Raw genomic sequence first — 72,089 nt, 5'->3', positions numbered from 1 at the left:
CTGAGGGATCCCAGCCTGCACAGGATTCCCCGCCTCCAGAACCAGCTGAGCCGGGGCCAGGGCTTGAGCCTGAAGGATCCCCACCTGTGCTGGATCCCCAGGTGCAGGCATCAGCAGAGTCTGCTCTGGCTCCTGATGGGAAGGAGGACCCATTGCCTGCAGGTGCTCCACTCCCAGCCTCACCAGAGGAAGCTGAGGCGGCCCCTGGGTCCAGTAACCCACCAGCCTCTCCTGAGCTGCAGAGGCTCAGGACAGAGAGGCGAAGAGAGCTAAGTGCCTACAGGAGGAGTGCTCGCCTCCAGGCCCGGAGGAGAGGCAAGTCTCCGGAGGATCGGGGCCACCCTTAGCATAGGGCCAGATAAAAGCCAGCCAGACCCAGCCCAAGTTGCGTGAGCAACTTAGCTGCAAGCGTATGCTCAACCTGCAACCTCGTGCCTGCACCTGCCTTGGACCTTGACCTGCTCCCTGCCTCGCTCCCCACCGGACTGACCTCCTTTGGACCCCTAGACCCAGGACTGGACTTAGACCTTGCTTCACGGAGAAACCCCTGGGGCCAGCACACATGGCCTGACGGTAGAGCACTTAGTTTGCATGCAGAATGTCCTATGTTCAATCCCTGGCATCTCCAAGTAGCATGGGGAAACCCTGGAGAGCTGCTGCCAGCCAGTGTAGACAACATGGAGCTAGATGAACCAATGGTCTGCCTCAGTATAAGGCATGCTGATCAGGCATTTTTGTCCACTGTCAGAATAAGTGAGGTTCTGCCGCTTAGGGGCTGCCACCCCTTCAGGGATGAGCCGGTGTGTAGTTGCTGCTGTTGTTCCTCTTTCTCATGAGAATATGAGGAGATAAAAGGGAAGAGGAAACCATCTCGAGCTGTGAAAGTCACCCCAGCCCTTTGTTTCACCTGCAGGTGGAAGTCTGCTCCTTTTGTTTGGGACTCCAGAAGAGGCAAGATAAGTGCTCAGAATCTAGGGTTGCCATATGTCCGGGAAAACCCAGGCATATCCTCTTTTGGCGGGCCAACATGTCCATCCGGGTGGATTGCTACTTTTTAAAGGAAATATCTGGGTTTTTGGGTGGGGGGCTCGGGCTTGGGCAGCTCAGGCTCAAGCTGCTCTGCATCTCTTTCCCTGTTGTTGTAAACAGAAACCTGCCCTTATTCCCTTTTGGGTACACAAGAGCCCTTTGTAGGTTCTCCATCAGTAGGAGAAAATAGGCCAACCAGAGAATATTGAGAAGCAAAGCAGCTAGTAAGCCTGTTGCAACAGGGTGCTCCCCTCACACACAGGAAATTGCAGGAGGACCCAGAACCAAGGTGTGCCTGCCCTTATATAGACATTTAAATTGCCCACCCTGGAGTCCAAGACTACCACCCCAGATACATCATACCTACATCACAGAAGAGGCGGTCTACAACAGAAATCTGAGTGCGTTGTTTATCTCCTGTCTGGCAAGTTATCTGATAATGCCTTATCCGATTGCCTTTCTTGGTAGTCTGGCCATTCCTTTTGAGATGGTAATCACTTAATTCCCCAGACAATGGGAAGGTTCCCTCACCCCCTCCCTCCTTGCAGAGAAACACCTGGTCAGCCTGGGAGTCAAAATGGCTCCAGGACCTTAAATTTTGTATTTCACTGTCTTGGACTGGCAGTGGCTCAGGGTGGGCTCTTTTTTTGCTCTGCAAAATGTGGCAACCCTATGAGAATCACACGTTCCCCCTCATTAGGAGGAGAACATGGGACTTGGCCCTATGTGAACTGTAAGGAGGACAAACTCAGAGGCTGTTGAACCAGCCCTGACACGCTGTGAGGACAAGACAAAAGCAGGAATCTACAAACGAAATTTACTGTGCCCAGTTGGACGTTAGCAGCAGGTCAGCACAGTAGCTAGGAAGGCAGCAAATCCACATCTTTCCTGCTGAATTTTTCCCTTCCTTGTCAGGAAGTCCACCATCTATTAGGTCATTGATTAAGTCTAGCTGAGATAGATAGGCCGAACATTTCCAATGAGCTCCTGCCTGCCTGTGTAAGCTGACCTTCAGCTGTGAAGCGGTTTTGAAAAACCCACAAAAAACCAACCACCAGCAGTGCCAAACACGGCTGTACTTTGGTCCAAGTAGTCAGTTAAACTGGAGAGAGAAAGTACACGAGGAAATCAAGGAGGCTCAAATATGACCATGGCTTAATCCTGGCTCTCTTTGAGAAGAAGAAGAAGAATCGTTATTTGCATCAGCAATAAAATAAAATAAAATGTACTGAAGATACAGGTAAAAACTTAACTATACACAATACATTTTGGAGTTTTACATCAATTAATAGATCTTCTTCTAATTGTCCCCACTAAAAACCTTGCAGTTTTTGCTGTCACCTGATCATCTTGATTTGCTAGAAGAAAGGACGCAGTAGCAATGGTTGAGCGACCCGGCACAGACAATAATAGAGGGGTAATAGCCTCACTCCTCAAATCTTTATAAAGATTGCAAGCCAGAAGCACATGAGCCACTGACTCAATACTGCCATCTCTGCACAGACATAACCGTTTTCCCAGCGGAGTTTTTTTATATCAACCCTCAAGCACAGTCGAAGGCAGTATATTCAATCATGCGAAAGTGAAAGCGCGTCTGTATTTTGGAATGGTTAAATTTTGCAAATTGGGTGCCAAAGTGTCAAAATGACTAGGTGGAAAATAATCATAACCATGGACAAAGTTTCCTTACTGTGGCCAAATTGTTCTGTCGCTTGATATCATATGGGCACTAATTAAATCATTTGCCTTAATGAAGGCCGGTGTTAATAACTGTTGTGATGATAAACCAGAAAAGTAAAGATTTTGGTTGGCAATTGTAGTCCAAGCGCTCTCATGACAATCTTGCGATACTAAGGGTAGTAGACTAGTGGGGTTTAAATTCAGGCGATAATAAACCTGTACTTGAACTCTACAACTTCAGTCTGATGGTGAAGGTTCACCCAACTGAATACCCATCAGTGGAAATAGATGGATCCATGCGCATAGGAAACTGCTGGCAAGTCATGGAGAAAGGTTGACTAGAACCCTTCTCCCTCGTGTTTTCTATGTGAGGGGAATTGGTATTCTCTGGAGAAGAAGTTGGTCATTTGAGCCCCAGCCCTGATGCATCTCAGTTTGCCAGTGTGGTGTAGTGGTTAAGAGCGGTAGACTCGTAATCTGGTGAACTGGGTTCGATTCCCCACTCCTCCACATGCAGCTGCTGGGTGAGCTTGGGCTAGTCACACTTCTCTGAAGTCTCTCAGCCCCACTCACCTCACAGTGTTTGTTGTGGGGAGGGAAGGGAAAGGAGAATGTGAGCCGCTTGGAGACTCCTTTGGGTAGTGAAAAGCGGGATATCAAATCCAAACTCTTCTTCTTCTTCTTCTTCTTCTTCTTCTTCTTCTTCTTCTTCTTCTTCTTCTTCTTCTTCTTCTTCTTCTTCAGTTAGCAGAGCGTTGTTTGGGGGGAAAATAGGAGACAGCCCTGTCCTCGTGGGATCTACACACTTTGTGAGACTCTGTTAGAAGAGGAAAGAGAATGTGTGAGTTGTGCATCTAAGATACCAAAGCTACAGCTGCCGAGAAGGAGGGCCATAGCTCGGTTATTTGCATGCAGTTATTTTCCATGCAAAAAGTCCATAGTTCACTTTACAGTGCCTCCAGGTAGGGCTGGGAATTTTGTTCAATGGCATTTATTACAATGACAAGTTAATCCAACAACTAATACAATTCAACACAAACTCATAGTGATTCAAGATATCAGAAATGGTGTAGTGGTTAAGAGCGGTAGACTTGTAATCTGGGGAACCGGGTTCGCGTCTCCACTCCTCCACATGCAGCTGCTGGGTGACCTTGGGCTAGTCACACTTCTCTGAAGTCTCTCAGCCCCACTCACCTCACAGAGTGTTTGTTGTGGGGGAGGAAGGGAAAGGGGAATGTTAGCCACTTTGAGACTCCTTTGGGTAGTGAAAAGTGGGATATCAAAACCAAATCCAAATCCAGCCCTATGCCAGATGGCATGCTCTCTGACGCATGTTACTTTTTCCATGCCTATTTCTTGCTGTTCACAGTCTTAGTTGGCTGGTGCCTGGGTGACATTTTTTTTAATTAAAAAAATCATTTTTTATTTCTAGTGGCAGTGCTGCCATCCTATCACTCAGATGCGGTTATGTAATGAAATTACAGAAGGCAAAAAAATGAAAGTTATTTCAGAGTGAGGGTCATGCTTCCTGTGTAGTAATAATAATAATAATAATAATAATAATAATAATAATAATATTTATACCCCACCCATCTGGCTGGGTTTCCCCAGCCACTCTGGGCGGCTTCCAACAGAATGTTAAAATACAGTACAGTGGTGCCCCGCTAGACGAAAATAATTCGTTCTGCGAGTATTTTCGTCTAGCGGGTTTTTCGTCTAGTGAAAACCGCGGTTACATTTGTCTTGCGAGGCAGCCCCATAGACTTTTTCATCTTGCGGGGCAGGCTCCCGCTAGACGAATGCCTTCGTCTAGCGAGTTTTTCATCTAGCGAGGCATTCGTCTAGCGGGGCACCACTGTAATCTATTAAACATTAAAAGATTCCCTAAACAGGGCTGCTTTCAGATGTCTCCTAAAAGTCTGGTAGTTGGTTTCCTCTTTGACACCTGGTGGGAGGGTGTTCCACAGGGCAGATGCCACTACCAAGAAGGCCCTCTGCCTGGTTCCCTGTAGCTTTGCTTCTCGCAGCGAGGGAACCCTCGGCGCTGGATCTCAGTGTCCGGGCTGAACGATGGCAGTGGAGACGCTCCTTAAGGTATACTGGACTGCTTTGTCTCTGTACAGTGGTGCCTCGGGTTATGAACTCAATTCATTCCAGAGGTCTGTTCTTAACCCAAAACCGTTATTAACCTGAGGTGCGCTTTCGCTAATGGGGCCTCCATTCTTATCCTGGGGCAAAGTTCGCAACCCGAGGTAACTACTTCCGGGTTAGCGGAGTTTGTAACCCGAAGCATTTGCTCACAATGACATTTTCACACGTCACTGCAATTAGGAATAAGGGTTTAAGAGGTGGGAAAATTGTGTTGAATCTGTTGTTGACTGTTGTTGTTCCTGGTACAGAATCCATGGTCCAGGGAGTGCAACAAGGTGAGTTTTCTCCCGCCATGTGTGTGGTGTCGGGTCGGCGGGGGCTAGGATGACCCCCAGGCACATGACAGGAACGTTTCCAGCCCGTCTCTCCCATCAGTGTTCAGCTTGCAGCTCTAGGGAGTTCCGACAGCCTTCCCCAATGATTTATAATGACTCATGTCTTGGAGACACTGAGCACATATTCAGAGTCCAGAAGAGATAAACACACACTGAGGTTGTATGCACTAAAAGCTACTTTATTAAGTATGAGGCAGAACAAAGGAAAACATGTCTCCTCTCTCTGGAGAGAAGTCCGAAGAAGAACCAAAAAACACCAACAAACAGAAACAGAGTGTAGTAAGCATCCGCTCCCGTGATTCCATCAATCGGTGCTGGAATGCGTAACACAGACATGTGATGCACAATATCTGCACAGTGAGAGGAATAGAAACCCAACATGTGGCTGCACCTTCTTTCTGAATGTGCACCTTCTTTCTTTACTGGTCCTCATGAAAAGCCAAAAAGCCTCCCTGAAAAAGAACTGAGTGCTTTTTGCAAAGAGAAAAATCACATAAGCAATACTGCCCTCCAGGCAAAGCTGGGTGGTGGATTTCTTCCTCTTTCCCTTCGCAGGCATGGTACAAAACCTTCCTGATTCTTAAAACCATTGCTCTGAATGATGTCTCCCTTTCTTGTGACAATCATACTGGACAGCCCTAAGAGCTGTGAACACTCCTGTCTTTTATTTCCCTGGCATCCATCCCCTTAGCAGCAAATCAGCATTCTTTAGAAGCAGGCTGCATTAACCTTGTCACTGGCCTTTGAGTGCAGGAGCTATAGTGAGAAATGGACCCACCGTGTCAGGTCACCATGACTAGTTTCTATACAGCAGCGGGTGGTAGGAGGGAGAGAGAAAGAAAGAGAGAAAGAAATACCCTTGATAGGCTGCCCAACACTTCATAGGATGACAGCCAAGTTACGCTGCTGCTGCTGCCGCCCTCTTGATAAGCTGGCTGACGGCCAGCTAGATATGCAGTTGTCACTGTCAAGGTGCCAACCTGGTCCAGCAATCAGTTGTGAAAACTGCATGTGCGTGCAACAGCTTTCAAAAACCTGAGCAACAATAGCCAGAGCAGACTGGAGTTCTTTCACACCTGCTACTCAAAACACTGTTTTTGCCTCCTTCCTCTACCTAAAGCTGTGGGAATACACTTCGTGGGTTCCTTTGAACCCAGGGTTATTTACTTTAAGTTAAGTTTGTTTATGCACTATTTTACGTATCCTTCCGTTTAAAAGTGAAAGTAAAAGTAAGACTCGGTGGGCATTTTGCCACTGAGATTACTCTGCTTAAAAGTTTAGTTCCAGATTCTGCTTCCCGCCTTTTTTGGGGGCAGCAACAGCATTTCTATTGGTTAATATATTGATCGTGACGTTACATTTGGTTGTCAATAAAAGGCTGCGGCTCCCCGCTTAGGCATCTCAGTTCAGTTCGGTCTTAGTTAGTTAGTTCATTCATTCATTCAGACGTTTATTTTGGGTTTTGTTTAGTTCCCCGCCAAACCGGGCTCAGGGCGGCTAACACCAATAAAATCACAACAAAAACATAAAACAGTTCATTAAAATACAGATTAAAATACAATTTAAAATTAAATCTAAACTGCAGCCTCATTTTTAAGTAGCCCACCAATCACACCAAAAGAACGAAACATCAGGATTAAACTGAAACCAACCCAAAGGCTAGGTGGAACAGCTCCATCTTGCAGGCCCTGCGGAAAGATGCCAAATCCCGCAGGGCCCTGGTCTCTTGTGCCAGACTGTTCCACCAAGTCGGGGCCAGTACTGAGAAGGCCCTGGCCCTAGTTGAAGCCAACCTAGTATCCTTGTGGCTCGGGACCTCCAAAAAGTTATTATTTAAGGACCTTAAGGTCCTACCCGGGACATACCAGGAGAGGCGGTCCCTTAGGTATTGACATCAGCTTGATGTCAATACCAGCTGCTAAAACAGATAATTAAAGGGTCTGTCTTTGAGCATTTAGAAAAGGATGCTGTGATTTCTAAGGCCCAGCTTGGGTTTCTCAAAAACAAGTCATGCCAGACAAACCTCATTTCTTTTTTTCTTTTTTTAAATGGAGTTACAAGCTTGGTGGATCAAGCAAATGCCATGGATATAGAGTATGTTGATTTCGGTAAGGCTTTTGATAAAATCCCCCGTGTGGAGAAACTAGATGAGGTACGGTAACTGTTATGTGGATTTGTAGGTGGTTGTCTAACTGAACCCAAAGATTGCTCACTAATGGTTCCTCGCCATCCTGGGAAAAAGTGACAAATGGGGTGCTGTTGCAAGGTTCTGTCCTGGGCCCATGTCTTTAACTTGGATGAAGGAATTCAGGGGAGGATTTAATTTAAAAATTATTTATACGCCGCTCATCTGGCTGGGTTTCCCCAGCCACTCTGGGCGGCTTCCAACAGAATATTAAAAATAGAATCAAACTTCCCTAAACAGGGCTGCCTTCAGATGTTTTCTAAAAGTCAGGTAGTTGTTAATTTCCTTGACATCTGATGGGAGGGCGTTCCACAGGGCGGGTGCCACTACCGAGAAGGCCCTATGCCTGGTTCCTTGTAACCTCACTTCTCGCAGTGAGGGAACCAGTGGAAGACCCTCGAAAGAGGACCTCAGTGTCCGGGATGAACAATGGGGAGTGGTATAGATATGGGCAAAATTTTAGACCTTCTGACCTGAATCACCAGTCACTGTTTTTTGCTTCTCTGTTTGTTGCATGGAAAATTGGCAGCATCTCTGCAGGGAAATGTATGTCAAAGCATACCTTCTCAACTCACAAAGGGATTCTAGACCCTCTGCCTACAGGCTTTTCGTCAGAAGAATTATTTATTCCACAAGCAGCCTGCAGGCTTATAAACACAAGCTGCCTTCTTCAGTTGAAAGAACAACTCCTTATTGATTTCCTCGGGGTCTGAAGGCAGATCTTTTTCTCTCCATCCCTCTCTCTGGGACTAGCACAGATTGCAAAGCGAGAAGACAGGATCTGAAGTCGAGGTGGTACCAGTTGCTTGGATGAAGGAACCATAGAAGCCATGAGCAGCAGGAGAGCATGTGATTCTACTCAGCAAAATGGGCTTGGCTTTCATGCATTTTGCCTGGTGGGAACAGAGGAGGTACACTTGGCTTGGCAGCAGTACAGGGGGAAAGGATCTTGGTGCCTCCATTAAGGAAGGGGAGGAATTACAGGAGTCATAGAAATTGCGCATACAGGTGAAACTCGAAAAATTAGAATATCGTGGAAAAGTTCATTTCTTTCAGTAATTCAACTTAAAAGGTGAAACTAATATATGAGATAGACTCATGACATGCAAAACGAGATATGCCAAGCCTTTATTTGTTATAATTGTGATGATTATGGCATACAGCTGATGAGAACCCCAAATTCACAATCTCAACTTTGGGGTTCTCATCAGCTATACGCCATAATCATCACAATTATAACAAACAAAGGCTTGACATATCTCGCTTTGCATGTCATGAGTCTATCTCATATATTAAACTCCAGTACCTAATGAAAACAATTGCTTACATAAATGGACTTTCCCACGATATTCTAATTTTTCGAGTTTCACCTGTACATCTACATATGCAAATACTCTGAGCACAAATGACACCTTGGCAAAACTAACTGCTATAATAAGAAAGCAATCAAATCAAAAATTAAAAAAATGAATGGACAGGTTACAAGGACTATATGGCAAAGCATTTCTCAAAGAAAAATATGCTATTATGACTAGATTAAAAATATGAAGTATATAACATAAAATATAAATATAAAAATTCAGTAAAGAAATAGAGAATCAATAATAAAATTAAGGAGAAATTTGGAATGCAAGAATATTGTAATATAGGAAGTCGAGTTGGAGACGGAGGGAAGTAAGTGGGGTGAAAAACAATAAATAGTGTTAGAAGGTATTATAAATGAAGGGGATGTGGGAATTGGTTGTGGGGCAAGGAGATAAGATTGTGAGATAAGTAATATAATGTCTTGTATGGTGTGGTATAGTGGTTAAGAGCGGTAGACTCGTAATCTGGTGAACCGGGTTCGCGTCTCCGCTCCTCCCCATGCAGCTGCTGGGCGACCTTGGGCTAGTCACACGTCTTTGAAGTCTCTCAGCCCCGCTCACCTCACAGAGTGTTTGTTGTATGGAGATAAGTTGTAATATGAAATGTAATGAATTGTATTACCAAAAAAAGGAGGCTTCCGGCGAGGCACTCTCACAAGTCATGTCAGGGATTTGTGCTCTGAGCTTCTCGAGCACGTCCACTCACGGCAAGGGGAAGGGGGAGCAGAACGGCGAAATGGACTCCTCATAAAAGGTCTGAGAGGACAGTTCAGACCTAAGGAACCAAGCAGCGCAAAAGAAGGGGTCTCTGGAGCTTCTGGCACAAAAAAATGACATCATGAGTGTAGTCGCAGGCTGAGATGTTCTTAGTCTTGGGGGGGGGGGAGAGCAACTTGACAATCTTCATCGGAGTCCAAAACACCAGGTGCTGGAAAACACAAGGGCAGCCATAGTAGCTCATGTAACTCCCTGTCTTTCCCACAGTCTTTCCATCTGCAAACTGAGCACATCTATAACATGTGATATTATTCCAGAACCTACAGGGTTAAACTGTTAAACTGCTGTTGTCACATGACGTGCTGTAATCTGGGTGTGTCTATAAATGGGTTTCTGTTGCTTCCTGGAGTTGGAGTTTGGGGCGTGGCCCCCCCCCCCCCCCGTTCTGTTATGTTCTGCAGTACTGGGAGCAAGCATGCCTTTGCTCTCTCCCAGGAGTTGTCACGTTTCTGTAAATAAATGCTTCTAACTGAGATAAGAAAGAAGGCGGCTGCAGAGAGATTTATTGTGAATGCCTTACACAACAGACCTGCTTCTTGCTCCATGAGTAGAGTCTTTGAAGTCATTCTCTGCTAACAGCCCAGGAAACTGGGGGGAAGAAAGTGGCACAGCTGAAGTGTGCTGGACTTTTTGCTAGTTTAAAGTGGACTACCCAGTTTGCTGGACATAACATACCCTCCAACATTTCTCCTATATAATAATAATAATAATTAATAAATACCCTGCCCAATTGACTGGGTTGCTCAAGCTGCTCTGGGTGGCCCACCCCGGTCCCAGCTGAGCTTCTCCCGCTTGTCTCTGCTCCACCCCAAATCCTCAGCCATGTACCTGTGATGAGCCCATCTATCATTGGTAATCAGTAAAGGAAAAAAACTAAAGGAGCCGGGATGTGAAGAAATCTTCATTTCTGCACTCTGTATGGTGGTTGCGCCACCCCACTAATGCCAAAACTACATGACTATTTCCTTCCACACATTTCGCTGCTAAGCAGAATATTAAAAGTGACCAGTGGGTCCGGACAACACTCCAGCTGAAAGCATGTTTAGGGCAAATCCACACCATACATTTAAAACACATCCAATGCACATTTAAAGCACCCAACCTCAAGAATCTTGGGAACTGTAGTTTCCAACTAACAGAACTATGCTTCATGGCACCCTTAACAAAATATAGTTCCCAGGATTCTTTTGGGGAGGGTCATATGCTTCAAATGTGTGGGGGAAGCTCTTTAAAGGTATGGTGTATTCCCACTGATTTCCACAGGGATTATTTCCAAGTGTTTAGTTTTTGGTTTGGTTTTAGTTTGGTCTCTGGAATCAGTTTAGAGTTACATTCTAGATCCCCTCTTCTTACCACCGTTCATTCATATACATGTGCAGAAGCTGTAAAATGTGCAAATTCTCACAGTTTCATAGACTCATAAAATAGTTTCGTAGTCCCTTTGAAAAGACAAATCAATGGCAGAAAGCTAAAGAAAGGATAGAATCCCTTCCAATGTTTCAACCCCCCCACCCCCCCCCCAAATCAAGCTTTGCTTGCTTAGAAAATTCCAGCTGATCATGAAAAGGAGAACTGAGCCAGACCCTCAGCTGCTGCTAATGTTTAATCTATGCAGCCCTGTGTAGGGTATGTGCCAGCAGGAAATTCTGGGTTACAATGCTGATTCTAGGTGCCAAATCAGCGGGCCAATGCCTTTGTCAAAAAGCCAAATTAGAAAGATGTTTGGAAGTCTGTCTGAAAGTCTGGAAGGATGGCATGTGTTCAGGTTCTCTCTGCTCTGATCTGCAGCAAGCAAGAAAAAGAAAGAAAGAAAGAGAGAGAGAGAGAGAGAGAGAGAGAGAGAGAGAGAGAGAGAGAGATGGCCTCAAACATTGTTATAAATTGGGTCAATTCACTCCTTTCAGAATCCAGGGTCTTCATTAGACTTGAGCTGGTGTCCCTGAGCAGGCAGGGATTTTGCTTCTAACACAGCAGAAAACTGATTCTGCTATCTAGACCAAGAAAACACAGCAGAAAAGTGATTCTGCTCTCTAGACCAAGATAGAATTGCCTTAACCATCTTACAGTGTGGTGTAGTGGTTAAGAGCGGTAGACTCGTTATCTGGGGAACCGGGTTCGCGTCTCCACTCCTCCACATGCAGCTGCTGGGTGACCTTGGGCTAGTCACACTTCTCTGAAGTCTCTCAGCCCCACTCACCTCACAGAGTGTTTGTTGTGGGGGAGGAAGGGAAAGGAGAATGTTAGCCGCTTTGAGACTCCTTTGGGTAGTGAAAAGCGGGATATCAAATCCAAACTCCTCTTCTTCTTCTTCTTCTTCTTCTTCTTCTTCTTCTTCTTCTTCTTCTTCTTCCATCTATCTCATTAACATCACAACCACCCTTTCCATTTGCTCAGGTGTGATGTGCAGATGTATACACACACAATATGGTTGGGAGAATCCAGAAGTCGTTGTTGTTGTTGTTGTTGTTATTTTCATTTCTATACCGATTTATATTTTTAAAGAAAAATCTCAAAGCAGTTTACATATTAAAACGTCAATGAAACATCACTGAAACAATCTGAAGAAGGTCAAATATAGAGTATACAGTCAAAGCAACATAATTAACAAAAGACTAAAATATTATCTTGAAGATTTCAAAATAAAACATTGCAAAGGAGGTCAACTACAGAATACATATTTAACACAAACCAAGTTAACAAAAAAACACACAACTTAAACGTTTCAAAAAATAAAAATAAATAAAAAATTGCTAAGTGAAGTCAAATATAAACACACAGATTTTCACATTTAAAGCAGCATAATTAGCAAGAGAATAAGTTATCATAAGTATGACATGGCTGTTTGGCAGGCACAAAAAGATGGGGCAAAAGAATCCAGTAGTCAGGGTTTGTTGTCAGGCATAACTAGAAGAGGCAGAGCTCCTGCAAAACAGCCCAATGCAGACTGTGTGTGCTCAGTGGCCACAGAATGCAACCTTTTGTGGCAGGTCTCACTTGTGCCTGCAAAAACCAGCACCTAGCATTCCATAAAGAAGACTGATCGCCGAAGAATTGATGCTTTTGAATTATGGTGCCGGAGGAGACTCTTGAGAGTCCCATGGACTGCAAAAAGATCAAACTTATCCATCCTTAAAGAAATCAGCCCTGAGTGCTCACTGGAAGGACAGATCCTGAAGCTGAGGCTCCAGTACTTTGGCCACCTCATGAGAAGAGAAGACTCCCTAGAAAAGACCCTGATGTTGGGAAAGATGGAGGGCACAAGGAGAAGGGGATGACAGAGGATGAGATGGTTGGACAGTGTTCTCGAAGCGACCAGCATGAGTTTGGCCAAACTGCAGGAGGCAGTGAAAGATAGGTGTGCCAGGTGTGCTTTGGTCCATGGGGTCACGAAGAGTCGGACACGAATGAATGACTGAACAACAACAAGCATTCCATGATTCCACCCTTCCAGCCAGTGCTGCGCCTAGGAAAAATAGCATCCTGGGTGAGGAGTGCCTTAGCTGCATCTTCTCCACTTGCCACTGTGCTCAGCTTTGCAGGGCCACCCAGAGGTTTGACGGCCGGAGCCTGGTGCAGATGTGATGTCAGGGCCCCCTACAAGGACTCATGTATGTGTGTGCAAAGCTGGAGGCCACGGGCGAGAAATACTGCATGCACAGACTAGAAATTCTCACCTGCTGCTCCGCCCTGCCCTGGGATGAAGTGGAAGACAGGTGCACTTCATTTCTTTTCTTACATGGGGATAAGGGATTAAGGAGCAGGTTGTACTTCCCTTGCACATCTTCTCTGAATTGCAGCCCTCTTCTGGTGGGGCTTCTTCCCAGGGCTCAGCATTGCAGGTCTTCAAGCAACATACACAACATACAAAATACACAAAAAGGGGAAAAGAGAGTACCCAAACAATTACCACCCAGTCAGCCTGACATAAATACCAGGGAAGATTCTAGAGCAGATCATTAAGCAAACGGTCTGTGAGCACCTAGAAAGGAACGCTGTGATCACTAAAAGTCAGCATGGGTTTCTGAAAAATAAGTCATGTCAGACCAATCTGATCTCATTTTTTGACAGAATTACAAGCCTGGTAGATAAAGGGAATGTTGTGGATGTAGCCTATCTTGATTTCAGCAAGGCCTTTGACAAGGTGCCCCATGATATTCTTGTAAAGAAGCTGGTAAAATGCGGGCTAGACAATGCTACCGTTCAGTGGATTTGTAACTGGCTGACTGACCGAACCCAAAGGGTGCTCATTAATGGCTCCTCTTCATCCTGGAGAGAAGTGACTAGTGGGGTGCCACAGGGTTCTGTCATGGGCCCAGTCTTATTCAACATCTTTATCAATGACTTGGATAATGGGCTTGAGGGCTTTCTGATCAAGTTTGCAGATGACACCAAATTGGGAGGGTGGCTAATACCCCAGAGGACAGGCTCACACTTCAAAATGACTTTAACAGATTAGAGAACTGGGCCAAAGCAAACAAGATGAATTTTAACAGGGAGAAATGTAAAGTACTACACTTGGGCAAAAAAATGAAAGGCACAAATACAGGATGGGTGACATCTGGCTTGAGAGCAGTACATGTGAAAGGGATCTAGGAGTCTTGGTAGACCACAAACTTGACATGAGTCAACAGTGTGATGCAGCAGCTAAAAAAGCCAACACAATTCTGGGCTGCATCAATAGGAGTATAGCATCTAGATCAAGGGAAGTAATAGTACCACTGTATTCCGCTCTGGTCAGACCTCATCTGGAATACTGCATCCAGTTCTGGGCACCACAGTTCAAGAAGGATACTGACAAGCTGGAACGTGTCCAGAGGAGGGCAACCAAAATGGTCAAAGGCCTGGAAACGAAGCCTTATGAGGAACGGATTAGGGAGCTGCGTATGTTTAGCCTGGAGAAGGGGTGATATGATAGCCATGTTCAAATATATAAAAGGATGTCATATAGAGGAGGGAGAAAGGTTGTTTTCTGCTGCTTCAGAGAAGCGGACACGGGGCAATGGATTCAAACTACAAGAAAGAAGATTCCACCTAAACATTAGGAAGAACTTCCTGACAGTAAGAGCTGTTTGTCAGTGGAATTTGCTGCCAAGGAGTGTGGTGGAGTCTCCTTCTTTGGAGGTCTTTAAGCGGAGGCTTGACAGCCATCTGTCAGGAATGCTTTGATGGTGTTTCCTGCTTGGCAGGGGGTTGGACTGGATGGCCCTTGGGGTCTCTTCCAACTCTATGATTCTATGATTCTACAAGCAACATCTTTTCCCCTTCTTTGGTAGAGGATGGCTTGTTACTCCTCACTCATATGAATGAGATCTTCTCCATTAAAAATGAATGACATATCTCAACCAGACCCAAGAATAACCATCAGTTTTGATTTCAATGAGGCATCTTAATGAAACGAGCCAGAGTGCTGTGAAATTCCTGGTAGCCTGTAAAGTGAGAGAAAGAAGAAGAAGAAGAGTTTGGATTTGATATCCCGCTTTTCACTACCCGAAGGAGTCTCAAAGCGGCTAACATTCTCCTTTCCCTTCCTCCCCCACAACAAACACTCTGTGGGGTGAGTGGGGCTGAGAGACTTCAGAGAAGTGTGACTAGCCCAAGGTCACCCAGCAGCTGCATGTGGAGGAGTGCAGACACGAACCCGGTTCCCCAGATTACGAGTCTGCCGCTCCTAACCACTACACCAAACTGGCTCTCAGAAAAGTGTCAGAATATTTAGTAACTACTTTATTTGCTTACCAGATCTATATCCTGTTTTTCCGCCAATGCAATATTCCTTTCCCTTAGTGAATTACTTATAAGGGAACCATTTTATGGAGGGTGCAAGCTGCATTTCTTCCCCAGTCAGGAGACAGAATTAATTTGGGACAGACGAGTCACTGCGTGAGCATGTTATACTTACATGCGCATTTAACAAGTTTCCAGGGAGCAGCAGCACAAATGATCTACAGGTTCCCTCATTACTCTCTGCTTTCCAAGTGTAAAAGGAAGAGAAGGGTACAGTAAAAGTATTGAGCAATGCATTGCAAACTGAACATAAAGGGGGCATGGAATCTACTGTGGTTCCAGTCTTTGCAAGCATGAGGACCCTGTTTAACCTTAGACAAAATTTTCTTCTTATTTATTATTATTTATTAATAAATCCGAAGATCTCAGGTTGGTTCACAAGATAAAGATACAGGATAAAAGCACAAAATAGATAGTGAAATCAAAAACAAAACAATAACTGCCCCTCCTACAACACATTTAAATGGCTGTAGAATATTAATCAGCCAAAGCTAGATAGTAGCCATGTTTCTGCAACATGCAATGAGAATTCCTGAATGTTATACTAGAGTATTATATTTATTAGATGCAGATTTTGCTGAGTAATTTTATTGTACTGAGCCTTTCAGAACTTTTTTTAATATGGCAATAAAGGTTTGAGATTGAATCAGCCAAAGGCCTGTTTGAAGAGGAACGTTCTCACCTAGTGCCTAAAGATGTACAGTCATACCTCTGGTTACGGTCACTGGGGGTTGCGTTCGTCACGGGATACGAACGTGCTGAACCCGGAAGTACTGGAATGGGTTACTTCCGGGTTCGGCGCTTCATGTTGCGTTCTGCTCATGTTGTGAACGGAGCTCCGGAATGGATCCCATTCGCAACCAGAGGTTGTTGTTGTTGTTCAGTCGTTCAGTCGTGTCCGACTCTTCGTGACCCCATGGACCAGAGCACGCCAGGCACGCCTATCCTTCACTGCCTCTCGCAGTTTGGCCAAACTCATGTTAGTAGAGGTACCACTGTATAATGAAGGCACCAGACAAACTTCCCTGGGGACAGCATTCCAGAAACAGGGAGCTACTGCAGAAAAGCCCTGTTCTTGTGTTGCCACCCTCTGAGCTCTTGCCAAAAATTAATTTAAAAATCCCAGTTGTGTATATATTATGTATACATTCGTTATGCTTCTGTGAACCGTTGTTACCTCTTATATACAGTTGAAGCTCGAAAAATTAGAATATCGTGGAAAAGTCCATTTATGTAAGCAATTGTTTTCATTAGCTACTGGAGTTTAATATATGAGATAGACTCATGACATGCAAAGCGAGATATGTCAAGCCTTTGTTTGTTATAATTGTGATGATTATGGCGTGCAGCTGATGAGAACCCCAAAGTTGAAATTGTTAATTTGGGGTTCTCATCAGCTGTACGCCATAATCATCACAATTATAACAAATAAAGGTTTGACATATCTCGCTTTCCATGTCATGAGTCTATCTCATATATTAGTTTCACCTTTTAAGTTGAATTACTGAAAGAAATGAACCTTTCCACGATATTCTAATTTTTCGAGTTTCACCTGTAGGCATTATGCCACAATGACATGCTCACAGAACTTTGATTCCCTTTCAGCAATTTCTGGAATTTTAGACTTTCTCCAATATTTTGCATAATGGAGCCCAGTGGCAACTATTATATACAATATTAACTCTCTTAAATGTGCAGGTACCTTATTCATATGAGTCAGTAAACATAAAATTGGTTCTAATTCTGTTTGGGCCCCAGACCCTTTTCACTGATGCTGATGAGTTTGTGGCAGAAGCAAGATGCAAATCAAGCACTTCAGACTTGCAGCTCAGTCTCTCAGCCACTCTGCTATGCCAGCTCAACAAATAGGGTGACTGAGGCCATGCCACCTTGCACTCCCCAGAGACATTCCACCGTTTCTCCTGCAAAACCAAGAGAGTAAGAAGGCTGGAAGCCAAGTGGGTGCACAGAGAGAGAGAGAAATTGCCACCTCCTGCTAAATGTAGCTATGTGTTCTTCCAAAGTGGGGCAAACTCTGTTGAGAGATCAATGAAAGGTTCCAACCCTCCCAAATGACTACTGTGTTGTGATCCAATGATAGGTGGGTAGCCGTGTTGGACTGCCATACTTGAAACAAAATAAAAAATTCTTTCCAGTAGCACCTTAGAGACCAACTGAGTTAGTTCTTGGTATGAGCTTTCATGTGCATGTATCTGAAGAAGTGTGCATGCACACGAAAGCTCATACCAAGAACTAACTCAGTTGGTCTCTAAGGTGCTACTGGAAAGAATTTTTTATTTTGATCCAATGATATCACCTTGATTTATAAATCACTGTTGTGCCCAAGGCTTGCTTTGTGCTTTGGTTAACCAACACTCGGCTTGGTTATTGTGACTGAGTTAATAGAGACCCCACACATCTGGGATGAAGGGGGACACCTCTGCCTGCCCAGTGTACAGAGAGAGTTGTGCTTCATTTTTAGCACCATGGACAGCTCCCATCTGCTGGGGAGTTGCATCAATTCCTGTGGATTCAGCACTGGTTCCCTTTAAAGCACAAACAGCCCTACAGGAGAAGCATGTAGTGATTTCCTCAGAAACACTTCCAGTGCGCCTTGGGAGACCCCAGGTGTCCTTTCTGATGTTCTGGGCCATTAAGGGATTTGTTTCCCAGCATATAAAAAGGTGCTTGATTCATTTCCTATCCTCTGCTGACATTCCTTTAAGGTGAACGTGACCCATTTGCACAAATCCTCCGATGCCTCTAATTGACTTGAAAGTATCTTGTATCTCCTTGGAAATGTCACCTAGGCCTTTTGAAGTGCAATTCCAGGCAATCAGGATCAATAGATGTTGCTTTGGCTAAGCGTATTAGCAAGTGGTTGGCATTCTATGGCATTTGACTTTCTTACTTCAAGCTTCTTAGCCAATAGTGAAGACTCTGGAATGTGAATGATGGTTGCAGCAGTCCCAAGGGGATATGGCTTAATAGTGAAGGCAGCTTTAGGTGTCTCTCTACTTCATGTGAGGTGGTGGACAGTTCCCATGCATTCAGACAAGGGCTGACCTGAAACTGCTGACAGGCCAGGTTAGATATAATAACCCCAGGCTAGTAAACCCTGGTGTATCGGCCCAAGATTGTGGTTGGGAGGTTTGAGGATGGGTGGCGGGAAGTTCTGAGGGGGGGGGCATTGGAGAGAGTCTGAGAGTAAGAGAGAGGTAGTGAGGTCAGAGGAAGGGAGAGATAGTTTGGAACTGTAAGGGATTAGAAGCTGCAGGTCTATGCAGGTATAGGAACTGTTATTGAAGATAAAAAGAACTATTCATTCGGAAACCACATGCTTATGTATTAAACTTCAATAAACAGTTTGTTCCAACCTTATCCCTGACTGAAGTGAGTGAAGCGATTACCAGGCATACATACCGGTTGGTGGCAGCGTGTACTTAACCTGTGGTTGGTGCAGGTACCAACGGACCGTGAAACGTCTGGGGGTTCTGCACAGTTGGAGTGGACCACCACATGTCCCTCCCTTCCTGGCCTCGATGCTTCTATTGGGGCTTATTTAGACCAAAGTTTCCTGTGATGTCCAAAGTGGGAAATAGCAGGTTAAACAAGCCAGAATTGAATCATAAGTGGCAGGATAGAATTACCCCTGAACCTGGTCAGGTTTTCACTGAATTTTCAGCACTGCCTAGTAAGTAAGCCTCCTTACTGTGATAATATTTGAGCACTTTTGCCAGCTTCCAACTGCTTGTGCATTCACTTCAATTGCCCTTTTAAAAGTGAATCTGCCTAACTTGCGCTTTCCCAAACACTATGTGGACTGAAACAAGTCATCCTTAAAAATTCACACTTCTCCAGGTTTCGCAATCCAGTTCTCCAGTCAAGTCATGTTTACAAAAATGCACATACTAAGGTAAAGTGTACATGTTGTTGTTGTTCAGTCGTTCAGTCGTGTCCGACTCTTCGTGACCCCATGGACCAGAGCACACCAGGCACGCCTATCTTTCACTGCCTCCTGCTGTTTGGCCAAACTCATGCCAGTTGCTTCGAGATCACTGTCCAACCATCTCATCCTCTGTCGTCCCCTTCTCCTTGTGCCCAACTGCATATATAGTATTGACAAGAATATAGGAAAATGCATTATATTTGGGGGGGGGGTGCTTTGCAAAAATGTGTATATCAGAAGAAATTTGCACTCAATTGCTGACAAATTCCCATGAGGTCTTTTTAATATTATAAAGATCACGAATAGATGTGGAAATTTGGAGAATTGTACTTAATATTGAAAAAATGTGAAATGGACAGATTTGCCCATTCCTCTTTGTGTGGGAATGAGAAAGAAGAAGCAGCCGGAAAAGAATGGAATCAAAGCAGCAGGTGTTGCCAAGAGAGCCATGGTGTCAAGCAAGAATGTCTGAATATTCATATTTTCATTTCGTCTAAGTACCTCTTTGGAAACATCTGTATGGAAAAAAACCCCTCTAGTTTTCACCCTGAAGACCGGAAAAATGGAGAATACCCTGCATCTTCCTAATTTCAAACCATTGGGACGGAGCTATTTTAAAACGAAACAAAACTTCTGAATAGAGGCTGTCGATTGAAAACTTGGGATATGTGAATGGCACATGTGAAATGGCACAATTTTGCTATTAATTGACACAGTGTGTTTCATACACCTGAGCGCAGTTCTTTGACAAGCTGTTCACAGGACACAATATACTGCAATGAAGATAATACCAATCTTTTTTATTCAGTGCTTTGGTGGACCTGAGCCAATGGCCTCAAGTTACAAGAAAAGAAATTCCGACTAAACACCCGGATGAATTTTCTGACAGTAAGAGCCGTTTGGCAGCGGAACAGACTCCCTCAGGTGTTGGTGGACTCTCCTTCCTCGGAGGTTTTTAAGCAGAGGTTGGATGACCACCTGTCACTTTATTTGAGATTCCTGCATTGCAGGGGATTGGGCTAGATGACTCTCTGGGTCCTTTCTAACTCTACAATTCTTCCCCCCCCCTATGATTCTAACCTATGCGCAGTGTTCCCCAACCTTGGGCCTCCAGCTGTTTTTGGCCTACAATTCCCATCATCCCTGACCACTGGCCTTGCTAGCTAGGGATGATGGGAGGCCCAAGGTTGAGGAACACTGCTATATAGGATTTTAATATATTGCGACTGAAACCTGTGGGAGCAAATGGAGGAATGCAGAACATTTGGGTGTGGCACCTGCTACTTTCCTCAACCCTTTAGAGCAGGCATAGCCAAACTTGGCCCTCCAGATATTTTGGGACAACAATTCCCATCATCCCTGACCACTGGCCCTGTTAGCTAGGGATGGTGGGAGTTGTAGTCCCAAAACAGCTGGAGAGCAGAGTTTGGGGGTGCCTGCTTTAGAGTCCCCTCTTGTCAGGTGAGGGAATCCATCAGCTTGCTGTGCTCCTTCCTTTAGGAGTGTTGATTTGGGTAAGGAGGTTGGCAGCAACCAAAGAATTGAGTCAAACCTGTCCTCTAATATATTTGTTTCTTTAAATTTCTATCTTGTACCTCCTCCCAAGGGAGCCCAGGGTAGCAAACTACCAAACAACAATACAATTAAATTTGCAGCAATTGTAAGCTTAGAGTTTTTATCAATTTCTCAAACTGATACACCAAGAATGGCTCCCGTTACCAGTTTCAGATTCAAAGTGCACAGGAAGGTTCTGTCCATGTCTGCACCACCACAGCCCTTTTCACCCCAGGAGCCATTGCAAGGAAGAGCAAACAGCCCAAAATGGCTTCTTCCTCCCAGAATTCATTCCAGCCCCCGGAGCTTATCAAGCAAAAGACAAACTCTGTTAATTTCCAGCAACTAATTCCTCCAGATGTCTATGGGTCTTGGGCAGTCAGCACACGGATCCGTAAAACATGTTTGTATGCTTTTCTATAATTCATCGCCATGCCTATAAATCTTTGAGTTTCCCCATAAACAAAGCAAGAGGCAAAATGTAGCGCAGAACAGTCTGTGCGATACTTTTGGCTGTGTTGGTTTTAGGGAAATATAGATTTCCAGGGAGATGATAGGAGGATAATGTATGATGGAGTCGGCATCAGCTAAATGGGGAAAGTGCTTCCTGCTGACAATAGATTAAAAGGGGGAAATGGACCATCGTCAGGGCACTTTGCAAAGACAGAAGAAACTTGAAAATAAGTACTGGAGTATATTCAGGGCTGTGTGTACAGATATTATAATTCTGTGCAATGGGGAGTAAAGTGAATTCTGCAACCTATATAAATTATGCAATTTGAGCAAATGTGCATAATTTGCCTTATTTTACATAATTCATTCTCCAATTTGCACTGTTCCAGTTTTGTTACACATGAGAGGCAAGAATCATTTGTAGCCACCGGAAATCATATTCAGTCTTCCTAGCCCGTACCTTACGCCTTCTGAGATTTCCTTTTTTAATTGATTAATATAGTTTAACAAAGGGAAAAACATCTTAGTCAAACTGTTATTGTATGACATTTTAAAATAAAATTTTACATACAGCGTTATCTTGTCTGTATTTTATCTTTTGTATCTTAATTAGTCCCCTTTCAACAAAAGAAGGAAGAGGAGAAAAAAAAGAAAGAGAAAAAGAAGAAAAAAGAAAAGAAAAAATAAATAAATAAAACACCTCTCTCTATATAAACTTGCATACCTTCATATTCACAAAAAATAGTTTCACAAGCCCAACTTCCTGTTAAATCCCTTTGCATCTACCTTGCTTAATATAGAATGTAATCCAGACAATAAACCTTCATATATAAATTTTCCAATACATTCTTGAACATTATACACCCAAAATTCTGAGATTTCCAGCAGATAATGTCCACACACTTTCAAGCACATCTCTATGACCATAAGAGCTAGGGAGTTGTACTATCCAAAAAGTGAAAATTGGGATTTCACAAGTCATTCAACAATAATTCTAACATTTTAAGCTTCAACATCCCTCCCCCTCTTTCTGCAGTTCCTTGAAGTTATTTTCATATTTCCCTGCATATCTTAAATGACCTTGTCTTCTTCTTTGTATTCCTCTATTATTATATGTGTTTTAAAAACTGCAAGTTTTTACAGTAGTCCTTCAAAGGTCTAAATCTATTTGCAATTTGTTTGTAAATATTCAACAAATCATTTCTATTTCTTTTCCTTAATAAAACATTTGTTGTCTTGATTTCTAATTCTTCCAGTAAGTTTCGCCATTTCTGCATATTCCATTATTTTAACCATTCTTCTCTTTTTGGAATTTGCTATTCTTTCCATTTTGGGGCAAATATCATTCTTGCGGTGGTAGTTGTATACATGAATAAATTTCTCTATTGCTTAGGTAGCTCCGATTCCATTATCCACAAAAGAAAAGCTTCTGTTTTTTTACAAATGTTATCTTGATCATCTTTTTCAATTCATTATATATCTTTTCCCAGTAAGCTTTAACCTTATTGCAAGACCATCACATATAGAAAAAGGTACCTTCTTTCTCTTTACATTTCCAACACTTTCTTGATTTTAAGTTGTACATTTTTGCCAATGTACTAGGTGTTAAGTACAATCTATATAACATTTTCATATAGTTTTCTCTTAAGCCATAGCATGCTGTAAATTTTATATCCATATTCCACAATTGTTCCCATGCCTCCATTTCTATATTATGACCAATATCTATTGCCCTGAACATTTCACTTGTTTGTCTTTTGTCTCCCATACCAATAACATGTTACACATTTTAGACATCACTTTAACTTTACAATCTAACAGGTCTTTCTCTAGTTGAGATATTTGTCCCCCAAACCCCCGTTTCATATCCTTTTGAAATACTTCGTTCAACTGATGATATTGCATCCGTGTTGTTAGCATTCCTGACAAATCCTTAAACTCGTTTAACTTTAATTCTCCACCTTCCTCTCTTAACAAATTTCTATAGGTTATCCACTTTTCCATCATGTTTTTCTTCTTCACCGCTTTGGTGAAAGCCAAAGTGGTGTTTCTGTCTCCAATAAATCTTACACAATCCCGTACAATTTTTCCTAATTATTTGATTTGTTTATCCTTTATGAACTTTCACCTTTTCATACCACAAATCTAAAGTATACGAGTTTTTCCTCTAACAACCACTCCTTCAGCCAGCAAAATCAGGAAGCTGTGTTCTGTGTTCGGTACAACATCCTTCACCTTGGTGGAACTGTGCAGTCCTGAGCAGAGGGAAGAACACTAATCCAACAAGAGGCCCTGTGAACACGAGAAACAGCTTCAAACTGAGCCAGACTACTGATCCATCTTGCCTAGTACTCTGTGCACAGGTTGGTTGGATGGTTGGTTGGTTGGTTGGTTGGCTGGTTGGTTGGATGGTTGGTTGGCATCCATCAATCTTGGGAGATGGTCTTGAAGAGTGTGTCTTTGAGGGTGAAATCAAACCATTGGAGAGTTACAGCACCTGCTGTGGCTGTAGATGTGATGGCCTGGGACTCGGAACCAGAGGAGTCTCAGTCTGCACTGGATCCTCTGCCTGAGACATCATCTGAACCAAGTCTGGGGCCTGATCCTGAATAGCCCCAGTCTGCACAGGTTCCACTGCAACAAGCACCAGCTGGGCCGAGTCAGGGGCCTGAGCCTGTCCTGTCGTTGCCATCAGCTGGACCATCACTGACAGCTGTTCCACTACCAGCTGGGTTAGGAGAGGCTGAGGCAGCACCTGGGTCTAGTAACACACCGGCGTCTCCTGAGCTGCAGAGGCTCAGGTCTGAGAGAAGGAGAGACCTGAGTACTTGCAGGAGGAGTGCTCGCCTTCAGGTGAGACAGGGTGGTGAGTCGTTGGGGGATTGGGACTGGCCATTACCTCGTCAGAGATAAAAGGCTGTCGGACCCCGCCCCAGGTTGCAGGAGCAACGTTGCTGTTTGCCAAATCCTGCCTGTGTTCCTGTTCCTGACCTTGCCTGGTTCCCTGCCCCGTTCCCTGCCTTGACTCTCTTGGACTGACTCCTCACTGACTCTTCGAACTCCGGACCGGACCTGGACGTCGCTTCTCGGATCACCCTCGGGCCCAGCACAGTAGAGAACAATATGGGAGAGACATGTTTTGTTGCAGCTGGGGCATAAGGAAGGTGTCTGATTGTGCTGATGCAGGTGTACCATGGTGTGTCTTCATTCTGCACTCCTTCCAGCGGTCATAGGAGCCAACTCCTAGGGGCTGAGGGATCTTCGGCCCCCTAATAAAATATTTGGGGAGCCTGCCCCCCCCTCCCAAATTCATAGGCGTTGTCATTCAAATGCTGTATGTGCACCACATCATGTGATCAATTATTTGGGTCAGGGCTTCCCAGTATTTTATGCAAATTGGCACTCCTTTCAGCAGTCATTCCTCCTCTGATCACTGCTGTGGATGCACTCTGTACACAGACTTTCTAAGATCTACAGGGAGAGAGTTCCCCCCAGCTTGTAGCTGCAGAGGATGGCTTTTCAGGCATGAGTTTCCACATGTAAAATGTGAGCCTCAGAATAATATGTGTGGATTATGCTACACTCCTAAGAATTTCCATTTCCCTACTCTGTGGAGAGCCAGTGTGGTGAAGTGATTAAGAGTGGTAGACTCGTAATCTGGGGAACTGGGTTCGCGTCTCCGCTCCTCCACATGCAGCTGCTGGGTGACCTTGGGCTAGTCACACTTCTCTGAAGTCTCTCAGCCCCACTCACCTCACAGAGTGTTTGTTGTGGGGGAGGAAGGGAAAGGAGAATGTTAGCCACTTTGAGACTCCCTAGGGTAGTGATAAAGCGGGATATCAAATCCAAACTCCTCCTCCTCCTCCTCCTCCTCCTCCTCCTCCTCCTCCTCCTCTTCTTCTTCTTCTTCTTCTTCTTCTTCTTCTTCTTCTTCTTCTTCTTCTTCTTCTTCTTCTGTATTCATGGGCACCAGAAACCTGATCGCGAAAGGTTCACAGGATCCTGCCGCGTAACATTCGGTATTTCAAAGCTGTGTGCTCTCATGGTGATGCATGTTCCCTGATAAACTGAGGCCAGGCTTGGAATAAATGTCAGATGACTGTAAGGAGAGCCCAGCAGGATCCAAAGTATCTACTTCAGCAGCCTATTTCACACTGTGGTCAACCTGATGCCTTTGGGAAGCACAACACATTTCCTCATTTCCCTTTAGCATGCACCTTTCTGCCCTGGTTATAGTCCTACCCACTTCCCAACATTCCACCTTTCCTCCATGCAGAATTTTAAGAAGAAGAAGAGTTTGGATTTGATATCCCGCTTTCCACTACCCGAAGGAGTCTCCAAGCGGCTAACATTCTCCTTTCCCTCCTTCCCCCACAACAAACACTCTGTGAGGTGAGTGGGGCTGAGAGACTTCAGAGGAGTGTGACTGGCCCAAGGTCACCCAGCAGCTGCATGTGGAGGAGCGGAGACGCGAACCCGGTTCCCCAGATTACGAGTCTACCGCTCTTAACCACTACACCACACTGGCTCTCTTTAACCAAAGAGTCCCTCTTTCTTCAGCTGCATTCCTTTAGGAAGCGATGGGCTTTTTAATGCACTCATAAGCAGCGCCTGCCCTGCATTTTTTATGATGAGCTGGAAATTAATTCCATATCCAGTGGCATCGGGCTATACATTTCCTGCATGCCGTGTTTCCAAAAGGGTCTATAACTCTCCCTTGACTGCCATGTTGCTGAGTTATGGGCTTCCACTACCTCAGCCTTTGTGACTGGCCCTTGAATAGAAGGCTCTTCTTGGACTCTTGTGGGGGGGGGGAGCACATGCATGTGCGCGCACTTCATTTCTCTTGCTGAAAGCTCCTTTGCATTTTGCTGATTGCACCCAGAATGACCTTGAGATATTAAAACGAGAAACCACTATTTGCATATTAATACCTATAACTCAGGACTGTTTCAGACAATATGTTTTATGGATATAGATCAAACCCACCATGTTAAGATAGGTTCTCTTGGGAAGGTTCGGGTGAATGCCAGTTTCATGTCAATTTACCTTCTCTCCCCCCTCCCCTGAAGCTCAGGCCATATCCTGATCACGGGAACAGTTTATAAACTGGGGGGAAAAGCATTTAAACTCCCATTGTTTTTGTGATGTGCAAACTGCCCTCAGCTTGATCTGGAAGCAGCTCAGTATTTATTTATGAGCTTTCCTGATGAGTTTTCAGATAAAGCCCATCTGTTTTCCAGACGTTCCTTCCCGGTTCACAACGTTAGCCTGCTGACTCCTGGGAAATTTCGTGTGGCTTCATCTCTCATGCATTCGCACAACAGTGCCAGCCGTAGTGGCGAAGAGCTGTTGGGAAATTCTACTTCCTCTTTCCACCCTGGACAAGCAAACAGTCCAACAAGCAAGAGCCAAAAAGGTCTTTGGGCCGGTGGTTGGTGCATTTCTTGACTTTATCACCGAGTGTAAGTAAGCAACACTAAAGAGTTGCACATGGACCTGCAAAACAGCTAAAGTAGGGCTGTCCGATCTACCGAACACTGTGCAGAATCTCAGTGCTTTGATCTCGGGTGCCTTTCTTCAGCATAAGAGGTGGCAACTATCTGGTCCCTAGAAAGTAAAATGGAGAACTCTTACAGAGCCTCTCTTGGCTTCAGTGAATGTGATACACCTTAATGGGGAGAAAGTGGGGAATTAAATGCATGCCTGGTGGTCCTGAATTTAGTGCCACTCAGCTTTGTTGGGTGTCCTCAATTTCTAACCCTAATCTCAGGTTAATCAGGGTATGTGTCTTGCCTTTAATAATGTGTAGTAACCATCACATGGGGCGTGGGTGGCGCTGTGGGTTAAACCACTGAGCCTAGGGCTTGCTGATCGGAAGGTCAGCGGTTCGAATCCCCACGATGGGGTGAGCTCCCATTGCTCGGTCCCAGCTCCTCCCCACCTAGCAGTTCAAAAGCACATCAAAGTGCAAGGTACCGCTCTGGCGGGAAGGTAAACGGCGTTTCCGTGCGCTGCTGTGGTTTGCCAGAAGCGGCTTTGTCATGAAGGCCACATGACCCGAAAGCCAGCTCCCTCGGCCAGTAAAGCGAGATGAGCGCCGCAACACCAGAGTCGTCCGCAACTGGACCTAATGGTCAGGGGTCCCTTTACCTTTACTAGTAACCATCACCTTAGGAGTCTAGGCCAGGGAGTTACCGTATTTTTCCGTGTATAAAACACATCCATGTAGGAGTCTCAAAGCAGCTAACATTCTCCTTTCCCTTCCTCCCCCACAACAAACACTCTGTGAGGTGAGTGGGGCTGAGAGACTTCAGAGAAGTGTGACTAGCCCAAGGTCACCCAGCAGCTGCATGTGGAGGAGTGGAGACGCGAACCCGGTTCACCAGATAACGAGTCTACCGCTCTTAACCACTACACCACACTGGCTCCGGAATGGCTTCTCTAAATCACGGGTGTCCCTGGAAAATAGGGACACTTGGAGGGTCTGAAGTATCATTCATGGCAGAGCAAGCATCTATTGAAGGAACCTGCTGTGTGCCTCCTCTCTGTGTGTTGAACTCAAATGGGAGGATGAAAGGCCCTGTGGCATAATGTGAATGTGGTTTAATGGGGAGGGGGGCAAATCCTGACACCCCCTACGGTCTGACAAGATAATAATCCACTTCCCTCCAGTCCTCTGATTCAGTGTGTCTCTGTTGATAGCAGAGACCAATTTCAAAAGCATAATCCCCTCGTCTGTAAACCTCGTCTTGCTAGTGCCAGTGCAAATTCATAGAAAGAGGATCAGATGTGATTTTTTTTTTTTAAATTTCAAAAGGGCTCTTTAATTCTGTGTTGAACATCCTTCCAAGTTTAGGGAAGAAGATTTAACACATACATGTGGGATTAAGTCACTGTTCATTTGTATGCGACAGACTCCCTTATTATTCTGCATGACATGGGAGACTGGCTTCCTTAGTCATTTTATTCAACAGGCTTTTGCAGAAGTATTTGTTTCTTTTTTATAAAAAAAATGCATATCATAAATATATTCCTTCTAAAAGAAAAGCATCACCCTTGATCTTCCGCCAGCCCAAGCAGGCACTGCTGAAATATTTGCAGCCTAAAGCAGGTAGACAGATTTGAACCAGTTGAGAATACAGCCGATTTCTGCTGATTAAAATGAGAAGATTAGTCAGCCCTGCCATGGGGACTTTGGATTACCATCAGATGAGTGAATAAAAGCAAGGGGACAAGTTATTAAATATAAAATAATCCAAGGATGAACATTAACTACAACAAGGCTGCTGTGAGTTATACATTAAGGAGCAGCACTCCTCTAAAGCAGGTGTACGACTGGAGATTTGACTACAGAAGCAGAAGTTTCAAAAAGGTGTCATTGTCCCTAACCTGGGACTGCATCTGGAGAAAATCCAAGTTGCTTTGGTAACAGTACGAGTGAGAATAAACGTGTGGTAGATCTGCTTCGTTGACTACGCAAAAGCATTTGACTGTGTCGACCACAGCAAACTATGGCAAGTTCTTAAAGAAATGGGAGTGCCGGATCACCTCATTTGTCTCCTGAGAAATCTCTATGTGGGACAAGAAGCTACAGTTAGAACTAGATATGTAACGAATGATTGGTTCAAAATTGGGAAAGGAGTACGACAAGGCTGTATATTGTCTCCCTGCTTATTTAACTTATATGCAGAATTCATCATGCGAAAGGCTGGACTGGATGAATCCCAAGCCGGAATTAAGATTGCCGGAAGAAATATCAACAACCTCAGATATAATAATAATAATAATAATAATAATAATAATAATAATTTATTATTTGTACCCCGACCATCTGGCTGGGTCTCCCCAGCCACTCTGGGCGGCTTCCATCAAACATTAAAATACATTTAAAATATCACAGTTTAAAAACTTCCCTAAACAGGGCTGCCTTCAGGTATTTTCTGAATGTCAGGTAGTTGTTTATTCCCTTGACTTCTGATGGGAGGGCGTTCCACAGGGCGGGCGCTACTACCGAGAAGGCCCTCTGCCTGGTTCCCTGTAGTTTTGCTTTCCTGTAGTGAGGGAACCGACAGAAGGCCCTCGGCACTGGATCTCAGTGTCCGGGCTGAATGATGGGGGTGGAGACGCTCCTTCAGGTATACAGGACCGAGGCCGTTTAGGGCTTTAAAGGTCAGCACCAACACTTTGAATTGTGCTCGGAAACGTACTGGGAGCCAATGTAGATCTCTCAGGACCGGTGTTATGTGGTCCCGGCGGCCACTCCCAGTCACCAGTCTAGCTGCCGCATTCTGGATTAATTGCAGTTTCCGGGTCACCTTCAAAGGTAGCCCCACATAGAGCGCATTGCAGTAGTCCAAGCGGGAGATAACCAGAGCATGTACCACTCTGGCGAGACAGTCTGCGGGCAGGTAGGGTCTCAGCCTGTGTACCAGATGGAGCTGGTAGACAGCCGCCCTGGACACAGAAATAATACTGATGACACAACCTTGATGGCAGAAAGTGAGGAGGAATTAAAGAACCGTTTAATGAGGGTGAAAGAGGAGAGCGCAAAATATGGTCTGAAGCTCAACATAAAAAAAACTAAGATCATGGCCACTGGTCCCATCACCTCCTGGCAAATAGAAGGGGAAGAAATGGAGCCAGTGAGAGATTTTACTTTCTTGGGCGCCATGATCACAGCAGATGGTGACAGCAGTCACGAAATTAAAAAACGCCTGCTTCTTGGGAGGAAAGCAATGACAAACCTAGACAGCATCTTAAAAAGCAGAGACATCACTTGCTGACAAAGGTCCGTATAGTTAAAGCTATGGTTTTCCCAGTAGTAATGTATGGAAGTGAGAGCTGGACCGTAAAGAGGGCTGATCACCGAAGAATTGATGCTTTTTAATTCTGGTGCTGGAGGAGACTCTTGAGAGTCCCATGGACTGCAAGAAGATCTAACTTATGCATCCTTAAAGAAATCAGCCCTGAGTGTTCACTGGAAGGACAGATCCTGAAGTTGAGGCTCCAGTACTTTGGCCACCTAATGAGAAGAGAAGACTCCCTGGAAAAGACCCTGATGTTGGGAAAGATGGAGGGCACAAGGAGAAGGAGACGACAGAGGATGAGATGGTTGGACAGTGTTCTCGAAGCAACTAGCATGAGTTTGGCTAAACTGCGGGAGGCAGTGAAAGATAGGTGTGCCTGGTGAGCTCTGGTCCATGGGGTCATGAAGAGTCAGACATGACTGAACGACTGAACAACAACAAGATCTTCCAGCTCACTAGAAGGACATATCCTGAAGCTGAGGCTCACAGGAAGGACAGATCCTGAAGCTGAGGCTCCAATACTTTGGCCACCTCATGATCAGAGAAGACTCCCTGGAAAAGACCCTGATGCTGGGAAAGATGTTGGGCACAAGGAGAAGGGGATGACAGAGGATGAGGTGGTTGGGCGGTGTTCTCGAAACTACCAACATGAGTCTGACCAAACTGCGGGAGGCAGTGGAAGACAGGAGTGCCTGGCATGCTCTGGTCCATGGGGTCACGAAGAGTCGGATATGACTAAACGACTAAACAACAACAATAAGTCCAAGGTTGCTAGGCACAGTATGTTTTAGCTATAGCCAAGAATTCCTCTTGATGTTAATAATGATGAAGACAGACACACCTCACTTGGGGGGGGGATTCCACAATGATTGTTTCAGAAGGACACTATGGCAGGGGTGCCAACTTGAATAAAATATTGGGGGGGGGGAGGGAGGTAAACCCCTCCCTGCATAATCAGATCACATGATGCAGTGCATGCACACAATGTCAATGGCAATGCCCATTAACTTTGGGGGGGGAGCTGGCCCCCTCAAATATTTTATGGGGGGGCTGAAGACCCCTTGGCGCCTAGGAGTTGGCTTCTGTGCACCCTGGTCAACAATGCCAAAAGTCGCTATGAAATCGAGGATAACTAACAGGGTCCCACTCCTTCCGTCTTTCGCCTGATAGAGATGACCAACCACGGCAACTAAGGTGCTCAAACTGGGCCTGAAACCAGTAGAGAACCTGCTTCTTCAAGGCACACCTGCACCTTGCCGGCCACCATTCTCTCAACCACCTTGCCCAGGAAGGGAATGTTAAGGGACGGGCAGTCGGTTTCTAAAATGTCTGCATCCATGGCTTTCTTCTCAGGAACAGGGGTGGACCATCCCATTTTACCACATGACGTGAAACAGGAAGATGCCACCTCTGCCCACCCCACCCCCACCGCAAGGCTGATACTTCAGTCTGCCTCATGGGTGGGCTGGCTCTGCTCAGGACCATTGCTGGGCTTGCCTGGCGGTCCCTGGAGCCCTTCAAAACCCCTTTGGAGGTTATTTATTTTGCTCCTTGTGAGCAGAGATTGGTGCATAGGCAGGACCAAGATTATTTGCTTTTTTCCTCCCTCCCCATCTCCTTCCTCTCTAAAGGTAAAAAGATAAAGGTACCCCTGATGACTCTGGAGTTGAGCGCTCATCTTGCTTTACTGGCCGAGGGAGCCGGCGTTTGTCCACAGACAGCTTCCAGGTCATGTGGCTAGCATGACCTAAGCCGCTTCTGGTGAACCAGAGCAGCGCACAGAAATGCCTTTTACCTTCCCACCAGAGTGGTACCTATTTATCTACTTGCACTTTGACATGCTTTCGAACTGCTAGGTTGGTAGGAGCTGGGACCGAGCAATGGGAGCTCACTCCGTCGCGGGGATTCGAACCGCCGACCTTCTTCTGATCGGCAAACCCTAGGCTCTGTGGTTTAGACCACAGCGCCACCCGCGTCCCACCCTCCCTCCTCTCTAGACCTTACCTATTCTGGTTGCTCAGAGAACACTTCACATAATAAATTCATAACATTTCAAATTCATTTGTCACTCTGGCATTTGCTTCTTTACGAGTAACAAATTAAATGACTGAGACCCATTTGTTTTCGTTTTTCATTCATTATGAAACAAATGCACGGCCCTAATGCCCAAGTGGTCATCCGTTTGTACAGAATGGAAGCTGGTGAAACATGGGTGTGATGTGAATATATTTCCAAAATACTGCATGTTGTTTTTTCAGATATAGGCAACCTCTCAAAGTGCTGTTTGTTTGTAATATCACAACAATAAGGTGAACCAGAACAAACATTGCCGCCAGGACAAAAGTTGAACTTGGTGGTCAGTTTAAAGAACTGAATCCAATGGCAGTGGCTGCTAGTAATGATATATTTAGACACATTATGACATTCCTGAACAGGGATACTTTCCTAAAGCAGAGGAACTCAAAACTAGGGATAGAAGGATCTGTCAATTTTGGTTCTTTCAGTTTCTCATTTTTCTAATCTGAAATCCTGCTCTCCACATTTCTGCAGCAATTTGTGTGCACTTTTAAGCAACGTACACATTCATGCCAGCAATTTCCCCCCAACGTGGTGCATTTTCGTATGTTATTTTCACTAGTTTATCCTTTTTGTTTACATTCCCTCCAAATCTATGCATTTTTGTAACACCTGCGTGATTACAGATTCAGATGAGTGTGAATTTTGAAGGGTGCCTGTGTTTTGGTTCTCCTATGAGTCTGGAAAGCACACACTGGAGACATCCAGCTTTTAAATTATGAGCTGAATTGGATTTCTGCCCCCATCCCTACCCAGGACATATAGACAATATTTGAAGTTGCTGGCCAGCAGCTGAGGAAGGAGCCAGATCCAGCCCATGCTTCCCATTGCTCCTGCCAAAGGACTGACAACTCCAGCTTTATTTTCCAGAGGATGATTCTCATATGTCCTGCTATCAATTTGTATTAATATATCAATTGTATTAAAATATTGTAGTAAGGTAAAGGTAAAGGGACCCCTGACCATTAGGTCCGGTCGTGTCTGACTCCGGGGTTGCGGCGCTCATCTCACTTTACTGGCCGAGGGAGCCGGCGTACAGCTTCTGGGTCATGTGGCCAGCATGACAAAGCCGCTTCTGGTGAACCAGAGCAGCACACGGAAACGCTGTTTACCTTCCCGCTGGAGTGGTACCTATTTATCTACTTGCACTTTGACGTGCTTTCGAACTGCTAGGTGGGCAGGAGCTGGGACCGAGCAACGGGAGCTCACCCCGTCATGGGGATTCGAACCGCCGACCTTCTGTCACAGCAAAGCCAGTGTAGGATCTCTTCCTAATAAAACGAGAGCCTTATCTGTCTCGCAACACCAGCAAGCTCCATTCTGCTTGCGGCCTGCTCCTCCAGCATGATGTCACACTTGGAGTGTCATGCGTATGATGTCACACGTGCGCAATGGCCCCCTAAAGTTGGGCGGAACCCGGCACCTATGTTACCCAGGAAAGCAGGCCACAGGTCCTTCATCATTACAAACAACTGCGCAGCTTGACACTGGGCAACTCTATACGATTTGCTCTTGTGACTTCTGCTCTTGGGAGTGCCTCAGCCCCTCGCACATCCCAGCAGAAATAGGATATAAATCTATTATGCAAACAAGCCCACAGGTGCAGAGAAAACGAGTCCTAGTAAAATATGCAGGATGAGAGATTAAGTTCCAAGGCTTTGAAAGAGCCCCCGCTGCTAAATCGTAGTGAGGCTCAGCGCAAATGAAGCACCGATCTTGCACAAATACCTTGCGTAAGCCCTCTTCTCTCCAAAAGCAATTAAAAATGGAATATCTCAGCTACTTGTGATATTCATTTTGAGATGCGTTTTGCATTACATTTGCCTGACATAAAGATGAGGTGACAGATGTTGCAGAGTGAAGAGAAATGGTTCCGAGGAGCACCCTTCATAACATGGGCATTTGAGCATCATTGCTGCCCCTTTTTTATTATTACTAAAATCCCACACACAGACAAGAATACAGGAATACAGGATCAAGCTCACGCCAAAGAATTATCATATGATTGACTAGCCCAGCAATCATCTCCTCCTCCTTTTCCTCAGTTTTTATTTTGTAAGGCTGAACTGGATCTTGGTGAGTTATTATTTTCTTGTTAAACTGTGCATATTTGACAAGGCAGGATTTTTTTTTTGTTATTGTTGAACACCTATATAAATTATGCAAATTCAAAACAGTTTCCCTATTTTTCGCCTGAATCCTGGACACAAACACAACTTCTTACAGGCTGCGAGCCGTGCGGTGCTAACAGCTTTGCCCTGCTTGCTCCTTGTTCCACCCATGTACACATGGTTTGGTGGGGGGGCTTGCAGAGAGAGGCTACTGCTTTTTGTTTCAATGGGGCTTACATAGGAGATTGTCCCAGTGGGTTATGTTCCATATCAATCTGCAAGCTTAGTTGGTCAGATCATCAAACTTTTGATAATCAAAGCAACTTTCCAGTCTCAAGGGGAAAATTAATGGTAAGTCCAGTTCCAGTTACAGGTAGGTAGCCGTGTTAGTCTGCCATAGTCAAAACAAAATAAAAAATAAAAAAATTCTTTCCAGTAGCACCTTAAAGACCAACTAAGTTTGTTCTTGGTATGAGCTTTCGTGTGCATGCACACTTCTTCAGATACACTGAAACGGAAGTCACCAGACTTCTGTTTCAGTATACAGTAAGTCCAGAGAAGTGGCTGAATTGCAACTAATCACCAAACTTAAAACCATGGAGAAACCTGGTCTGAACAAAGACATTGGATTCTTATCTCATTATACATGACAAAGCTATCTTTAGCCATCTCACCCCTTGCCTTTCTCTGTAAGACCCTGTAATAATTGCAGTCGTTAACAGTCGTCTACATGTTTTCCACACCTATCAGCTGATCACCCCTTCCCACCACCCTTCTGAGTAATACCCCTCCCCACTCCCTCACTATATTTAAGGGTCTGGTGACTTCCGTTTCAGTGTATCTGAAGAAGTGTGCATGCACACGAAAGCTCATACCAAGAACTAACTTAGCTGGTCTCTAAGGTGCTACTGGAAGGAATTCTTTATTTTATTTTGGTAAGTCCAGTGTAAGCGAATCTTCAGTATAATCTAAGTGGGATAGTTTTAGTCACAAGCCCAAACCACCAGCTGTTTGCTCATGGGCTGCAAACCTGGACCCCACTTTTGTTACTGCTTTAAAGGGAGAAAGTGTGTACATTTACAAAGCTTGCCCCTTGAACTGGAGCTCTTTCCAGGTTTGCTTAGGCACTTACTGGCCTCCTTGGTGCCCTCCAAATGTTTGGAACTTACAGCTCCATTCTGTTTGGCTCAAATGGGAGTTGAAGTCCGTAGCAGCTTTAAGGTGCCATTTGGGCTTGGGCAGATGGACAGCTCTCCCTCTTTCCACCCACTGTGCCGCAACTCGCTTCTTCTGCACTTAGAAAGTTTGCAGGCAGGCAAGGAAGCAGCACATTTAAAGGCAATTTTGGGGGTGGTTGTTGTGGCGGTTCGCTCAACCTGCACAGGACCCCCAGACGTTTAACGGTCCGTTGATACCTGCGCTCACCACTTTGTTAATTAACCGCTACCACCAACCAGTCTGCCTGGCATTTACTTCACTCTGTTCAGTCAAGGAGAATATTGGAACAAAACTATTTTATTTGAAGTTTAGTACATGAGCATGTGGTTTCTGAATAAACAGTTCTTTCTTGGTTGTGTTCTTGTTAACGACAGTGCCCAATGATTTCTCCCGCCCCTGTTCCTACTCCTTCCCTTGCCACCCTCCTTCCAACCTCCCAATACCCACAACAAGCCCCCAAGACCCCCTCAAAGACAAAGACCCCAACCCCGACAAAAGACCCCCCTTCTTTCCCCAATTAACTCCGCCCCCTTAAGGTTCTTACTGGTTCATCCTTTTAACTCCTTCTATGCCATTCCTAAGTTTGGGTGATCGCCACAGTTGTACCCCCCCCCCGTGATATTTCGTATCCCATACTCCGTTTTTGTTTTGAAACATTGGCTTTAGTGATAATTTGGTTCAGTCCTAGTTAAAACTGTGTTTCTGCCTTCTCCTGCATCTTTCCCAGTTGCTCCCCTCCTCCTTCTCCTCCTCCTCACAAATCCATAGCCAAATAAGTTACCCTCTGAAATAACAACTTCCAAATACTTATTGGGATCTTGGGGCCGGGGCCTTGGTGGCCGTAGCAAGCAGAGCTAATCACTAAAAGGAAATGATTGATAAGACATGCCTAAGCAAAGGGTTGGAAGTCTCCCACAATTTTATCAGCTAATTTTTTATATATATATAAAGTGGTTAAGATTACAACAGCAGACCGCAGCAGTTGGCATTTCTGCCCCCCTGCGATCGTAAATCCCTTAAGATTTACGCCTGGCCTGAATAAAGCCTTCCAAAATGGATAGCAGAGAAATTGCAGGAGGGAAAACTAATCCTTTCCTGCTCTCTAGTTATTATGAAGGTATTGGGGCATTCAGCTTCCTGTAGAAAGCGGTTTAATCAGCGACAAAGAAAATAGGTTGAAACAGCTACACAGCAAGGAAATCAATTTGAGCACCACTGCTGGACTGAACGATATTGGCATCATATCCTTGGCCCGTTTCCTCGGGCCCGGCTTCAAATGCTCTCCCTCTGCTAGCTTTTGCGCAAACCAACAGAGGTACGTAGTTGTACAGATGAGGACTGGGGGCAAATGGTTATTCGCGTTACCAAAAAAGAACAAAAAAAATAATAATCACCAGCATTCACCCCTTTGGATTTTGAAAGTGGCATTTCCAACCGAGAATTCAAATCTGAATTTAGAGTGTGCATTTTTTAAAATATCCCGGTTCATAATGTGTGTGCTTTAGAGTCACATTGGACAACCAATACTGAAGGGAACAGAAGGGGAGCTGTTGGGAGTTTCAATAGGAGTGAAAGAAGCATGCTTGTTCAAAGATTGGCATATCTGCATTACAACAAAGAAAATATAATTAAAGTCTAAGAAGCTGTTAATTTCAAATACTAAGTATTATATGGCATATGAAAAGAACTATTACCACAATTGTATATCAGCTACCATTTATCAGCAAATACTAATTACCATTATATATGAGCTGTCAAATGCAAACCTCTATTGTGTGTCAGCTGTCAAATGTTGGTAAATGTTAATTTATTATCAGATATTGTCAAATATAAAAAGCAATGCATGTCAGTTGCGTCCAGAGTCATATACTGGAGTGAAATATCATTGTGCATGTAATATACACATCAAAGGGGAATACTATCGTCTTCAGAAGACACCCCATAATAGAATAACCAACAGTAAAATTTCAGTTACAGGTGGGTAGCCTACGCCAAAGGATAAATGGACATAAATCTGATATCAGGAATCACAAGACAGAGAAACCAGTAGGAGAACACTTCAATCTCCCAGAACATTCTGTAAAAGATCTCAAAGTAGCTGTCTTAATACAAAGAAATTTCAGAAATAGACTGGAAAGAGAAGTGGCTGAATTGCAACTAATCACCAAACTTAAAACCATGGAGAAACCTGGTCTGAACAAAGACATTGGATTCTTATCTCATTATACATAACAAAGCTATCTTTAGCCATCTCACCCCTTGCCTTTCCCTGCAAGACTAATTGCAGCCGTTAAGAGTCGTCAACAGGTTTTCCACACCTATCAGCTGATCACCCATTCCCACCACCCTTCTGAGTAATACCCCTCCCCACTCCCTCACTATATTTAAGGGTCTGGTGACTTCCGTTTCAGTGTATCTGAAGAAGTGTGCATGCACACGAAAGCTCATACCAAGAACAAACTCAGTTGGTCTCTAAAGTGCTACTGGAAAGAATTTTCTATTTTGTTTCAACAGTAAAATTATCAGAGGAGATTTGAGGGGAGCAAATTCATTTATGATCTTATGTTCAAGCATTTGGTATTATTATTGTTTTATTATTTAAATACTGCTGCCCGAGCAATTTAAGCACGCACACAAGAATACACCCCAAAGAGTGTATAATCTAAATGTAGGCACCTGAATACAAATACAGAGAACACAGACCTGCTCCCATCCGCTTTTTGACTTCAGCTCCCTTTGTCCCTACTGTTTTCATTATCGGGTTGAGCCAATATGAAGAGGGTGATTTTTGGGGTTGAAAACTTCATTGAAAAAAAATGTGCTCTTCCCTCTTTTGGCAATTTCTCCTGGGATCATTGGCTGAAAAACAATTACTTAATTTTTATTATTTCAAACATTTGCCTTTTAGATACTCTAAGAGTACGGTAGCTGAAAGCGATTCCCATTTGAATAGGATCTCCCATGCGGCCAGCACAGGAAGCCCTTTTTCTAACGGGCTTCTAATTTTCTCTTAGTAGCATCAGCACATCGCAGCGGCAGAGGAAGGAAAGCTGGTGGCTTTGAACACTTATAAATAGCCTTGGGAAAGAGAGCACAAGATTGTAATTTAAGGCAAAATGGAACCTGGTGAACACTTGGCTTAGCACTCATTCGTTTTGCCTTTTGCCCCCTGAAAACAATAGGCAAAGCTGCAATTGTACGATGCAGTGCTGTCAAGTATCCCATTTTCCCCGGGATTCTCCCTTATTTCATGCAGTTTCCCGCTGCTCTCCCTTATTTTTTATTTCCCTTAAATTTCCCGTTTTTAATGGAAGCTGCTCCTCCCCTGCTGGCCAGGGACTGGGTGGGAAGACCTCGCCTACTTGGAGAGAAAAGCCTCAGCCCTCAAAGCAAGTGGGAGCCATTTCCCGTGCTTACAGGGGGGTGTATTCCTCCCCCTGCATCAGCCCCTATCCGTTGCCGCCGAGCCCCTCAGCCGGCCAATAGAGTTAGCTGGCGGGCGGAGCCTGGCTGCCTTTGAGCAGCTGCTGCTTCCTGTCCTGTTTTGATGGGATCAGACAAGAAGACGATGGGGCTCCATCGCGCGGAGCACATGGCTGCCCTCCTCTTTGCTCCGCTCCAAGCCCAAGCCCGCTTGGAGTTTACATTGCTGCTCCTCCCACTTTTGCTTCTGGCTCCGCCCACCGCTGACATGTGACTGTCCCTGGGATAGGTGAGACTGCTGATCCCTTATTTTCAAATCTGAAACTTGACAGCTATGACGGGGAGCAACGAGCGCATCAAGGAAAGGGGCGAGTCTGAGCCTGGTTTGTGCTACCTGACATCTTACCACCAACACCACTAAGATGGCAACACAGAAGCTGCAGAAGCATTGTGCAACCTCCTCTAAGAGCAGGAGTTTCTGCTGCCTCTTCATAAAGAGCTGACCGCATGATCCTTCGTGTCGCACACCCAGCGGCAAGAGAAAGCAGACTCATTTGCTTCGAGAATAATGGAAGGAGACAAGACCGGTGGCAGGCAGCCTCTGTATGAGCCAGGGGTCGGGGGCTCAGAGGACTCTTGAATTATTTCATTACTTTTGCCGTTGTTGTTGCTGCTGCTGCTCTCTCCCAGACTTGCAAATGACTGCCTTAGGCCATTGTGTACATTGCAACCATCTTACGTGGTCCAAACACGTTTGCTTCAGCTGCGAAGGGCATGCCGCCATCTTCTGGACTGTATAAAGCTATGGAGGGTCCTGGCTCCGGGTGCAAAGACCAACATGTTGGAATAATTGTATACCACAGTTTCCTTTATAGCATACCTAAGCCCTAAAGGTAAAGGGGACCCCTGACTATTAGGTCCAGTCATGTCCGACTCTGGGGTTGCGGCGCTCATCTCGCGTTACTGGCTGAGGGAGCCGGCGTACAGCTTCCGGGTCATGTGGCCGGCATGACTAAGCTGCTTCTGGCGAACCACAGCAGAGCATGGAAACGCCATTTACCTTCCCGCCGGAGTGGTACCTATTTATCTACTTGCACTTTGACATGCTTTCGAACTGCTAGGTGGGCAGGAGCAGACCTACTGTGAATTAAATAAGCTTTATAGAAAATCCAATCCTGCTGTCCACTTTCTTTTTTGGACCTGGATTTCAGTGCTGGGCGTGTGGGCAGCGGACACTGAGGGAAGCTTAATTTATTTCCAGTCGCGGACATCAGCTGGCTACACTTCCAATTATTCCTCCATAGCTGTTATTAAAATCTACCTCTGACAGTGCAGCCTTATTAATGGGAGATTTACAAAGCACAGAAGCCAATATTGATATTTCACTTTTGATGTCACCTGGCAGGAGGCTTCCCTCTCCTTCCTCTTTTGATTGCCCTGCATTTATAGCCATTTTCCTGGTTGGGAAGGAGGATGCAGAACACATTTTGGGGCTGCATTTTGAAGGGTTCTGGATCTTCTAAAAAAGTCGGGGATCCACACACCCCATGGGCCATGTTTGACAGCTGGGAGGGGCACAGACCTTCAATCTCCTGATATCACAGAGACAGAGACATCAGGTGGTAGATTTTTGCGCAGCGCAGTGCATGGAATCCCCAAATATCAGCTGGTGCTCAGTCTGTAAGGGGCTCTATGCAAGTCCAGGGCTTCCATGCCTAGTGCTATGCACATCTGGATGATCAGATCATCAACCGGGTGAGACTTTTATATGTACAAAGATGGAAATATTCATCATTACCTACAATGAAGGAATGGTTGTTAAAGCTACTGAACTTAGCTTAAATGGCAAAGTTGGTTGGTTTAATGAGAGAGAAAACATTGTCAAAATTTACTGAAGGTTGGAAAATCCTTATGGACTTTTTGCATGAAAAAGAAAATGAAGTTATGGTATCTGGGTTTGAGGACTGAAGACAATATTGTTTTATAGAAAGTGGAATTGTTGGGTGTTGTTGAGCAGTGGGTGTTTTTAATAATTTTCTATAAAAAGCTGGCAAACGAAGAAAAAGAAGTTCTTTTTTATTTTTTATTTTTCGCTTTTGGTTTGTAAAAAGATATTTGATATTAACCTTTGCATATTTTCTTTCAAATTCAAATTAAAGATATTTGATATTAACCTTTGCATATTTTCTTTCAAATTTAAATAAAATTTATTGCAACAAACATACAAACAAACAAACCCCAATGATCAGCTGATCCTTGTCAGTGCCATGCAGAGGGCTACATCATACCCTCCAAAATTTCTCCAATGACAACAGGGACATCCTAAGGAAAAACAGGGCATTCCAGGATCAAATCAGAAACTGGGATGGCTTCTTTAAATCTGGGACAGTCCCTGGAAAATAGGGACACTTGGAGGGTCTACTTTAAGCTCAGCATTTGCCAACTGCTGCCCACCACTCTGTACACAGGGCTCTGCAGGACTCTGCAAAGCACCCCCTTTGGCCCAGTGACATCTCTACCTGCCCAACAGCTGACATAATATATGATGCCAGGTGGTGGGGGGCTTGGATAAAAATGGGCTGGCAGGTCAGAGGGAAGACAAGGTACAGGGGAGTCTTGTGAGGAACGGTTGAGGAAGTTGGGTATGTTTAGCCAGGATAAGAGGAGACTGAGAGGAGATATCATAGCCATCTTCAAATATCTAAAGGGCAGCCCTAAGGATGGTGGAGCGAGCTTGTTTTCTCTGGCTCTGGAAGGTAGGACCAATGGCCTCAAGTTACAAGAAAGGAAATTCCGACTAAACATCAGGAAGAACTTTCTGACAGTAAGAGCTGTTTGACAGTGGAACGGTCTTCCTCAGGAGGTGGTAGACTCTTTCATTGGAGATTATAAAGCAGAGGTTGGATGGCCATCTGTCATGGATGCTTTAGTTGAGATTGCAGGGGGTTGGGCTAGATGACCCTTGCTCAGGCTTCCTTCCAACTCTCCAAATCTATGATTCTATGAAGATCAGGACTAGATTTCAACAGGACTTAATCCACTATAATAAAGCGCAAGTGTCTCTGCGTCCAGTCCCTGTGTCCGTGGGATTGCGCTACTGCGCATGTGCCCCATGGACAGCCGTTGGGACTTGGAGCACAGAGACTTCGGGCGGCCGGGCGAAACTGTTGAAGCGGTGGGTGTGCGCGGGCACACGGCGGGCACGCGCTCGCGTGGACTTACTTCTAAGCGGCAGCGGCCGTTACAAGTGGCAGCGGGCGAGCGATGTCAAGCGAGAGCTGCTTGGTCAGCTCTGCGCGTGTTCCCGATGTTGCTAGGGCAACAGGGACGCTATGCGCAGAGCTGGCTACGTCATGCGGCTCTCGCGTTATTAGAAAAAAAAACTCGAGATAAGCGAGAGCCGCTCAGTCAGCTCTGCGCATGTCCCCGACGTTGCTAGAGCAACAGGGACGCAGAGCTGACAAAGTTTCTATAAAGCCTCTCCTCCTCCAGGAGGGGAGGGGTTGTGAGCGGGAGCCAGCTCCGGCATAGGCGGGGGGGGGGGGGGCGTTTGCCCCCAGCCTTACCTTCCCCCCCCCGCCGCGCCACACCTCTAGCTGGCAGCCAATAAGGCTGGCACAGGGGCGGGGTTTTGCTGCTCCTAAGGCAGCCGCGGCGGCTCTTTCCGCCATTTCGCGTCGCTCGCTTGTCAGATCACCCACCCACCCTCCCTTAGGTTGGTTTTAGGGTAGGACATTGCTATGGACTTCGGTTGGTCGCCTTGTTTGGGAAAGGGGCCTGGTAGGAGTTTTTGTCCAAGTGGCAAATTGGCCCAGCCTCTAGGTTTTTCGCCTACCTCGTAGCAAATTGTCACAACTCTGTTAGATTGGCGGTTAGGCATTGGGTTAAGTGTGGTATCGGAGGAGTAAGGTTCGGGCCATCGCCTAACCCTCCAACTGCTGGGTATTCCGTAAAGGTATCCGGCGGTCGTGGATCCTGTCCGACGCCCTGTTGGTGGCTAGGGCCATGGCACGAGCCCCGGTGACTTCAGGGGTGGAGCTTCAGTTGTATTTCACATCAACAGGCTCCACCTCCTGGGCGGTTAACCCTTGAGAGACTCCACACTCTGCGGGGGGAGTCTACTGTAGTTTGTTCAACCCAATGCCTATGCCAATACCACTCACATGCTGTAACCAATAAAGTTGTGGCCATTTTCCTTCCATTAACCAAAATTTATGTGTCATTGTGTTTTATTTCTGAATGCGGGAGATGGGTCCTCTAGTCACAACTAACATTGAGGCAGAGTCGCCTCTGAAATTCTGTAGGACAAACATTTTTTTTTCAAAAAAAAAACCCACTGGTGTGATCTATACCATAGACCACATATGTTCTAGCGCCCGTTAATTTAACGGGCTTAATGTCTATCTAGTTCTAAATAAAACAGCACAAGGTCAAACAGTAGGATAACAGTAGGCAAGCTGTATGGAAAGCCAGAGGACTTCTTTCCCCATAGACATGATTAAAAGGACAAGGATGCAAAATGACCTGAAAAGGAGAAAATGAAAAAACAACAACAACAGGACAAGCAAGGGGACGGCAGGGAGCAACTTTTAAGCTGGTCACTTCCAAATGGGACAGGAAGATGGATCAGAAAACCAGTAGGTGAAATCAGCATGCCTTGAGTGCCCAATAATAGCTATGGTCCACGTGGGAGATAAATGACCTTGGCCTGGAGGAACAAATACCTGTGGAAACTGCTTTCCAGTTGTAAGTTATGTTTCTTGTCACGGTGTCCATTATGTTTGTTTTGGCTTAATGAGAACTTATTAATTGACTCTTGAGACAGGAACTGAGCAGGCTGGCTTGGGGAGTTTCTTCTTTTTCCACTCCCGTGATCCTCTGATGGCTCATAGATGATGCCTCATTAACACACCAGCCACTTAGGTTTAGAGCCATGGGAGAAGCTGGCCAAGCATAGCGAGGGGTGGGTTGAAATTAACGGCTTTGAACATCCTTGTCGTACATGTAAAGCACACGTCTTTCCCCAAAGAATCCCGAGAACTGTAGTATATTAAGGGTGCTGGGTAAACTACATTTCCCAGGATTCTTTGGGGGGGGAACCATGTGCTTTGAATTCTCTTTGCGTGGTCAAGAGGAGTCCCCCAAACTCCAGGCGACCCCTGAGCGGAATAATGACACCAGACAACGTTCTATGGGATTAAAATTGACCACAACTTTATTAAGATTCAGATGTAGGGAGACCTTGGCTCAGGCATTGGGCGTTTATCCTTCCCAGTCCCCCAGCCGGGGATCTGGGTAAATTCAGGGTTATCCAGCATGAGTGGGGGTTGGGCTAGCTCTGGAGAACATATGTTCAAGCAGATAACCCTCCCCCCTGTTCACTGCCGCTGGAGGAGGAGGGCAATGACAACCTCTGAGCGTATGACCATTGCCTCCCCCTAAGACCCTTCTAACGGGAACCCTGGTATCGCCGCCGCAATGGGGGCGGTGGGGTCACCACCCCACCCCACCACCCCATTTAGGTAGATAACTAAAGGATTTCGCCCAAGGCCTGCAATTGCCAAAGTTGTGGCGAATTGCTATGGGAAAGGTGAAACCTGCTAATGCGGGGAAATTCCTTTCCGGCCCTTCAACAGCGGCCTTGACATAGCAGTGCCTGCGTACCTGTGGAGAAGAGGTTAACCTGCAAAGTAAGCGTTAATTGAGGGAGTGGAAGGTGGGGAAGCTCTGCAGCCGACTGCCACTTCCCAGGTATGTCTCAGGTATGTCTCACCTTCTATTGTGTGCACTGTGTGGTCCCTCCTCCTACCTCGCCAACCCCCCTGGCAACACCTCCCCAGGCCGGATTGGACGGCTGGCTGGGTAGGCGGAGACCACAGGTATATGACCTGGGAAGGTGGTGCCAGCCCGAACTACCATGTGCTGCCCTGGGATCAAAGGTGGCTGTGCGCGACCACGCAAAATGCGCACCCTGTTTGATGTGGGGAACGGTCATTAAACGTATAGGGCAGCTGCAGCTGTGGTGTGTATGATCATGGATTTGATTTATAGTGTAGAATAAGGTGTCATTCGGGGGGGGGGGGAGGCAGTGGTCCCCTCCACCGCACACTTGTTTCGCATCACATAAGAATGCTGTTTGGGAGCCTCTACTGTATATCCATCCTTCAAGAAATCAGCCCTGAGTGCTCACTGGAAGGGCAGATCCTGAAGTTGAGGCTCCAGTACTTTGGCCACCTCATGAGAAGAGAAGACTCCCTGGAAAAGACCCTGATGTTGGGAAAGATGGAGGGCACAAGGAGAAGGGGACGTCAGAGGATGAGATGGTTGGACAGTGTTCTCGAAGCTACTAACATGAGTTTGGCCAAACTGCAAGAGGCAGTGAAGGATAGGGGTGCCTGGCGTGCTCTGGTCCATGGGGTCACGAAGAGTCGGACACGACTGAACGACTGAACAACAACTGTATTTCTGTCCTGCACACAGAGGTCAAAATTACCCACAGTGTTAAAGGCAGGTGTTTAAAAATGTAAATAATTGCATCATAGGTGTGTGTGTGTGTGTGTGTGTGAGAGAGAGAGAGAGAGAGAGAGAGAGAGAGGGAGGGAGGGAGGGAGAGAGATTATTTTATAATTAATGCAATTATTTTGAAGGATTGTTTTTTTAAGCATTTTGTTGTTTTTTTGCTGTCAGTGTTTTGGAAAGGTTGTCATGTTGTTTTTGTTGCATCCCGCCCCCATCAGCTTAATGAAGGGCAGGTTATACATCTTTTAAAGAAATCAATCAATCAATCAATCAATCCTGGGATTACAGCAGGCAGAGAGGGAGAGATGGACCCTTTCCTTCCCTGTTGCTATCTGTGGGGCTGGGTGCCAACTTGAATAAAATATGGGGTGGGGTGGAGCCCTGCCCTGTGTAATTGATCACACAACCATTTGAATGGCAATGCCCATGAACTTTGAGGGGGGCAACCCCCTTAAATGTTTTTTGGGGGGAGGGCAAAGGGACCTCATCCCCAGGGTGTTGGTTCATATACTGTGGGGAATCCCTACTCTGAAGTTGGGAGGGAATGGCATTGGGACACACACACACACACACACACACACACACACACACACACACATTGTTGCCCTGCGTACCAATAGCTCCAGAGTGACAACTGATAAACGACTCAGGTCCAACCAGGGGTGCAAAGTTTAGGAGCCAGCGAGCTTCTCTGGGAGCCAGACTGAAGGTGTGGGGGTGGGAGAAAGGTCACAACAGAGCCGGCCCATCCATGAAGCAAGGTGAGGCAATTGCCTTAGGTGGCAGGATCCACAGGGGCAGCAAGTCCAGCCTCCAAGGAATGCATCACTCGCTGACGCAGTGGCAGCAATGGCCGCAGCATGCTCCTTGGTGGCTGGATCTAGAGTCCACCCCACCCCCCCATGCCACCTCTAGAGCGGCCTTTCGGTGAATAGGAGTAAGGTTACCAGATTTTTTCAATGAATCCGGGGACACTTTAAATAAATAAATACTACTTGTTTGGGACGATGATGCTGCAGCGATTGCAGCGGCAGAGGGGCGGCTGCCGCCTTGACCTCAACCGCCACGTTTCCCCTTCCTCCAAGGCTTCTATCTCCTTTCTCCCTGAGCTTGGGCAGCCCCTGACTTGTTGGTTCTTTGGTGGTGGTCGGGAATCGGTGCGCAGTGGGTCAGGCATGGAAGGCGGAGAGGGAGGACTGAGAGCGGCAGTGGCGGCGAGGGTCAGGCAGCACGATGCTTCCCTTGTCATCGGAGCAGCCCCAATCCCATCCCTACTTGCGTGCAAGCAGGAGGGGGCAGGGATCCCTCAGCTGGGAAGGGAGGCTTCCCGTTGCCTAACTGAGAGATCCCTGCCCCCTCCTGCTTGCACGCAAACTCTGATAGGCAGCTGCGACGAACCTCCCCTTCACACTCTCCCCTGTTACTAAGTGTATTTCTTCTGAGGTGTTCTGGGTCACTTTTTCTCTTCTCCCCACCTCGATGCCTTGAGGTCTGTCTGTGTGGATAATCCCCTTTTATTATAACTAGGGATAACTTAGTAACGGGGTTCTCTTGTTCAGCTGTCATGGGCTGTTATATATATATATTGCTCTGGGCTCCTGGGTTAAGAATACCTCTCAGCTCTATCAGTTCCGGGTCTCTCTCTCATTAGATCCCCCCACTGCATCAGTTAGCTAAACCCTTTTAGCAACTGTGTAGCCTTACCGAGGTTTCTGCCCTTTTGCTCCTCCTGAGCGAAACTCCAAGACACAAACTATCACCCTGCAGGTCAGTTTTGTCTTTTCCCTGAGTTCACCTCCTCATGAGCATCCATATATCGCTGGACCAAATAAATGACTCTTTTCTCTTGGCTCAACAAAAGCAAGTCTTTATTTCTTTCTGAACATCATGTTTCAAGTACTTCAATAGTTCATCAGCTTAGTTACATTTAAAGTATAAACTCTTTCAGTATAACCGACTGATCTTCATCCTAGCCTAGCCTAACCACAACTATCCTGGCCCCACACCCTCCTTCTTCCAGTCACCACTCACTCCCTCTCCCTCTCTCATCTCCAACGGCTGCTCCCTCCTTTTAAAGTGCGGAATGTCCCGCCTCCCACGAGATATCTGCCACTCAAACTGGGGCGCACATTAGGAACTGGTTTTTGTATGCCACAACAGCAGCCAGAATTTTGATAGCAAAGTACTGGAAGACAGAAGAATTACCAACAATTGACAAATGGCAGATGAAAATGATGGACTACATGGAGCTAGCAGAAATGACCGGGAAAATCCGTGACCAGAGAGACGACGCAGTGGATAAAGAGTGGGGAAAATTTAAATTGTATTTAAAAGATTACTGTAAGATTGAAAATTAGATATATTTTGAGAATAAGATAGGCTGTAGAGGGGAAATTAGAAGTATTGGATTTAAGATGATAAGATAAGATAAAAGATAGAATTGATATTAATGGCTAATTAGTTGTAAGAAAATAGATTAGAATTTGTTAATATTAGGAAGTTACGAAAAAGGTATTCACAAGGGATGCAGTAGGAGGTGATAGAAGGAAGTCCTACTAAGATGTGAGGAAAATTGAATTTGTTAGAAGCAATAAGTTGTAATTTTTTGTTGTATTTTTGTTGTGTTTTTTGTTAATGTTTGTTGTTTACTTTTTTGTTATGTGAAAAAACTTAATAAATATTATTTCAAACAAACAAACTGGGGTGCACATTAACTCATAAAACACTGTGGGTTTCTGAAAATCCCTTAACTTATGTCCAATTCGTTACAGCAGCGTGATGCCTCCCTTCACAGCCCAGAGATCCCCACCCCACTCCTGCCTGCACGCAGGTAGGAGTTGGGAGGGTGCTCTGATAGGCAGTGTGAGGCCTCCCTTCACAGCTTAGTTGCTGGGGTCAGGGAAGGTGGAGGCAGCCCGGAAGCTGCATCTTAGAGCCCCTGGACCACCATCATATGGGGACTTCTGAGCAGCTCCTGAAGCCAGCCAGAGCCAACTTCTCCGGGCTGCTGAGACTGCCGCTGTTGTGTTTCCTGGGGACGTTAGATGAAATCCAGGGACATTCCGGGCATGGAATTTGTCCGGGGACTGATTTGCAAATCTGGGGACTGTCCCCAGGAAACGGGGACATCTGGTAACCCTATTCTGGGGTCTTCTAGGCTCTGCACTCACTCGGCCTGATTCAGAACATGACACTTCACTCCCCCCACGGAGACCTTTGATTCCCACTTCAACTGTCAGGTAAAGTTTATTTCACACACACACACACACACACACACACACACTGCACATTCCCAATGTAGAACTTCACTCATCCCTTCTTCCCTGGTGGGGAGGGACACCATTTTGTGGTTCGTCTCAGGTGCCAAAATGTCTGTCCTGCAATCAGGAGCACATAAGGATAAGAAACCTGCTTTCTGTGCGTCTCAATAACTCAGGTTCTTGTCACCGTGTACCAGTTTTTCAGGTATCAGAGGATCGTAACAGCTAAAAAAGAAAAGCTTAAATCCAGGATATGTCCCTAGTTCAAATTTTACCTCTATGAACTCACTGAAGCACCTTTAAGGAAGGAACTCTTTGCACCTCAGTTTTCCTTCTGCAAGATGGGGATAATAATAATAATAATAATAATAATAATAATAATAATAATACAATTTATCTTACAGGATTGTTCTAAAGTACCTTTAAACATTCTAAAGTGCCACATACATGTTGTTGTTGTTCAGTCGTTCAGTCATGTCCGACTCTTCGTGACCCCATGGACCAGAGCACGCCAGGCATGCCTATCCTTCAATGCCTCCCGCAGTTTGGCCAAACTCATGCGAGTAGCTTCGAGAACACTGTCCAACCATCTCATCCTCTGTCGTCCCCTTCTCCTTGTGCCCTCCATCTTTCCCAACGTCAGGGTCTTTTCCAGGGAGTCTTCTCTTCTCATGAGGTGGCCAAAGTACTGGAGCCTCAACTTCAGGATCTGTCCTTCTAGTGAGCACTCAGGGCTGATTTCTTTGAGAATGGATAGGTTTGATCTTCTTGCAGTCCATGGGACTCTCAAGAGTCTCCTCCAGCACCATAATTCAAAAGCATCAATTCTTCGGCGATCAGCCTTCTTGATGGTCCAGCTCTCACTTCCGTACATTACTACTGGGAAAACCATAGCCACATACATACTTAGTGTTGTTATTGCTAATGATTGCCTGGGTTTCCCCCCACCCCATCCCTGGATTTTTGCATCTTCCAGTAAATGTGTTTCGCCTTCTAAGAAGTATCTGTAAAGGTCATTTTTATATGTGATCTCTGCCATTGTTGTTTTTTTAAACAGATTTTTTTTTTAAATGTTTTGCGTTTTTTGCAGTGCAGTCCTAAAGCAGGTTGAGACGCGAACCAAAGGAATTTCACAAACCTAATCCAACGATGTCAGGTTTGGGGCAGCTGGATGGAATGAGGAAAGAGGAGTGTTCATCAACATTTGTTTCTTTGTTTTCACAGCCGGCAAGGTATGTGCAAAACAGACAGATCTCTGCCCCGATGAGTTTAAAACCTAAACTTCAACAACTCCCCCTACGGCTTTTTCCAAGTGAATTCTCTTGTACTCTTTCAGGTTTGTGGCACTGTGTTCCACCTGGGGGAATTCAGAGTAAGCCATCATTTAAAGGGATTGCATTATTTCTTTATTTTATAGTCCAGCTTGTCCCGATAGATCAAATATTTTACAATGTTTTCATGGCGCATGTGACAATAGCAATGGCTTTGCAACATCCGGCAATGAAGCCTTAATGTTGGCAGAAACAGTGACACTAATGTTTAGGATCAGGGCACCAGTTGGCAGCTAATGGAGTGGTGCTGAGCTAAATTCTACTGCAATAAAGCTGTAATGTGGGGAAATTAATGGAGTTATCGCCCAGAACTAATAACCTGTGCCATCACTGAGCTGTAATTAAGGAAGATGATGTCTGAGATTTATAAGGAAACTTGTGAAATGCCCATCACCTATGATGGGAAGGCTGTATGTGCCTGGAGAGGGCAAGAGTTTTGCAGGAATTCTGTTGTCATGGCAAGCATTGGCTCCATTGCACTGTGTTCCAAATGCAGCATTTTACTTTCTCCATAGGAATGAGTGGCATCCATTCATTCCAGCTGTTAAGAATGAAACCTACTGTTATCTTGCGTAGCCTCATCCTGTATTCTGTTTCTTAGTCACGCTAAGAACAGTCCAAAATGTTGAGGACTAGATCTATGAAACGTTCATTCATATCAATGATATTGTTTTATCCTCCGCTTCCCCAAGCACCAGGCGCTTGGCAGCTTTTAAAAAGATTGGTTCCCTTTTAAGGAGAAATAGCACAGGAGACTTGTAATATTTGTTTACCGTATTTTTCGCTCCATAGGGCGCACCGGACCATAGGGCGCACCTCTAAAAGCCCTGTTTTTTTGAGGATCAGCTAAAAGTTTTACAGCTTTTTTGCAAAGGGAAAAGCCCTGTGTTGTTGTTGTTGTTGTTGTTTTTTGGATCAGCTAAAAGTTTTGCAGCTTTTTGCAAAGGTAAAAGCCCTGGTTTTTTTGAGGATCAGCTAAAGGTTTTGCAGCTTTTTTTTTTTTTTTGCAAAGCCCTGTTTTTCTGAGGATCAGCTAAAAGTTTTGCAGCTTTTTTGCAAAGGGAAAAGCCCTGGTTTTTTGGGGGTTTTTTTTTTTTTTAGGATCAGCTAAACGTTTTGCAGCTTTTTTGCGAAGGGAGAAAAGCAAAGCTCCTTTTGCAAAGGGGAAAAAGCAAAGAGGAAAGCCCAATTTTTTATGGGGTTCAACTCACATTTCTGCAGCTTCTGAAGGAAAAGGAGCCATTTCTACAGTTTCCAGACAGATAATCTAATCAGTCAGTCACATGTCGCTGGGGAAACAAACAACCTCCCTCTGCAGCACATTCAACAATGGAGGGCAGGGCTGAAAGGGGGCCGGGACTCTTATCTCTCTCCCGATCTCTTGTTGATCAGCTGCTGAGCGGGTCCTTTCAACCCCCCCTTTTCTCTTTGTAAAATAAAAAGCACTATCTACTTTTGGCCCCTGGGCAATTCGGCTCCAGGGACCACCATTCGCTCCATAAGACGCACAGATATTTCCCCTTAATTTTCAGGAGGAAAAAAGTGCATCTTATGGAGTGAAAAATATGGTAATTACAAGCACAGAAGTTCAGCATGGGGGAGCCATCAAGGACTCAGTATTACTGATCTTTAAGCAGCATCAGCTCCCCGGGGATGATCGTTTGCTTGAATACTTCCACTAGCTGCAGAAGCTCACTATTCTGTTCCCATGCAGCTGCTGGCAATGCTCGTTTATCCTACACTGTGCATCTTTTTGGTAAGTCCCACGGTGTGTAATGGGGTCTACATGAAGTTAGCCTACATTGTTGTTGTTGTTGTTGTTTAGTCATTTAGTCATGTCCGACTCTTCGTGGCCCCATGGACCAGAGCATGCCAGGCAATCCTGCCTTACACTGCCTCCCACAGTTTGGTCAGACTCATGTTGGTAGCTTTGAGAAGAAGAAGAAGAAGAAGAGTTTGGATTTGATATCCCGCTTTTCACTACCCGAAGGAGTCTCAAAGCGGCTCACATTCTCCTCCCCCCCCCCCACAACAAACACTCTGTGAGGTGAGTGGGGCTGAGAGACTTCAAAGAAGTGTGATTGGCCCAAGGTCACCCAGCAGCTGCATGGGGAGGAGCGGAGACACGAACCCGGTTCCCCAGATTACGAGTCTACCACTCTTAACCACTACACCACACTGGCTCTCAAGAACACTGTCCAACCATCTCATCCTCTGTCATCCCCTTCTCCTTGTGCCCTCCATCTTTCCCAACATCAGGGTCTTTTCCAGGGAGTCTTCTCTTCTCATAAGGTGGCCAAAGTATTGGAGCCTAAGCTTCAGGATCTGTCCTTCCAGTGAGCACCCAGGGCTGATTTCCTAAAGAATGGATAGGTTTGATCTTCTTGCAGTCCATGAGACTCTCAAAAGTCTCATCCTTCATGGATCACTGCCTTGTCTTGGCGAAGGGGCTTGAATAATTCAGAGAAGTTATGAGCTATGCTGTACAGGGCCACCCAAGACCGACAGGTCATAGTGGAGAGTTTTGACTAAACATGATCCACCTGGAGCAGGAACCGGCAAGCCACTCCAGTATCCCTGCCAAGAAAACTCCATGAACAAAAACAGCCTGCATAGGGACACAAATTAATCCAAACACAGATGATTAATCAATTAAAATGCTTTACTGGGTGACAGCCCTGGGATATCTTTCTCAAACTCACTGCCACCTGACAATATAACAGGACCCAAAGAAGGATCCCACCTGTTTCAACCACAGCTATGCAAAGCCTTATTTAAACTACTTTCTGCCCAAGAATGTAAGCAATGTTTTGAAAATGTAAGGAGATGGGGAAATACTTGAACACAATTCACGCACAGGAAAGGAATTTAATTTCAACACGCTATTGTTTGCAATGAGATACTCATCCCAGTCCTTTGTGCTATTGGTTGCTGCCTCACCCATATCCGCGGTTTCTCAAGCAAAAGGTGTGTTTCTGACGCAAAGAAACAAATAATCAGATGTACCTCTGTCTGACATTCAGCAGAAGGAACACAAGGTTTAAATGGATTCCCTCTCTGGTATCTGTGGGAAATTCAACTGACTTAAAATACTGTAACCAGTGGTATCTTAACCCTATTATAATGACTCAGATAAGCATAGAATCATAGAGTTGGAAGAGACCACAAGGGCCATCCAGTCCAACCCCCTGCCAAGCAGGAAACACCATCAAAGCATTCCTGACAGATGGCTGTCGAGCCTCCGCTTAAAGACCTCCAAAGAAGGAGACTCCACCACACTCCTTGGCAGCAAATTCCACTGTCAAACAGCTCTTACTGTCAGGAAGTTCTTCCTATTGTTTAGGTGGAATCTTCTTTCTTGTAGTTTGAATCCATTGCCCCATGTCCGCTTCTCTGGAGCAGCAGAAAACAACCTTTCTCCCTCCTCTATATGACATCCTTTTATATATTTGAACATGGCTATCTTATCACCCCTTAACCTTCTCTTCTCCAGGCTAAACATACGCAGCTCCCTAAGCCGTTCCTCATAAGGCATCGTTTCCAGGCCTTTGACCATTTTGGTTGCCCTCCTCTGGGCACGTTCCAGCTTGTCAGTATCCTTCTTGAACTGTGGTGCCCAGAACTGGACACAGTATTCCAGGTGAGGTCTGACCAGAGCAGTGGTACTATTACTTCCCTTGATCTAGATGCTATCTATTTTTAGTTGATGACCAACAAAGGACTATAGGTTAAAGTGGTTCGTTTGGGTCCAATAACTTGCAAATCCTTGCATACATCCAACCCTTGCATACATCCAACTGAAGTACATGGGAAATCAATTGCACAACCACAACAACAGGGCCACTAAATGATGGAACCCCCAGAACACCAGACACTGGGGACAAGCAGAAGGCCTTCACTTTCGCACCCGGCCAATGACCTTGTACAGGAGGGACGAAGATGTATTCGGAACTTTTGTAACCCAAAGTTCCCAGGGCAGAGAACGCATACAGATGAAAGCCTAACAATGCTTTAAAAAAGGTAGCATGCTGACAGCATTAAACAAAATGCTCCACCAAATCTCAAAACAATAAAACCATCAAGCAGCAGTAGCAAAAATATGCACTTAACTTGTTCTTCTGAGAAGCTGGGTTGCCTTCCTTTTCCTGGAACCTTGGCTGGAATTCGTCCTACCTACCTACTCCTGTTTGTTGATCTCTAATTCCCATCAGCTCCAGCCATGGCAAATAGGGGAAGTGGTGTGACTTGTAGTCCAAAACACCTAGAGTGACATAGGGTTCCTTCCCCCTGTCCTGAAGGCATCGGGCTGTTGCCTGGCAACAAACAGACTGCTATGTTGGAGGGGCTCCGGGCACTATCTACACAATGCATTTAAAGCAGTTTCATACCACTTTAAACAGTCATGGCTTCCCTCAACAATCCTGGGAACTATAGTTTGTTTACAGGTGCTGACAGTTGTTAGGAGACCCCCCCTAATCCCCTCGCAGAGCTACAGGTGAAACTCGAAAAATTAGAATATCGTGGAAAGGTTCATTTCTTTCAGTAATTCAACTTAAAAGGTGAAACTAATATATGAGATAGACACATGACATGCAAAGCAAGATATGTCAAGCCTTTATTTGTTATAATTGTGATGATTATGGCGTACAGCTGATGAGAACCCCAAATTAACAATTTCAACTTTGGGGTTTTCATCAGCTGTACGCCATAATCATCACAATTATAACAAACCAAGGCTTGACATATCTCATTTTGCATGTCATGAGTCTATCTCATACATTAAACTCCAGTAGCTAATGAAAACAATGGCTTGCATAAATGGAATTTTCCACGATATTCTAATTTTTTTGAGTTCCACCTGTATCATTCTCACGAGTGGCTTAACCTTCAATTCCTCTTCCCAGGGAACTCTAGGAAGCATTCTCTATTGAGAATAGCCCAAATGAATTAGTGTCATTCCCAAGGGCATTCTTGGTAAAAGAAAAGGAGAGGTGCTCCCACCCCCTGAAGATCACCAAGTCTTTGGGTGCTTTTTCCACCCTGTCCCGGGAGGGGGGGGAACCCTCCACAAAAATCCCAAACTGGATTCTATACTTTGGCCCAGGACTGCATTATATTCAGTGCAAGAGCCTGTTGTGTATTGGCTGCTGAATTGTTGTTCAGTCATTCAGTTGTGTCCGACTCTTCGTGACCCCATGGACCAGAGCACGCCAGGCACGCCTATCTTTCACTGCCTCCCGCAGATTGGCCAAACTCATGCTAGTTGCTTCAAGAACACTGTCCAACCATCTCATCCTCTGTCGTCCCCTTCTCCTTGTGCCCTCCATCTTTCCCAACATCAGGGTCTTTTCCAGGGAGTCTTCTCTTCTCATGAGGTGGCCAAAGTACTGGAGCCTCAACTTCAGGTTGTTGATGTTTTTTCCGGCAATCTTAATTCCGGTTTGGGATTCATCCAGTCCAGCCTTTCGCATGATGAATTCTGCATATAAGTTAAATAAGCAGGGAGACAATATACAGCCTTGTCGTACTCCTTTCCCAATTTTGAACCAATCAGTTGTTCCATATCCAGTTCTAACTGTAGCTTCTTGTCCCACATAGAGATTTGTCCCACATAGAGATTCTTGTCCCACCCTTAAGAATGTCAAATAGGATGCTGAACAATGGAATGCTGTTGCAGAATAGCTGTAATGCAGACATTTACTGTCCAGAGAGGCAATTACGGGAGGATGAGTGGGAGTCGGGGTGCTGGCATTTTGTGCTTATGTACATGTGGATCGAGATGTGACTGTCTCCTCCAACAGATATTTAAATTCTAGAGACTCCAGAGAAAGGATGGAGTCTTTGGCTGAGCCAAAGTCAGAAGAGCAATTGCGAAAGCTTTCATCAGCTGCAGAAAAAGTCCCTTTCTTTTGGGTGATTTCTTGGAGAGGGGGACTGTGAGCAAGAGAAGAAGAAGAAGAAGAGTTTGGATTTGATATCCCTCTTTATCACTACCCGAAGGAGTCTCAAAGCGGCTAACATTCTCCTTTCCCTTCCTCCCCCACAACAAACACTCTGTGAGGTGAGTGGGGCTGAGAGACTTCAAAGAAGTGTGACTAGCCCCAAGGTCACCCAGCAGCTGCATGTGGAGGAGCGGAGACGCAAACCCGGTTCCCCAGATTACGAGTCTACCACTCTTAACCACTACACCCACAGAGAGTGACGACAGAAAGCACTGCTTTCACTGCTTTGTAACATTGTCAGGTAGCTAAATCTGATTTGTTGTGCGGCATTGTGGCATCACCCTGGCTAGGCAGGAATAAGAAGCTCCACCTTTTTAATCTGGATTGACACAGAAGCATGTGACCAGCACAGTTTGAGGAACTCTGGTGCCCATGTGTTACACAAAGATCTTTGAAAATGCACCCCCAACATTTCCTTTAAAAAAATGCAATAAGGGAAATAAATTAGGACAGTGATTTACCAGGGACAGGTAGCAGAAAATGAGAACCCTCCTGTTAAATAGGGACAGTACGATATTTCACAGATCTGGTAAAACAGATTGTCTTTCTCTCTCCCTCAGACCCAGAACAGTTTGCCTTCTGTTATCAGAATAGATTACTTGGTATCGTCTACTAGAAAAAAAAATACTGTTAAGTTGTTCAAACTGGATGAAGAACTATGTCCTGTCAGCAAGCAAATAAATCACGGGGAATTTCCCATTCTTGGGTGAGATGGTTGTTCTATTACTGCGGCCACAGCCATGGCAGAACTTTTCCTCGGCTTGGCCCAAGCAAAACACATGATCAGCCAAAGCATAGACATGTGTGTGCCTCAGTGCCAGGGGACAGCAAACAAAATAATTACCCAGCCGTCCTGCAGAAGGCAAATGAAGCAGGACTTTGCTCCAACTGGTGCCACAGAGCGCTGGTGCCCAAGAAGGATATTAAAATTAATGCTGGTAAACAAGGATAAAATTAATGGTGTAACTAGAGAGGGCTCCACAGCTGTCACTGTACTGCATGGAGAATTTTGGAGCGTTTCTGCGGTAGGGGAAAAGAATTCAATTCGCTACTATCATGGAAATAAAGGAAGGCTATAGGCTTGCCACCAGGACCCTAATCTAGGATTTAAGGCTCAAGATTTGGGTCTGTCAGAAGTATGGCCAGGGTAGGGGGATGGTGACAGGGGCAACCTGGACAGGGAATGCAAAATGGGCACCGTATATGGAATATTTAAAAACATTAAATCATGCATATTCTTTTCAGCGTCTACTTCTGGTCAGCAGGTTTTCAAGACAGCAGAAACAGAATAGTAGAGCCTACATGTGTCCTGGTAACCATCTTGTGCTCTCTTAGTTGGGGAAAGAGCTGGAGTGTCAGTTGTTGACAGCAGGTAGCAAGCTTATAATGTGGATGTAAAATACCTCCTACAAAGGAAAGGAATACAATAAAATAGAAAATTCTTTCCAGTAGCACCTTATAGACCAACTGAGTTTGTTCTTGGTATGAGCTTTTGTGTGCATGCACACTTCTTCAGATACACTGAAACAGAAGTCACCAGATCCTTAAATATAGTGAGGGAGTGGCTGAATTGCAACTAATCACCAAACTTAAAACCATGGAGAAACCTGGTCTGAACAAAGACATTGGATTCTTATCTCATTATACATAACAAAGCTATATTTAGCCATCTCACCCCTTGCCCTTCCCTGCAAGACTAATTGCAGCTGTTAAGAGTCGTCAACAGGTTTTCCACACCTATCAGCTGATCACCCATTCCCACCACCCTTCTGAGTAATACCCCTCCCCACTCCCTCACTATATTTAAGGATCTGGTGACTTCTGTTTCAGTGTATCTGAAGAAGTGTGCATGCACACGAAAGCTCATACCAAGAACAAACTCAGTTGGTATCTAAGGTGCTACTGGAAAGAATTTTCTATTTTGTTTCGACTATGGCAGACCAACACGGCTACCCACCTGTAACTGAATACAATAATGTTATTGTTCAAAAACCATTCTTGGACACTTGAATAAAGATGTTATTAATGAAGTTTATTTTCATTAAATAGTGCCAGCTTTCCCAAAGGATTAGTGAAGGCAACAGGCCCAAGCTCAACGGTACGATTGCAGCTTTTCATATTCGCCTTGATCCCACAGCTTAACACAGTAACGCACATTCAACCATTGTCTGCTGCTGGAGTGTGTGGAGGAGGAGGAGGAGGAGGAGGAGAAACACTTGCACTGCGAGGAGTCCTCTGACCTGCCTTCAGGAAGCTCAGCTGGTGTCTGTGTTCTGCCAATGGAGTGGAGAGAAACTGGGGATGCTGCAATGGAAAGAAGATGCTGTCTCCTAATCCTCTGCGCTTCCTGAAGTGGTACAGTGCTGTGCCAAACCTGGGGCTGGCATAGTTAGCTCCTTCCTAGAGAGCCAGTGTGGTGTAGTGGTTAAGAGCGGTAGTCTCGTTTGCTGGGGAACCGGGTTCGCGTCTCCGCTCCTCCACATGCAGCTGCTGGGTGACCTTGGGCTAGTCACACTTCTCTGAAGTCTCTCAGCCCCACTCACCTCACAGAGTGTTTGTTGTGGGGGAGGAAGGGAAAGGAGAATGTTAGCCGCTTGGAGACTCCTTCGGGTAGTGAAAAGCGGGATATCAAATCCAAACTCCTCCCCTTCTTCTTCTTCTTCTTCTTCTTCTTCTTCTTCTTCTTCTTCTTCTTCCTCTTCTTCTTCCCATTGCAGTCAGGACCGGTGCTAGGGTTTCTTGTGCCCTAGGCGAGACCACCTTCTGGCGCCCCCCGCCGCCCACCCCCTGCCAAAGCCTGCTTTAGCGGGAGCCAGGGTGGTGGTGTAGGGGGCAAGCAGCACCTCTCCGCTACAGCGGAGAAGCTGCTGCTAGCCCGTCCCACCCACCCCCCCGCCCAAGCCTGGCCAGCGCCCCCTCCATTTTGGTGCCCTAGGCCAGTGTTTTTCAACCTTTTTTGGGCAAGGGCACACTTGTTTTATGAAAAAAATCACGAGGCACACCACCATTAGAAAATGTTAAAAAAATTAACTCTGTGCCTATATTGACTATATATAAAGTAATTCTCTTGAATAGGAATCAAATAAACACAATTTTTCCCACGGCACACCAGGCAACATCTCGCGGCACACTAGTGTGCCGCGGAACAGTGGTTGAAAAACACTGCCCTAGGCAATTGCCTAGTTCGCCTTAATGAACACGCTGGCCCTGATTGCAGTCAGTGAGAGAGCAAATGTAAACTTCCTGCCCTCTACCCACAGCAACAGAGTGTGGGGCAGGAGGCAGTGGTTGCTCCACCACTGGTGGATATGTCCCTCGTATGCATAATGAAAATATGACCAGTTAGTTCATGTTCGTATGCTTATCGTCTAACTTTCCCCCCATCATTTCCCCACATACCTGGGAGACCCAAGTGGTTTCCCATTCGCCCAAAGAGAATGGCAAAACCGTTTGCTTCTGATCCATATCACTTTCAGATGGTTCGGCTTTCATTCTGTTACATTTCTGCCAAAATACATATTTAAATATTATTTCAATATGTATTTAAATCTCTCTCTCTCTCTCTCTCTCTCTCCCTCCCTCCATCCCTCACACACACACACACACACACACACACACACACACACACACACACCCCTTTATTTATCTGCTGAGGATTCCATTGCAACATTTGTACAAAATCTGTGTGATAGCTAAGCTCCAATCTGCACATCAGTTCACGTTCAGGATATTCCATCTGCAAATGTGCGAGTGTCAGATTCCTCAAGCATGCCTCCTCAGGCACACAGCACACCTAGATCTGCTTAGTTTCCGCACCATGACTCCATAACATGCTCAGACTAGGGACGGGGAAGAAAATTCATCGGGTTAACACTTTAATATGAACATATCTAATTCACATTTGCCAAACCGATGGGCAACCTGAACACCCATCGTTCAAAGATCCCACTTCTCAGGATTTTGATGAATTCTCATCTTAACTAAACCAAATGAAACCTCAGCATTGTCTTGGAATTACTTTTAAAAAAGAAGAAGAATTGTAACACGACATGGCATGTTGTAGGTGGGCTGAGTAAAGATGTTTCGCTCCTTTCAGCATTTCCCCAGAGATCTGTTTAAAAACTGTTCTGTGACCTTTATGATATTTAGTATCAGCAGTCCAGTTTCACTGCAGTTCAGCTGGAGGCCATTCCTTTCATAAAGTCTCAGCTTCTCCTAAAATGTTATCGAAAAGGGAAGGGGTTTTTTTTTGGCACTATTTAATGTTTAGAGTCATTTCTGCGGCTTTTTTCAATCTCACCCTTTCCGCCTCCCCTCCTTGCCCCTGAGGTCACCTGGGATATTCACCATACTGTTTTTTTGCCATTTCAACAGGTATTGCACAATACTTTCAAGTGTATCCTTGAAACCAAAATAATATGCTTTCTACAAACCTCCATTGAATGAACTGTCCATATATTTCTGCTCTCTGCTTCCTGTTACTTAAACAGCTCCCACCTCTTATTCCGTGACTGTTAAGTTTACTCAGGACTTTTCGTGAGGTGTTTTGTGGGAAGCTTTTTGAAATCCCAAGTGTGCCAACAGGATCGTGTCTATCTATGTGCTTGTTGACACTCTCAAAGAACTCTTAATAGGTTAAAAGAGACAGGATTTGAGACTTCCGGCGGCGACGCCATCGCCGGGTGGTCGAAGGCTGCTTCGGGTCCGAAGCGCCTTGTCCATCCCGGGGGTTAGGAGCCGCGCTACCGCAGCGCGCGGCTCCGGTTGGGGTGCGGGAAGAGCGTCCCGCACCCTGGGCTCCCCGGCTGCGCCCGCGGAGGCTCCGAACCCTTCCCCTGCCCCCCTGTAAAGGGGGAGTGGGGGTGAAGGGACAACGGAGCCGGGCTTACGGGGATATGCCCCAACCGGGATGCAAATGCGGCGGCAAAGCCCGCGGTGAGCGTCTAAGTTCTACCTGTGAAGAATGGAGCTAAAGGAACCCGGTGGTCGTGAGTAAATAATCTTGGCAGAAATCGTGTTTTTGGAACGATCCGGGGGGAAGGAGAAAGGCAGCCTGCCTCTCTCCCTTCGAGCCTAAGAAATTAACCAATTTGAGGGATTGCTGCCACAGAACTGGTTATAAAGTATTTAAAATCGATACATGAGACTGGCAAACTTTTTTCTTGGGAAGTTAACTAGCGGAAAATATCTCTATTTAAAGTTGCGGTGTTTGCGCTCCAGCTTAGGAAAATGGCGACGAACAAAGAGACAGGAGAAGAAATATGATACCCACTTCCTCCTCCTCTGCCAGTATGCTGGGTTTCGTCCTTGAACTGGTATTGAACTCTGGACTAACAGATGAACAAAGGCTCACTGCCTTGAAGGTGGAACTACTTTACAGAAAAGTTAAAGTCTTGTGTGGGGGTCTGAAATGGAACCAACTGCCCACAGAGGAGGCTAACAAAACTTTTGACACTTTGGAAGAAAATCTTGTCAAAGAGCTGAGAGGATGGATGGAAAGATGGAAAGAAATGAGTGAGCTACTTCGGAGAAGAAATTCGCTTGTTGGGGGTGGCAGCCCCAAGGCGATGTCAAGATTTGCTATATCCAGTCCCCGAGGTGTGAGCTCGGGGGCCAGGGACAGAGAATTAAGGTATTTACAAGAAGAAAAGGAATGCTACAAAGAACCGGAGAAGCTGAGAGAGGGAGAGTTGGACACCTCGGAGCTCGTGGCAAGGAGAGCTTTGGACTATGCCTGGATCTGTGGACGTTTGGAGAGGGAAGATGCATGGAAGTTCAGTGCTGATGCCATCAGGAGAAGAAGAATGCACAGAGGGGGTGTGGGGTGATGTATTAAGCAAAATCTAAAAGTAATCTGTTAGGGTACTTTGAAATTGGAGGGTGAACACTGTCAACAATAGTTTGTTTTATTATCTGTTTGAACATGAAAAGAGATATTTTAAGTTTTTATGTTATTAGCAGCAGTTCAAAGGACAGAAGAGATAGATTTGATGAGGATGATCTGTGAGGATTTATGAGGATGTAGTATAAATAAAGTCGATTTAAGTGGTTTAAGTTTATAGACTAAGACGATTAAGATTAAGAAGAAGATTAAGATGAATGTTTTTCTTTATATATATAATTAAGTTTAATTTTTTAAATGAAGAGGTTAAAAAGTAGATTATGGATATAAACTCGAAGGTGAAAAGGCAGGGGAAGTCAACTGTCAAGATTGGAAAATGAAATTTTTTTTTGGAGATGTCTAATTAAGAAGGAAAATCATGGCAATTTTTGTATTAGATGTGTAATTGTATTTGTTTAGTATGTGTATAAATGTAGGTGTGGTTAAGGTTGTATGTGGTTATAAGTAAAAATGTCAATAAATTCTTATAAAAAAAAAAAATAAAAGAGACAGGATTTACCCTTTCAGAAGCCATGCTGGCTCTACTTCAGCAAGGCTTGTTCTTCTATATGCTGGGTTGTTTTATATTTGAGCACATAGAATCCTAGAGTTGGAAGAAACCACAAGGGCCATCCAGTCCAACCCCCTGCCAAGCAGGAAACACCATCAAAGTATTCCTGACAGATGGCTGTCAAGCCTCCGCTTAAAGACATCCAAAGAAGGAGACTCCACCACACTCCTTGGCAGCAAATTCCACTGTCAAACAGCTCTTACTGTCAGGAAGTTCTTCCTAATGTTTAGGTGGAATCTTCTTTCTTGTAGTTTGAATCCATTGCCCCATGTCCGCTTCTCTGGAGCAGCAGAAAACAACCTTTCTCCCTCCTCTAGATGACACCCTTTTATATATTTGAACATGGCTATCATATCACCCCTTAACCTTCTCTTCTCCAGGCTAAACATACCCAGCTCCCTAAGCCGTTCCTCATAAGGCATCGTTTCCAGGCCATTTTGGTTGCCCTCCTCTGGACACGTTCCAGCTTGTCAGTATCGTTCTTGAACTGTGGTGCCCAGAACTGGACACAGTATTCCAGGTGAGGTCTGACCAGAGCGGAATACAGTGGTACTATTACTTCCCTTGATCTAGATGCTATACTCCTATTGATGCAGCCCAGAATTGCATTGACTTTTTTAGCTGCTGCATCACACTGTTGACTCGTGTCAAGTTTATGGTCTACCAAGACTCCTAGATCCTTTTCACATGTACTGCTCTCAAGCCAGGTGTCCCCCATCCTGTATTTGTGAAAGGCTTGTTCTTCTATATGCTTGGTTATTTTATATTTGAGCACATTCTTCACTAGTTTTCCCAGAGCAGACATTAAGCTTACCAGGCTGTGATTTCCAGGATCCCCCTGGTTCTCTTTTACAAAACTGTTGTTACATTGGCTATTTTCCAGTCCCTAGGTATGATCCTAGAGACAAATTACTTACCGTATCTTTGTTAGGGTTTCTGCACTATTATGCCTGCAGAAACACTGTCATCTTCCGCATCTGGCCACTCTACCATCACCCAGCAGGCAGAGCAAGTGTTCAGCTCTCACTCAATTCAAATGATGATCCCCTAAATAAAAAAAAGTGGGCTCTGTTTACTTCCCCACTGTAGCCCAGCCTGAGTCTTTTCTTCATTTTACTGGCTTCTTGGGAGGAGGAGGGTTAATTTTCAGTCCCCACACTGAAAAATAACCTTTTTAAGTTTGACCTCTTAAAATATTTTTCATACTAGGATTGAGCCTGCTGAGGTGAATCCTCTAGCTATATAATATGATTGTACTAAAGCAGCTATAAAGTTCCCAGCAAAAGTCTTTTTTTTTAAGATTTCTGAAACTGTTAGCAAAATACTACTATAGTTCTCCGTCTGTCTGAAATTTCAGCATTTCCAGCCACTGAGGACCAGTTCCTACATTCAGTTTACACCCAATGACTTGCAGCAGAATGTGTGAAGTGACTCTATCGAAGAGGTCAGAGTCTGAGGCGATATCAGCCTCTCTCTGTGGTGTCTGATCCTTGATGGCTCATTCGTAGCGCGCATGCAAATCCCCATTGATCCTGCTGTCATCAAATGAGCATGTGTGGGTAAACCACTTCCACGTACACCACATGGACGAACAACTCTGGCCAAATTCACACAACCAGAAGAACTAGGTCTTGAACATGCAGCAAGGCTGAGGTCTGATGCAGAGTGGGAGAAACCTTTGGGTTCTGGCTCCCCTCCGTTTCTCATTTCACACATTACATATACACATTTGGTTGGAGAACTGACTTGCAAAACCCAGAGGCATGGATTTCAGTGGGCAGCTGCATTTTGGTTCAAATCCCTACTTAGCCATGAAGCTTGCTGAGTGATCCTGGGCTGGTTGCTGTTTCTCAGCCTGACCTACATTATAGGGGGGTGGTGACGGAAAACTAGGGGAACAGGAGAACCATGTACATCAGCTTGATGTTCCTTAGAGGAAGGTGGGGAATAAGTGTAATTTTTTAAAAAAAAGTTTGGATGAAGGGCAGTATAGAAATTTAATAAATAGTAGTAGTAGTAGTAGTAGTAGTAATAATAATAATAATAATAATGATAATAATAATTAATAACCGCTCTCCCATCAACCGGAGGGCACCTTTTGTGTGGCTGCATGCGGCACTCCTGATCCCTGAGAAACTGGCAGAAGTTCCTGGTCTGCCTCCCCACGTCACGGCCCTTTGAGGTTCCTGCCTAACCTCAGTTCAGATGAACCTATCTGTGGCGGGGGGAAGCGGAGCCAGCAGAATGGACCATGAGTGAGCAGTCTTCACTCCGGTCCGCTCTTCGCGTAGTGAAAGGGGCGGAGCCTACCTGACAGCATGCAGTAATAGTAGTAACAGTAACAGTAAGGATGGATGGATGGATGAGGCAAAGTGATAAAGAACTGAGTCCTGCCTAACAGTGGCCTAGTCCTGATTGGTTAGGCAGCCTGGACAAACCAGTGACCCCCCCCCTCGAGAAGCAGCCCTACCAGATTTGGCGTTTTACAGCCCATCTGACAGGCTCCACCTTCTTCACGCACAAATGTCACCACTCCTAAAAATATCCTGGCAGGAGACGGAGTGCAAAGGCACCGCAGATGGCTCAGAGTTCCGCACGCAGCCAAGTGTGAGATTCAAGATAGGGGCTGTCAGTTCTTTGCCTAAAGCCACGCATGAAACCTCATTAAGAATCACATGGCCCCCCCTCTCTCCCTCTCCCCCTCCTCGTGCATATCTCCTCCTCCCTCTCCAGCCTGCCTGCACTCAAGCGCCCTTATTAAACATGCACTTGTACGTAAGGAGCACTGACTTCCCCTTAATTGAGGCATAATAATTAGAGCATTAACACATTAGGAGGGTGAGACCGCATGTTTAGCTTTTGTGATTAATTATCTGAGGACTGTAATAAGTTGTAAAGACATTAATTACTCTGGCATGTTTATTGCAATAGACTGCAGAGCAGACACTTTGCAGCAGCATGCAAGAAATAATAATAATGGAAGTGTGTGTTGGTGCACGAGAGTGGGAGAAAGAATGGGTGACATCCTGTGATGAAATGCTTTTATTTCAGATAGCAGCCAGAAAGCGCATGATGGGACGTGCACACCGTTGCCTGCTTCCCTTTCATCTTCTAGCATGCCCCCACATGCCCAGTAAGAGGTTTGTGGTTGTAGCGTAAACTACAGTCAAATACATATTGACCCTCTGCAACCTTGAGAGCCACATATGTGATGAAGGTCATGGAGGGATGGAAAGGTTGTTGACAGCTGCTTCATTTCTTTGTTCCATGTCGGCTGTTGGAGATCCGAACAACCACGCCCTTTGTCTTCAGTCAGCTGCTGTGCATAGCCATGTGTATTCCGAGAGTGTAAGTTTCACATATTCATAATCTGCATGCCATGCAAATCTAGCCTGCAGGTACTGGTACTTCCAAGTGTTCAAACTCACCCTGGTTCCTCATATTCAGGAGTAAAGCTGCTCCGGGCTGCACCAATTCAGACTGCCAGTAAGGGCTTACATGGTGGGGTCAGGGGTGGAGCATCCCATTTCACTGCTTGACAGAAGCGCTGCCGGCAACGGTGCTGATTTTAGTTGAGATCGCACCAAAACTGCATGAGTTCTCAAACGCTCCTCAGGATCGTGCATGATTTTCGCGAGATCTCACTGGAAACTGGTGCAATCTTGTCCCAAATTGGTGCTGGTGGCAGAGGTGGTGTGGCCCACAGAGGTGCCACAATCAGGGCCATCTTAACCATTGAGCCTACTGGCGCAAGGAGCCAGGGCGCAATTGCCTGGAGGGCGCCTCTGCCCTCCAGCCCCGCTGGCAGCACCCGCCGGCAGCGCCCGCCGGCTGCCCGGCAGAGCGTGGGAGCACAAGTTGGTCGGCCACGCTGTGCCCTCCGGCTGCCCGGTGGAGCACGAGTTTGTCGACCGCGCCTTCCAGCTGCCCGGGAGAGTGTGGGAGCGCGAGTTTGCCGGCTGCACCAGGGCGCCTGATATACTTAAAACGGCCCTGGCCACAATCCACCCAATAGGTGTGCTGGCCCCTGGTTGGAGCACTCCATTGGTGTCTATGCGGACAGGCGGTACTTCTGCCCAATCCTGAGTGTATTTATTTATTTCACTGAACACGGACATAACTCATATCTAGCCAGTCAACAAGAGAATTACCAGGAACTCTGATACTCTGGAGAGAGAGGCTGCCAGAATCAGACTCTCAGCACTTTCCCAGAGGAAAACCTTCCTGGTCCAGCTGGCAGCTCAGCATCATGCTGCTTGTTTTGATCTCATGGTGCAAAGGGCTGAATCCCCACTATCCACCATGCCAGGGTCCCATCCCTCCCCCAGCACTGACGGTTGCTGCAAGAAAAGCCCTGTGGTCAAGGAGTTTAATGTCACATGCAGTTGGGCCCTTTGTTCCATCATGATGAGAAATAGAGGCATATCTGGGAGTTGGCAAAACTGGCTCCACCCCCCCCCAAATCTATCAGGGTATGGCATGTATGACCTGTGTGTGCATGCGTGGCAATGCGCCACCACTGTTGCTGCAAGATCAAACGCAGGAGAAGCTTCCTATCCTTTGTGCCCCCTGCAGCTGAAAGCTGTGCAGATTCCTTAGCCTTTCTGCCTTGCCCTCACTCTGGATGCTTTGAGTACTTGGCTCATGTAAAAATGTAATAATTTCTAATGTGGCTATTGTGTCAAAGTCATTTCTTTGGGGGTGGGGCGGTGCGCTGATGCAGCTCCTTTCCAAGCGCTCATGGGATCCTAGCTATGCCTCTGATGAGAAAGGGAAGGGAAAAGCAGGTAGCATCCAAGGGGTGCTCAGCCTTTTGACTAGGAAGGAGCCAAAGAAGAAGAAGAAGAAGAGTTTGGATTTGATATCCCGCTTTATCACTACCTGAAGGAGTCTCCAAGCGGACAACATTCTGCTTTCCCTTCCTCCCCCACAACAAACACTCTGTGAGGTGAGTGGGGCTGAGAGACTTCAGAGAAGTGGGACTAGCCCAAGGTCACCCAGCAGCTGCATGTGGAGGAGCGGAGATGCGAACCCGGTTCACCAGATTAGAAGTCTACCGCTCTTAACCACTACACCACACTGGCTCTTGAAGAAGGAACTTGGTGTTGGGTCCTCTTGTAGATTTTACAGCTCACAGTAGGCAAGGCACCTTTATGAAAGGCAGCTGAGCAGCTGAGCTGCATCAGCTGAAACAAACCTTGCAGAAGTTGGTGCATCTGGCTTGCCTTTTCCCAGTCCAGGTCGTTTGGCATCCACACTGAGATGGTCACTTTATGCGCCCTGAATATAGGCAGTCGCATCAGGGTCAAACTCCATTTGGTTTTCCAGGGACCAAAAACAATAACTCATACCATTTACTATCAGGGCAACATTTCCCACAAGCCGTGTGTGTTCCTGTGATTCCAGCATTCCACAGTATTCACCCTGTCTTACCCTCCCATTGTCCCCGACTCCTTAAAAAAAAAAAAAATCCTTATGGCTTTATAGGTAGGAAGCAATGTAGGGATGGTTTTGTTTTGTAGCTTTTTGAGAGTACTTGCAGATTGCTGACTTGCTCAGCACACACTCAATTAGCTGAACTCATTACTGTCTCACGTTTAACAGGCTTACATTGAATTAGACCTGTTTGCTGGATAGGGAGCTATACTAGCACTGCAATATTCATACTGTTTTTAATTGCTGCATTAACCTTTCATTCACTCCCCTGGCATAATTTCAGATGAAATGCTTCTGTTCGGTGTAATGCAGCAGGCAACAAAGCAGATTGAATGGAATGAGCAGGCTTAATTTCTAAAAACGAGCAGGGCGATGTGTCAAGGTCGCTCTCCGCAAATCTCTATGCAGGCTTCCCATTCTCTTCTATATACTCCTTCAACTTGCCCCACCCTATGTCTTCATGCTTGTTTTTAGTTAGATCCCTCTCAGTGACATTTTATCCTCCACTTCTCCCACACCAGTTGTCTGTGTCTCCCCATCTTTTGCCCATGAAACCAGTATTAGGCCAGTAACTACAAGGGAGAGGCTGATGTCTTCATCTGTTTGCAAATGGCCTCTTGAAATTCTCTGTCCTATTTGGGGGCACAGAAATGTGGGGGGTGGGTTGGAATTTCTTGAAGGCAATGCTCACCATCAGCAATGGCAGTAGCACAGCTTCTTTCTTTTATCCCCTAAAGGGGTGTGTGTTTGTGTGCACACACGTGCGTGACACCGCAAATGGTAGTGTTATAAAAATTAGGTTCAACCCCAGAAGGGAGTCAACGAACCCGGGGGAGAGCCTTAGTAGGGCTCCCCTCCTCTCAAGAGCACTTATGAATAAATAGAGACAATACAAAATCTCCCAAAGCAAGGCGGTAGCCCTTTATTAAAACTGCTGCAGCAGGGTGTCTTGCAAGCAAAAGACCCTGAACAAAGGCGCGCAAGCTCCTATATAGACTTTTTGAAATTGCCCCCCTCCAGCTCAAGACCACCCCTCCATACATTAGAATTACATCACAAATTGGGAGGGTCTGGTAGCAATGATCTGAGCATCTTGGACCCTGCCCCCATGCCTCTTGCCCTCCACCAAAAACCCATCAAGTGAAACAAAAGATATTTACATTTCCCTATATCCCAGCCAAGTTAATCACACCTTTTTGTCTGACATTCAGATATCAGGATGCCAGAGGGCTGCTGAGTAGCTGGAGGGGCAACCCCCCCCCTTTGTTCCTGAGACAAAGAAATACTTGGTCAGTTGGGAGTCAAAATGGAGTGAGGCCTGTCTGTGCTGTTTTTCAGACATGTGGCCTTATTTGTTTTGGTACATTAATAACAATTATTATATATAAAAATAAAATACCTTAAAATTCTTACAACATTAGAATGAGCAACTGTGATGGCAACTTGCATTTTGCGTCCTCCACAACGGCCAGACCTAGTGTCATTCTGCAGCATGGTGAGGTGGGGAAAATGGCATCTGCCACAAAAAAAATGTTCAGTTAACGTTCTTCAAAGTGGCATACTTTGTCTTGGGGTGCAAGGAGTGAAGAGGAAAAATCTCATAAATTTTTGCAGGAGAAAATGTCATTTGAGAAATTTTGTCTGCTGAACTTCACTCCTGACCAGTGAAGGGGCTCCCGGAGGGATTTCCATCAATGGATGTGGATGCACCCTTTAGATCCCATAAAGAGAAAGTAACAAAAACAGCCCTTGCTGGATCAGAAAGCTTTGGGTTGAAAGATAGTGTCAGGATCTTCCCCAGTGCTGCTCATGAGTAACAACAAAGCCTCTTTTGGAAAAACTGAAGCTATTTATTAAGCATAGCTATTTACAAGAGGAGCTAGTAAAAAACATGACCGTTCAATCACTATCAGAATCCGGAAGTACATTCCTTTGGCTACCCGCCCAACACCAGATTTTCGGCACCCTGAAACGATGTCTCCTGGGTCCTCTAGCCCCCCTGCGCTGTGCCTGTGTCGGAAGCTGTGGGCTTCTGTCCAATCTTGTCTGGCTGGTGGTGCTGGGTCTTTCAGCATTGTCACGGAGCCCTTGCTCCACTCCATCGTTTGGAGACAATTCCTGTGATAAACTGGATGAGGATGAGGAGGAGGAGTCCATTTGCAAAAAGGGCTCGGGTTCCCTATAGCTTCATGAGCTGTCTCCCCTTGTAGAGCAGCTCTCTCTGCCCTGCTCCTGAGCAGGTCTTCCTCTCTCCCTCTCCTCGTGAGTAGCTGGGCTACTCCTGACAGATAGCAATTCATGGCTGATGCCTGGAGTTTCTGGTGAAAGCAGCTGAAATGAGAAGTGGCAAGGGCAGTAAGTTTTTCATCTTTCAACAGAGCACTATTGTTGCATTTTGATGACAGGAGTGTTTCACAGTACACTGCTTAAACTATTTTTTGAGGCTTCTAGCAGCGGGTTAATTAGGTGGCAGAAAATTCATAATGATGGATACAGAGGGAAATAGCATTGCTCAGAACCATGAGGGGTAGTTTCATAACAGGGAGAAAGCACTCCATTGCTGGAGGCTGAGGTTGTCTCTAAGTTCATTCATTCCATTTATTGCTCTCCTAATAAGTCCCATAGTAACTATATCTACAATGGAAGCATATTTAAGTCAAAAACACTTTTCTCTAGCCAACGGCTTGTTAGACATGTAGAAGTCAGTCGGCCCATAGCCTGTTAGACTTGGGACCACTGTTTGTTCTTGATACTACACCACACTTCGACCAGTGTGATCTGCAGAGTATGCACAGCTCCTGCAGAGTCTTCCAGCAAAACATTAGAGTTTTCCTGCTTTCCAGTAGTCACCCTTTTCCTAGAGTTCCCAGTTCAGAAAACTCTTTTCCCACTCAGTTCAATACAGAGTATTAAGTCTTTATTGTCTCCTGGCACAAGTGAAGCATAAACACACTAGCTACATTAACTTGAAGATATGCTGGTACAGTACATCACAAACTGCTCTACTATAATATATTTCTTCTGGTCTTAGAAGTAAACCTTATAGAGAGATGCCCCAGCCCTTTATGATGCTAGCTCACCATACTATAGTGAACCATACAGCATGTAACCTTCAGCTTCTCCACTGGTAAAGGTAAAGGTAAAGGGACCCCTGCCCATTAGGTCCAGTCGTGTCCGACTCTGGGGTTGCGGCACTCATCTTGTGTTACTAGCCGAGGGAACCGGTGTACAGCTTCCGGGTCATGTGGCTAGCATGACAAGCCACTTCTGGCGAACCAGAGCAGCGCACGGAAACGCCGTTTACCTTCCCGCTGGAGTGGTACCTATTTATCTACTTGCACTTTGACGTGCTTTTGAACTGCTAGATTGGCAGGAGCAGGGACCAAGCAACGGGAGCTCACCCCGTCGTGGGGATTCGAACTGCCGACCTTCCGATCAGCAAGCCCTAGGCTCTGTGGTTTAACCCACAGCGCCACCCACTGATACTTGGTCCTAAACAAAACCTCTTCTCAGTGAATACCTCACACTCCTGAATGCAGCCTTGGCCCCCAAAAGGCATTTCCACCCTAAAGTTCTCTTTCTGTGAATTTGGATGTTGCCTATTCTTTGGAAGTTCTCTTAGTATTCAAATCTTTGCAGAATGTTTTCTGTTTATTTGGTTTTTGTATGCAATGGTTGATATGCAATGCTATTCAGTATTCATCAGGGCTGGACAAATTCTTCTCACTGGAAGAACAGATCCTGAAGCTGAGGCTCCAGTACTTTGGCCACCTCATGAGAAGAGAAGACTCCCTAGAAAAGACCCTGATGTTGGGAAAGATGGAGGGCACAAGGAGAAGGGGACGGCAGAGGATGAGATGGTTGGACAGTGTTCTCGAAGTGACTGGCATGAGTTTGGCCAAACTGCGGGAGGCAGTGAAAGATAGGCGTGCCTGGCGTGCTCTGGTCCATGGGGTTACGAAGAGTCGGACATGATTGAACGACTGAACAACAACAAGGACAAATACTATTTCTATTACTGTAACCTTATAGCGATGTATCTCCTACTTTCCAGCATAAGCAAAAGTGCCACATTCTCACGTGTTCAAATGCCTCTTGGTGTCTTGACACGTGCCTTAAGATACCAAGTAATCATGGTCAAAAGTTGCAGAAGAGCACAAGGTCACAAGGTGTGCGTGTTTTAAAACACT

Source organism: Lacerta agilis, chromosome 6 (assembly GCF_009819535.1).
Source record: "Lacerta agilis isolate rLacAgi1 chromosome 6, rLacAgi1.pri, whole genome shotgun sequence".
Classification (NCBI taxonomy): Eukaryota; Metazoa; Chordata; class Lepidosauria; order Squamata; family Lacertidae; genus Lacerta; species Lacerta agilis.
The sequence above is the reverse complement of the archived record's forward strand: the minus strand, read 5'-3'. Positions refer to the sequence as shown.